This window comes from Artemia sp. Qi Xiang Cuo, chromosome 1, assembly GCF_049724085.1.
Source record: "Artemia sp. Qi Xiang Cuo chromosome 1, ASM4972408v1, whole genome shotgun sequence".
Lineage (NCBI taxonomy): Eukaryota > Metazoa > Arthropoda > Branchiopoda > Anostraca > Artemiidae > Artemia > Artemia sp. Qi Xiang Cuo.
The window spans coordinates 91710790-91771737 of NC_142794.1; the positions used below are offsets into that span (position 1 = coordinate 91710790).

Genomic DNA, 60948 nt, shown 5'->3' on the forward strand with positions numbered 1-60948 from the left:
AGCCAAACTTAGTTAGAGGTAACGAATATTAAGTGTTTTTGCAGTGCCGTTCACCTTCAAATAAATTCTTGTCGTCGTGATCGTAGTGTAGGTTATTTTCAGATGTCAACCAAACATGGTAAGAAGAAAATTTAGTATCCTGCTTGAATTTTGGTAGTTCTTTTCCGATCCCACCAATGATGGGAGAGGGTATCCATAAATTCTTGTCGTCGTGACAAATCAAACAGTTCGTGGTAACGAACTGTATATAGTAAGAGCGACCCGGCTCAATTGTGACCGAAACTCTAAAAAACAGAATTTTTATACCAAAAGATACATCAAAAGAAATGGATTTTTATGATGATTTTAAATATATAAGTTTCGTCAAGTTTAGTTTTACCCATAAGAAATTATGAGCCAGAGAATATTTGTCTTATTTTCAAAAAAAAGGGATAACACATCTTAAAAGTCATATATTCTCAATGAAAATCACACCATCAGATTAAGCGTATCAGAGAACCTTACTGTAGAGCTTTCAAACTCCTATTAGCAAAAATATGGATTTTTTTTATTTTTTGTCAGAAAAAAGATCACGGATGCGTGTTTATTTGTTATTTGTTTTTTTTTCCAGGGGTGATTGTATCGACCCAGTTGCCCTAGAATGTCGCGAGAGGGCTCATTCGAAAGGAAATTTAAAGTTCTAGTATCCTTTTCAAGTGACCAAACAAATTGGAGGGCAACTAGTATCACTTTTTACTGCATTTTCGTGTACAAGCTATGCTTACTATTCTACCATCGGAAACTCTTGACAATCCTACAGTAGCCACAGTAAAAAGTGCAACTCCATTTCTCGAGGGTATACCGAATAATGAACAAGTACCACTTCATTATTATATTTTGGTTTTTCTTTTTTCTGCAGCTAGCTTGGCACTGGAACAGCGTAGAAAGTTGTTTAATGGCTCTTTTTAAAGGAAATTGCTACATTTAGTGTATTGTGTGATTAAAAACAAAATAAATTTTAAAATAGAATCATATTTTACCAAAAACTCCATTTTTCTATTGTTACATAAAGAAACGATGAAGTTCATCATAAGTGGTATCAGTCAAGAGAATTTCATGTAGTAGGCTAGTTATTTATAATATTTTTGTCTATTTATAATATCAAACAGTTCGTGGGAACCAACTGTATAGTAAGAACGACCCGGCTCAATAGTAACTGAAACTCTAAAAAACGGAATTTTGACACCAATAGACACATCAAAGAATCGGATTTCTGTGGCATTTTTAAATATATGTTTCATCAAATTTGGGCTTACCCATCAAAAATTAAGAACCTGAGATAATTTGACTTATTTTCGAAAAAAGGGGAAAACACCACCTAAAAGTCATATAATCTAATTAAAACTAGGAAAATACCTGAAAATTTTAAAATTAGTTTTATGGTTTGTTTGGCTCCAACTACCCGAAGCATGATTTAAATAAGAACAATTTATTGCAATGGTATCACAAGAACGAAAGAAGAAACTTAGGGAAAAGAAATAGCAGAAGGGGCTTCCAGATATTAATCAAACGTTGTGGAAAGTAAATGCAAATGTACTAGTCTAGTATTTTGATGATAAAGACCTCACCTATTCTTAACAGGGGAGGAGCCTACTAATTTAGACTTTTAGGACATCAATCGGAAGTGGTAATAAAATATCAACAAAATTGTTTTGGAAGTAAGGGTAAATATCAAATTTTCGAATATTAAGAGTACTTTTCTATCTTATTCAGATATTTATTCTGGAGAAGATGTGAACGTTTGTAATCGCAATGTGTACCAGTATTATTTTTTGGGGTTACATACGAAGTTGAGACCCATACTTAGTAAATAGTATTAAAAATTATATGTATGAAACATATTCTTACATGTCCTTCAGAAACGTTATATAATAACAATTAGCCACATAATAACTTCATATTTCTACAAATTCAAAGACATACCTGCCATTGAACAGATGGTAGGTGGGTAGACCATCTTCAAGGTTCAGTCTTACAACTCCTCTCGCTAGCACTATTTTGGCATTGCTCGATTAGTTCACCAAATTCCTTTTAATATAGGTCTAAAACCGACCAATTAATTATCGCCAGGTAGCCGTTGTACCATTACTAAACATAGTGTTATCTCAATAGTGAAAAAGGACGAAAGCAAAGAATATGAAAGCAAAAATTGTGTAGCAGTGTTTCATTTTTGGTGAAGAAATGAACGTCTCCCCGTTGTTTTTTTAGCCGAGGTAAAGAAATATGAATGATTACTGTCTCTTAGACGGATCTGAGTTATACCAGGTGTAGGATAAATAGATATATACTAATATAAGAAAAAATAATATGCACCAATGAAAAAAGCTCGTCCATCATAAATGAAGAAAGAATTTTATCCTTAAAAAGGATTAAAAAATATCAGGTATGCAATAAGTCAAACTTGAAGAGAAGAAATTACAGTGCTCGCAAAATGAAACCCAAAATGAATATAAATTTAATAATCTTGCTCGGGTACTATGAAGTGCCACGGTAACCGACGGTCAGCTTCATTGAAAAAAGTGTGGGGTAGGAGTGATTCCCTGGTTTCCTTTCTTTGCCATCGATTGAACACTGTAGTTGTCAACACCTCTAAACTTAAAAGGGTTTGATATTAAAGTGGACTTTAGAATGTTCTTTCTTGAGAAAGAAATGCTGAAACATTACTTAAAGATGGTCTCAAAGTACTTTATTTTGCCTTAAGCCAACTCTAGTATATCTTTTCTGGCACGCAATTACAACAGCTATCCAGACTCGTAGCCAGGATTTTTTTTCAAGGGGGTTACAAGAAAACTTTAAAAAACACACCAATTTTTTTTTTTATATACTTTTGTGTTACATTTTTACGATTCAGAAAAATATTTCGGGGGGGGGGGTCCAAACTCCCTAACCAACCCTCTGGATAAGGCCTTGGGCTATCATTGTTTCCCAATGTGTTTGACGATAGTAACAGTTTCGCTATTATCAGTATAGGCAAAGTTTCCTTGCCTGTATTTGCCTGGCTATCAGACTCGAGGTAAGTTTGGACATTTCAATGGCGAAACAGGGGAAGTTTGGAGGTTTCATTCACTTCTGAATTGCCTTTTCCCTGTCCACTTGGCTGAAGTTTTACTCCATAAGTTTCATGTTTAGCAGAACATTTTCGTAAAATGGTCGAAGATTGGGCAGATGCTTCGAGAAATCATGTTTCTTATGTCCCGATAGCCATAGTTATTTGCAAGACAAGCTTCAAGCCTATTGGTAAAAATGAATCTGCCTACAATTTCTTAGAATGGTTTGGGTGGGGGAGAGGAGGTATTTCGTCTTTAAATAAAATATTTCGATTCGGGAGGAAAGACCTGAGATTTGTATGAGAGGGGACCCATACTTTCTTTGGTCCCTAAATTATAAAAATTTAGGAATTGGCCGAAAAAAGGGTTGACAAATGGGCGGTGAATTATTTACAGACCGTTTTGGGTTCCTAAAAAGCTGGCGTTTAGAAGAAAAGCTTTATTGGGGGAAAGGAGGCCACTTTTTCCTTAATTAGTCCTTCCTTAGAACTTAGATCTGCCTATACCTCCTGAGGCACCCAGGACGTTAAGGAGGAGCCACGACTCTTCCCTCATTTTTGCTGCTGCTGTGATATCCTCCCATTCTGGTAGAACGGAGGTGTGCAGGTTTCATAGATCTCTTTGGTATGTCCGGCGCAATGTGTTTCTGGGTCCCCAGCTGCAAGTTCCTGGTGGTTGCCAGTGTAAAGTGGTTTTGGAAGTCTATGGTCATCCATACGTGGTACGTGGCCCAAATATCTCCCCCTTCTGACTCTGATTATGTCCATTACTAGGAGGTTGTTGCGTCATTTCACGGATGGACTGGTTTGTTACCTTTTGTGACCAGTGGATGTTCAGTATTCTCTGATGACACGAGTTTTCAAAAGCCAGGACTCTTCTCTCTTGTTCTTCATTCAGGTGCCATGTTTCTGCTGCGTTGAGTAGTATTGGCATAACATTGCTCTTGAAAAGGCTCAGCTTCAGGCACGAAGAATATCTCTGAGACCTCCATACTTGATGTAGTTTGTGGAAGGCACCATTTGCCTGTCCTATTCTGGTGAGTACTTCTTTCACTATCGAGCCGGTATTCTCAATGGTAATTCTTAGGTTGTAAGTTAATACCCTGGGGGCATATAAGGTTTTTATAGAAAGCTTTGTCGTAGAAACTTCAAAAAGGGTTCATTGATTGGGAATTCAAAGGGCTAGTGCCCTTTTTAATAATCGGAAGGAATTCGAGGGTAACTAACCCCCCTCTCACGCCCACATTTCCCCAAACACATCCAATCAAAATTTTGAGATAGCACTTTTGTTCAACGTAGTTGAAAGTTCTGAAAATTAGGTCTTTGAGGATGACAACCCCCCCCCCCCCAGCGCTCAGGACAAGAGTTGTACGTTATGCCATGGGGACATATAAGGCTTTTATTGAAAGCGTTGTCGTAGAAACTTCAAAAGGGCTCATTCGATTTGAAATTGAAAGGGCTAGTGCCTTTTTTAATAGTTGAAAGTGATTGGAGAGCAACTAACGCCCTTTCACGCCCACCGTTTCCCCAAACACATCCAATCAAAATTTTAAGATAGCCATTTTGTTTAGCGGAGTGGAAAGTTCTGGAAATTAGGTTTTTGAGGATGGCAACTCCCTCAAAGCCCTCAAGGTAAGGGTTATAATTTATGCCCTGGGGACATATAGGGTGTTTATAGAAAGCGTTGTCGTAGAAAATCAAAAGGGACTCATTCGTTTGAAAATTGAAAGGGCTAGTACCCTTCTTAATAGTAGAAAGTGATTGGAAGGCTTGACATTTTTATAGTTAAGATCAATGTGGGTACAATGTATTTTTTTTCTTTTTTGTTTAGACCAGGGCAATTCGTATCGAACGAGTTGTCGTAGGAACTTCGAAAAGGGCTCATTCGATTGAAAATAGAAAGGGCTAATGCCCTTTTTAATAGTCGAAAGTGATTGGAGGGCAACTAATCCCCCTCCCACACCCACCCTCCCATTTGCCCATTGTATTTAAAAACTCAATGTTGCTTTGAGGTTAAATCAAAATGCACTGTGTTAATGCTAATTCCCAATAAGGCATCTCTGCAGTATCCTAAAAATGAATGAGGGTATTATGTTAAAACTTTCGGTGCTACTTCTGCTATTAAAATTTAGCCAAATCAAAATAGCGTAAGTGTATCCAAGCTATCAAAGAAAGTAAACAGATTTTTTTGGAATGGTATCAAGTTTTCTATTTCAGGTTAACTAGAGGAGGTATGAAACTAAATTAAACACTACTATTTGTGTCCAGATTTTTGAAAGGGTGTATGTTGTTAAAAGATTGCAGAAAATTTTTTCTCCAGCATACAAATTGCAGTCCAAACTATAAAATCTTAAAAAAACAAAAAGATTTAAAATATTATTTTCTTTTAAACCGAAAAGACTATGTCAATATAAAACGAACAGAAAGTAATTTAAAAAACCTTTTTCCACAAAATAAGTTTTTCAAAGAAAAGTAAAGAGCTCCATTAAACCAAAAATGAGCAACAATAAAATCAAATAATCTACCAAGCGTGAAACTACCACAAATCAGCATCGATAAATTTAACGGAACCCAAAACGAACATAAATTACAATAACTATAGCCTAAACTATAGCCTAATGTTGATAGAATGTATTACCCTGATCGAAATGAAGGGCACAATTAAATTAATATTAAATTAAATAAAATCATTTAAGTTCTCATGAAGTTAAATATACAAAACTATAACAAAATTGTAATGCGCACTCAGAAGGGCCCACCGGTGTGTGCACACGTCCCGTGAGTTACAAACATTAGGCCCGTTTTTTAGCACTAAGATCTTACATCTAAGATCTTGCATCTTTCTGCAAAGATTATCTTTTTTCAACCCATCTTTGTTCTCTGATCTTACAGCTCACTGATGTTAGCAAAAAGTGTGAAGACCGCCACTGTTCTGCCATTAGAACAATTATGAGAGAACTTTGATGATATACTCATCATTGTTCTCAGGCCGCTGATCAGAGCAGAATGAGGAAAGACGTTTGCAAAAAAACAACAAAAGATGTAAGATCTTAGCACTTTGATTAGTGAAAAAACGGCCCTATCCTCTCAGTAATAGGTCTTAGTTAGCAGTCTAACCCTTTATTTACTTACCTATGTATGTTAATTATATATTAAAAGGAAGTCAATGTGGTTTAAGAAACTATTAACCTTTATAGGAGAACTCCAATCCCAACACAGTCGACAAAAAAAAATAAAGGCAAGAGAACTCCCTCCATGACAAATTTTTTCATCTTAGCTTCATAGCCCCTCCCCACTAGAGGTAATTTATGGATACAACCACTTCTTTTTACTGGCTTAATGCGGCACAAAGGTGATAAGTAAAATAAACGAGGCCTGATGACGATGACTCCACTAAATACAGAGCAAGACCATACATATTTACACTGAATTTACGACCAGTTTACATCACAGTATTCTAAAATGAAATAACCAGTCACCTTGTACGGGCGTAGTGGAAAAAGTTAAGACTTTTTATCCAAGAGTTCTCTGATTCTATCCCGTGCGGTGCAAGGAGTTGCATTCATTTAGAATAGAATAGAATAGAATATGATTTATTGGCTAAAATAGCACAAAAGCTAGCATAAGCACGTCAGAATTACCATAAGAAAACAAATGTTATGTGATAAACATAAAACAAAAAATTGAATCAATAATAAAACAGATGTCAGGGGAAAAGTTATATCAATTATTAAAATAGGAAACAAAATAGGGGACAAAAGAGTTTTTGTATCTCATGGTCAACATTTGGGGATACAGGTCCAGTTGGGTATTTGGAGCTCTAAGAGCATTGCGCCTTGTATTAGGAAGGGTTGGGGGATTTTCTTTAAAGGGAGGGAGAAAACGTCGATGATAGTCAGTCAACCAAAGTTCATGGTAAAGATGTGACGTCGTGATTCCAATGTAATAAGTTCAAGTCTAGCCAAACCTTCAATGTATGTAGTATAGGCCGTCCCCAGAATAATTTTTATTGCTCTTTTTTGAATAAGTTCAATTTTAGAACATTGGTCTTTGGTCAACCCAGGGTGCCAGACAGGACAAGCATATTCCAGACAGGGTCTTATATAAGAACAATAAATTATTTTAAGGCTTTGGATTGATATGGAGAAACGTTTGAGAAGAGAGAAAGATTTAAGGAAAAAACAACCTGACTTAAATAAGTGGGATATGTGGGAATTCTATTTAAGGTCGTTGTCCAACTGCACATCAATCAGTTAAACAGTATTTAAATTTGGTATGCAAAGGTAATTATTGATAGGGGGTATATTTTTTTAAAAGGAGAATAGCATGAAACTGCTTTTGGGTATGCTTAAGTTGAGTTCAACATTGTCAAGATCATTTTAAATTGTTAATTAGTGAATCGAGTTTAAGATTCAAAGTATTAGATGTTTGAAAAAGGTTCAGTAATGTCAAATCATCCGCAAATTTAAAAATGTTGTCAAAACTTGGTAAAACATTATTAAAAACTATTAAAAAAGCTATGGAACCTAACTTAGTCCCTTGAGGTGCTCCACAGGAAATCGAGGAAAAACCTGATGAATCCCCGGTAGGGAGGACTACACATTGCTCACGGCCAGACAAAAAGCTAGCTAACATACGTAAAACAAAATCTCTTGCACCTAAAGCCCTTGCATTATCTATAACTGTCAGATGATCCAAATTATCGAAGGCTTTGCTAATATCAGCAAAAACAGCCTCAACGTAGGAACTATTCAACTCAAGATGTTGAAATTAGTATCAAGTATATAAACTAAGCAATGCGTGGTGCTATCATTCAGCCTAAAGCCAAACTGATTTGGGTTGATTTTATCACGAATATCGTCAAAAAGGAAATGGTAAATAAAACTTTCAAAGATTTTAGAGAAAATGGGGGTTTTTGATATTGGTCTTAAGTCAGAGGGAACTTTTGGGGTCTTAGTTTTTGGTATAGGAGATATAATAGCTCGTTTAAAACACACTGGAAAAATACCATCTACAAAACATTGGTTAAAATAGCAGTTAGATGTACACTTAAATACTGGGCACATTCCAAAATCAATTTGGTAGGGATACCACCTGGATATATTGACTTATTTGTGTCAAGAGTCTTGAGTTTAACTTGAGTCTAATGAATTTCAATCACAGGAATGTCACTCACTGCACTGCTGGCCGGCATAAGTTGGAGCGGCGGGTAAATTTTACAAATTGAAGCAAAATGGTCTTCTATGACATCCTCAACCACTGAGTCACGATTAATGCCCAGTAATAAGAACTTTGAAGAGACCTTTCCCATGAGATATTGGACACTTTTGTGGAACTTCTTAGGGTCAAAATACAATAACCTATTGAGCACGCGAGCACCATGCTCCTTCCTTGCTTTACGGATTTCGCTAACAACGATGTTTCTAAGCTTTCGAGATTCTTGGAAAAATCCTTCCTTAAAGAGTTTATCTCGTTCATTTATTAGGTACATTAGGTACCTAATTTCGGTATCATTTAATTTTTTTTTCTAAAAAATTAAGGGCAGAATACGTATTTTATGCTTTCCCTATTCACAGAAAAGATCTAGTCCATATCATCTTTATTTCGCAGTAAGTCGGTAATGGAGTTCTCTGATTCGCTGAATCAGTGCATAATGAAATTCATATCACTGGAACTAATATAGAGAGTCGATTCTTTTGATTCATTAAATATAAAAAAAACAAGTCTCTTAATATAAAGTAAGGAGCAACACCTAAACCCAAAACAAACAGAAACCATTCTGCATATGAAGGGGCTGCCCTCCTTCCCGAACACCCCACTCCCCATACAAAATTATTTGTTTAGGACATTTAAAAAAAGATTCTTATTTTAATTTAACGGCCCTTGTGTTTAAAAGTCGTTCTGAAAAAAAATATAGGACAAACAGTCAAACTGTAGCGTAAAGCGCAAGGTATTGAGGAGGGGGTATAAAAAAGTCACGCAGGATCAAACACTCCTCTGTTTTCCAATAATAAATCCCCTTTGGAAAATATTTTTTTTAATTAAATACACTTCGATTTTGTTTGAACCAGTTGTAGTATTGGTTAATATAAAGAGTACTTTTAGAGTGTTTTTCAGTTTTTCTATTTAAGAAGTAGGATTTTGGGTTGTAACTTAAATTTTGGGCTAAATTTGGATATTCAAAGTTTTCGAACAACACTAGTTTTTTTACAATAAATTTTTAACAATAATTTTGCTATGGAATTCCAGGTGAATGGGCAATTTGATTCTTGTTCATATCAATTGCAAATCTGCGTAAATTTTCGTCTGCTTTTGGGGCTTCAGCCATATTGACCCCTATCCTGCAGATTGCACTTTACTAAAAAAAAAAAAAAAAAATATGACCGTGGATTGTCAGTTTAATTGCCGTATACTGATACTTATTCCTTAAAGTTTAGTTGACATATACTGATATTTTTTCCTTAAAGTTTTGATAATTTTTTATTTATGAAAGTAAGATAACTGAAAAAATTTAAAATGTATTTGGTTTTCAGCAAAGTGCAAATTATGTTCGAGTCTTGAGAAGTCATGAGGGTTATCATCCCTACTCGTGTTAATTTTTGCTTTTTTTGAGTTTGACTCGGCTATTTATTGTAATTTCTGCTCGTTTTGAGTTTCATTTATTTATTGATAGTTATCTTTGGCAGTTTTAATCCTGGAAGATCATTTAACTTTGTTTCTCTTAATTCTTGGTTAAATGGAGCACATTACTTTTCTTCGATAAACTTGTTTTGTGGAAAAAGTTTTTTAAATTCATTTATATTCGTTTTTTATTGACATAGTCTTTTTCATGGGAAAAATAATATTTTCAGTTTTTTTGATGAGAATCCATAGTATGGGTTGCTCTTTGTATGTTGGAGAAACTTTTTTAATAATTTTGAACCCTTGCACAAAGAGTATTTTTTAATTTAATTTTATAGATCCTGAATTTGACCTGAAAAATAAAACTTAATATCATTCCCAAGTGATTCTACCTATGCTCTTTGACAACCTGGATACACTTACACTTTTTTATTTATTAAAATTGTAATAGCAGAAGTAGTAATAGTAGCACCCCGGACAGTTTAGACTCAATACCCCCAGTCATTCTTGATGTGCTTCTGAGGCGCCGTATTTGCAACCGAAAAAGCATAGCCATTTGAAATATTTGCTAGCAACATTTAATTTAAAGCGTAATGGGCCAATTGCATAATAGTGGGGGGTTGAGATGCTTAATATCTCTAAAGACATAGTTGCTGGACCGTTCTACTATGCTGAGCAGAACGGCTGTCCCAAAATTTTGACTGGATGCCTTTGGAAAATGAATGGGTTTGAGAGAAGGGCCGTTGGCCCTCCAGTCTCTTTTTACTCTTAAAAAAGGGCACCAGAACCTTTAGTTTTGAATCGAATTAGCTCCTTCAATGTTTCAATGATATTGATAGCTATTATAGAGTGGTGCTGCCTATGATATTGCTTATATACTCCTTTGAAAACTATGTTTAGTAACAGGATTCACTGTGACAGTATTGTCGCACCACCGTAAGGCAAAACCTGCACAACATAGAACCAGACAAAGAGAAGGATTGACATGCAGTAAGTATAGTAACGCACAACTCCTTATGTAGTCTCAAAGGGGTTAAATCTACGACTATGTATGTACACAGGTGAAGGAAAGGGCTTCAGACCCAAGCTCTTACCCTAACTGCCGAGGTATATTTCCACATAATTTGTCTGTTTTTACTTTTACATCTAATTTTTGCTCCTCCTCCTAAATAGAGCCCTGGGTACATCTCAATCTTAGACCGCGTTATGTTCTTCCAGCTATTATTTGATTACAGACTGAATTATTAAAAGACAAATTAGTTCCCCAGTGTACTGAAAATACAGTTGAACTTAACTAATTGTTATTTCTGGCTGCGATGTCAATCCTATTTAAGTTTACAGATCCTTAAAACTGATTGTCTATCTTAGAAATTTCCATTTCCTGTATTTTTACCCTTTTGAGGTAAAAACATGTTTTATGGCTCAAGCTGGCAGAAAATGCTTTTTTTCCTTTGGCTCGATCTCTTTCATTAATGGAAAAAAAAAATCATCATCTTCTGAATGTTTATCAAAATTCTTAGTAAGCACTACAGTATTCAGATTTAATCAGCTGAAAAAAAAATTAAAAAACGATGTCAGTGCCGCATTCGCATCATACTTTAATGACTTAAAGATGGAGGGTTCAGAGCCTCTGTTTTGGCTTTCAAATGATGAACAGTCAATTGGTTCTATCAACATTAGCATATCCTGGCATTTTGAACATCTTTGAGGAAACGAAATTTTTCTGGCCCAACAATGGCAGAAAACGTTACGATGAAGCGGTTTGTCAAGGTTCAAACTCTTAGTCTTTAGTGTTTAGAAAATGCAGATCTATTTGCAATCTTGATGTTTCAATTCTCTCCTATTTGATTCTCTGCTAACGACTGAAAGTCGTTCCTTACTTTCAGTTAAAAAAACTTGTTTTTTTTATTAAATTTTTGAACATTTTTGAATTAATGTAGGTTTTGGTATTGGCTCACCGTACACGAATAATTAAAACAAAATCTGCATATTAATTTTACTTTTATTTTGTTTAATGGCTTTCTCAAAACTTGTTTAGTTTTATTTACGAACGTTTTTCTTAGTAATAAATATAGGTAACTTACGAATTAACTTACGTAACAAACATCTATACTCTATTTTTAATACATATATTAGGGGGTTCACCCTCTAGTCAATGCCTTGCTCTTTAAGCTGAAGTTTGAATTTTGTTTAAATTCTTTAAAAATGACCCTTAATCACAAAGGCCTGTAATTATAATAAATAGCTCTTATGAAAGTACTAAAAAATCTTTGGCTTAAAGAGCGAGGTATTGACTAGGGGGTGAACCCAATCATATACCTAGTATTTTCTGTTTGTTTTAAGTTTTGATCTTGCTCCTTACTTTCAGTTGAAAAAGTTTTGTTTTTTTTATATTTAATTTATGATTTTTTTTTAAACAATGCTGGGGAATCCGGCGTCCCCTTCATAGCAATGACCCTTCCCCAATGAAAACTTCCTTCATGTAAAGATCCTCCCATATAACTACCGAACCACCCCCCCCCCCACTACCAGAAAAAATCCCCCCTGAAAACGTCTGTATACTTCCCAATAACCAATGCTATATGTTAACATTGGGTAAAGTTCATAACTTTCAGCCCTCCCCCCGAGGGCTTCGGAGAATTAAGTCATCCTAAAAGACATAGTAATCACATTTTCGACCATACCGAACAAAATGGCTATCTCAAAATTTTGATCGGGTGACTTTGGGAAAAAAATGAGCGTGGGAGGGGGCTAGTTGCCTTCCATTTTTTTTGGTCACTTAAAAAGGGCACTAGAACTTTTAATTTCCGTTCCAATGAGCACTCCTAAGATATTCTAGGACCCTGGGTCGATACGGTCACCCCTGGGAAAAAAAAACAACAAAAAACAAATAAACCCGCATCCGTGATCTTTCTTCTGGCAAAAAAAAAAAAAATGCAAAATTCCACATTTTTGTAGATAGGAGCTTGAATGCTCAACAGTAGGGTTCTCGGATACGCTGAATATGATGGTATGATTTTCATTAAGGTTCTATAATTTTTAGGGGGTCTTTCACCAAGCCCGTATCCAGGGGGGGGGTGACCCGGTTTGAACCCCCCCCCCCGAAATTTTTGACCAAGTCGAAAATTAGTCTAAAAAATACCTGTAAAGACAAAATCACTGTATGTTAGACAAAGTCCACGGGAAAAAATCGGATAAACCCCCCCCCAAACAAAATCCTGGATCCACTCTTGTCTTTTACCCTTTTTTCGAAAATCAGCCAAATTTTCTCAGGCATGTAACTTTTGATGGGTAGGACTAAACTTGAGTAAACTTATATATTTGAAATCAGCATTAAAATCTAATTCTTTTGATGTATATCTTGGTATCAAAATCCCATTTTCTAGAGTTTCGGTTACAATTGAGCCGGGTCGTCGCTCCTCACTTCCAGTTCGTTACCACGAACTGTTTGAACATGTCAGTTCTTCCAATCACTTTTGACTATTAAAAAGGGCACTTTTGAGTTTCTGCGACAACGCTTTCTATATACACCTTATATGCCCCCAGGGTATAAATTACAACCCTTACCCTAAGGGCTGTTCGGGTGGTTGTCATCCTCTAAGACATAAATTCCAGAACTTTCAACTACCTTAAACAAAATGGCTATCTCAAAATTTTGATTGGATGTGTTTGGGGAAATTATGGGCGTGAGAGGGGCGTTAGTCGCTCTCAAATCACTTTAAACTATTTAAAAAGGCACTAAAATCCACTAGCCCTATCAATTTCCAATCAAACGAGCCCTTTTGAAGTTTCTAGGACAGCGCTTTCAATAAAAACCTTATATACCCCCACAGCATAACTTACAATCCTTGCCCTGAGGGTTGGGGGGGGGGGGGGTGTCATCCGCAAAGACCAAGTTTCCAGAACTTTCAACCATTTTGAACAAAATGGCTATCTGAAAATTTTTATTGGATGTGTTTGGGGGAATGGTGTGCGTCAGAGGGGGGTTAGTTACCCTCCAATCACTTTCAACTATTAAAAAAAGCACTAGCCCTCTCAATATCCAATTGAATGAGTCCATTTTGAAGTTTTTATGACAAGTCTATATATAAAAACCTTATATGCCCAAAGGCATAACTTACAACCTTTGCCCTGGGGACTCTGGGGTGTTTTCATCCTTAAATACAAAATTTACAGAGCATTCAACTACGTTGAACAAAATGGTTATCTCTAAACTTTGATTGAATGTTTTTGGGGAAATGGTAGGCGTGAGAGAGGGGTTAATTACTCTCTACTAACTTTCAAATATTAAAAAGGGCAATTTCAATATCCGATCAAATGAGCCCTTTTTGAAATTTCTACAACAACTTTCTATATAAGCCTTATATGCCCCCAGGGCATAACTTATAAGGCTTGCACTGAGGGCTCTGAAGGGGTTATCATCCTTAAAGACCTAATTGCCAGAACTTTCAACTACGTTAAACAAAATGGCTATCTGAAAATTTTGATTGGATGTGTTTGGGGGAATGGTGGGCGTCAGAGAAGGGTTAGTTACCCTCCAATCACTTTCGACTATTAAAAAGGGCACTAGCCCTCTCAATTTCCAACTGAATGAGTCCCTTTTGAAGTTTTTATGACAAGTCTATCTATAAAAACCTTATATGCTCCCAGGGAACAACTTACAACCTTTGCCCTGGGGGCTCTGGGGGGTTTGTCATCCTTAAATACAAAATTTCCAGAGCTTTCAACTACGTTCAACAAAATGGCTATGTCTAAACTTTGATTGAATATTTTTGGGGAAATGGTAGACCTGAGAGGGGGGTTAATTACTCTCCGCTAACTTTCAACTATTAAAAAGGGCAATTTCAATTTCCGATCAAATGAACCCTTTTTGAAGTTTCTACAACAATTTTCGATATAAACCTTATATGCCCCCCAGGGCATAACTTATAACCCTTTCACTGAGGGCTCTGAAGGGGTTATCATCCTCAAAGACCTAATTTCCAGAACTTTCAACTACGTTAAAAAAAGGCTTTGTCAAAATTTTGATTGGATGTGTTTGGGGAAATGGTGTGCGCGGAAGGAGCGCTGGTCACTCTCCAATCACTTTCAACTATTGAAAAAGGCACTAAAAAGGCACTAGCCCTTTCAACTTCCAATCAAATGAGCCCTTTTGAAGTTTCTACGACAACGCTTTCAGTAAAAACCTTATATGCCCCCAGGGCATAACTTACAACCCTGGCCCTGAGGACTGGGGGGAGGGGTTGTCTTCCTCAAAGACCTAATTTCCAGAACTTTCTACTACGTTGAACAAAATGGCTATCTGAAAATTTTGAGTGGATGTATGTGGGGGCATGGTGGGTGCCAAAGGGGGGTTAGTTACCCTCCAATCACTTTCGATTATTAAATAGGGCACTAACCCTCTCAATTTCCAATTGAATGAGTCCCTTTTGAAGTTTTTACGACAAGTCTATCTATAAAAACCTTATATACCCTAGGGCATAACTTACAACCATTGCCCTGGGGGCTCTGGGGGGTCTGTCATCCTTAAATATAAAATTTTCAGAGCTTTCAACTGCGTTGAACAAAATGGCTATCTCTAAACTTCGATTGAATGCTTTTGGGGAAATGGTAGGCGTGAGAGGGGGGTTAATTACTCTCCACTAACTTTCAACTATTAAAAAGGGCAATTTCAATTTTCGATCAAATGAGCCCTTTTTGAAAATTCTACAACAGCTTTCTATATAAAGCTTATATGCCCCCAGGGCATAACTTATAACCCTTTCACTGAGGGCTCTGAAGGGGTTATTACCCTCAAAGACCTAATTTCCAGAACTTTCTACTACGTTGAACAAAATGGCTATCTGAAAACTTTGATTGGATGTGTTTGGGGGAATGGCGAGCGTCAGAGGGGGGTTAGTCACCCTCCAATCACTTTCGACTATTAAAAAAGGCACTAGCCCTCTCAATTTCCAATTGAATGAGTCCATTTTGAAGTTTTTACGACAACCCCATCTATAAAAACCTTATATGCCCCCAGAACATAACTTAAAATTTTTATCCTGGGGGGCTCTGGGGGGTTTTTCATCCTTGAATACAAAATTTCTAGAGCTTTCAACTACGTTGAACAAAATAGTTATCTCAAAATTTTGATTGGATGTGTTTGGGAAAATGGTGGGCGTGAGAGGGGGTTAGTTGCCTTCCAATCACTTTTGACTATTAAAAAGGGCACTTGCCATTCAAATTTCCAATTGAATGAGCCCTTTTTGAAGTTTCTACGACAACGCGTTATATAAAAACCTTATATGCCCCCAGGGAATAAGTTGCAATCCTTGCCCTGAGGGATGTGGGGGGGGGGTCATCCTCAAAGACCTAATTTCCAGAACTTAAAACTACGTTGAACAAAATGGATATCTCAAAATGTTGATTGGATGTGTTTGGGGAGAAGGTGGGTGTGAGAGGGGGGTTAGCTACCCTCCAATCACTTTCGACTACTAAAAAGGGCACTAGCCCTTTGAATTTCCAATCGAAGGAGCCTTTTTTGAAGTTTCAACGACAACGCTTCCTATAAAAACCTTATATGCCCCCAGGGCATACCTTATAACCCTTGTCCTGAGGGCTGGTGGGGAGTGTCCTCCTCTAAAACATCATTTATATTCTTAAATCAACTACGCTGAACAAAATGGCTATCTTAAAATTTTGATTGGATGTTTTTCGGGACATGGTGGGCGTGGAAGGGGTGTTAGTTGCCTTCCAATCACTTTCGACTATTAAAAAGGGCACAAGTCAGTTCAATTTCCAATTGAATGAGCCCTTTTCGAAAATTCTGCCACAGTTTCTTCGATACGAAGTTTCCTGGTATAAAGGAAAGAAAGTAATAAATAATACATTGTGCCAACACCGTTCTTATGTGCCCCCAGGCCATGACTTAAAACCCTTGCCCTGAGTGTTGTGGGGGAGTGTCCTCCTCAAAAACACATTTTCTCTCTTGAAATCAACAACACTGAAAAAAATGGCTATCTCAAAATTTTGATTGGATGTGTTTGGGGAAATTGTGGGCGTGGAAGGGGTGTTTGTTGCCATCCAATTACTTTCGACAATTAAAAAGGGCACAAGCCACTCCAATTTCCAATCGAATGAGCCCTTTATGAAGTTTCTTTGACAGCTCCTTCGATATGAAGTGCCCTGGTATGAAAACCAAAAAAAAAAAATTATACATTGTGCCAACATGATTGGGTTGGTTCTTTTTTTTTTTTATGGTTTTAGTTTTTAGAGTTCTATGGAGGATGAAATATAGCACAGGTAATTCGTAAAGCTAGTTTGTGTATACATTTTTTGGGTAATCTGTAAAGTAATAATTCTTTTTAAGTTTCACTTTCGCTCTTTACTTCCATAAGACGAAACTTTTTTTTTAACTAATTCTTGATATTGGCGTGTGTAAAGTCCCGTGTTCCCGGGTCCCGGGTCCCGTGTGTAAAGTCCCGGGAAATTTTTATGCTGGCATAACCCTTTAACAGCTGGAGAAACGCTATGTAAATGCAAGCTTTTTATACATAAATATCCAACGTCAAAAATAGAGTTGACGACTTCGATTCTGCGCTAGCCTTCCATGCTTTTTAACACCCAGGTCACTTAATTCTTTTTGATGACCCAATCATACTTTCCATGGTAAATGGTTCACTATAATCTTTTAGGGAAGTAGCTGAAATTAAGTATATATAAATCTAAGATTCGTCTGTTTAATTGGGGTAATTTGGGTCCCACACCGTCAGCCCAACTGGGACGCTCTTTAGGAAAAACTTGTTGAAAAACTTGTTTATCTTGGTCCATCAATTGGCCCCTCCATCAATTGGCCCCTCCAGCAGCAAACTCGTTTGATGCTGATTTCTCACCTTGGTGTGGTGCGTCTTATGCTTCAGTTGACCGAAATAAAAAACGTTTCAACAGAATAATCCCCACTACGAGAAAAAGTCTCCCCTTAAAACGTCTGTATACTTCCTAATAACCAATACTATATGTAAACATTGGGCAAAGTTCATAACTTGCAGTCCTTCCCCCGGGGACTGGGGATTAAGTCACCCTCAAAGACATAGTTATTATGTTTTTCGACCATGTTGAACAAAATGGCTATCTCAAAATTTTGATCGGTTGACTTTGGGAAAAGAATGAGCGTGTGAGGGGGCCTAGTTGCCCTCCATGTTTTTGGTGACTTAAAAAGAACACTAGAACTTTTAATTTCCATTAGAGTGAGCCCTCCCACAATATTCTAGGACGACTGGGTCGATACATTCACCCTTGGGAAAAAAAATTTAATAAACACGCATCCGTGATCTTTCTTCTGGCAAAAGAATACAAAATTCCACATTTTTGCAGATAGGAGCTTGAAACCTCTACAGTAAGGGTTTCTTATACGCTGAATCTGATGGTGTGATTTTTCATTAAGGTTCTATAACTTTTAGGGGGTCTTTCCCCTTTTTTTGAAAATCAGGCAAATTTTCTCAGGCGCGTAACTTTTGTTGGATAGGACTAAACTTGATGAAACTTACACATTTGAAACCAACATAGAAATTTGATTATTTTGATGTATCTATTGGCGTCAAAATTCCGCTTTTTAGAGTTTCCATTACTATTGAGCCGGGTTGCTCCTTACTTACAGTTGGTTACCACGAACTATTTGATTTCATGGTTTCAGCGGTAGCAGCAACCTAGTAAAGAGTGAACAATAGCCCATAAACAATAAGAAACGCGTTTATAAGAAAACTATCTATTGAAAAATAATTGTCATCTGACATTGATTCAGGAATGGTAACTTTTATTTCCGTTCGTTTTAGAAATAAAAGTTTATTGTGATAACAAATTTATGGTAATTTCGAACAAAAGCCTGAAATCCCTCGAAAATGGCGTCAGATCAAAATGAGAAGTATACCTTTCAAATCAGCATAGTTAAAAACCTTGTTCAGGAAATTACAGTCCCCAACCTTGAACAACAAGGAAAATCCCTTTTTTGCATGGGTAACACTGATCTGTCTCTCGTTTTTTTTTTTTTCTAGGGCTAGAGGTTTACCAGAAAATAATAGAGAGATGCTTAATAACTCATTCAAAAGCTATTTTTAACACCTAAGTGCTTTTCATAAATTCCACCATGTGCAAGTGCCATATGGCACAAAAATGGCACATTCTATGCCATTTCTCAAGGTTGGGGGCTAGCGGGCTACAGAAGACAGATGTTTAATAGCTCACATAAAAGCTATTTCTCATATCTACATTTTCTTTATAAATTTTACCAGCTCCAAGTGCTAAATGGCACTAAAAATGACACTACTGATGCCATGTCTCAAGTGGAAAAGCTAGGGGCTAGTGGGCCGCCACGACTTCTTAGAGAGACGTTTAATTGCTGATTTAAAAACTATTGCTCATACCTTCGTGTTTTTAATCATTTTTGCCATCCGTAAGTGCCAAATAGCACAAAAAAGGCACCTTTTGTGAGACTTATTAAGTGGAAATGCTTCGAAGTGTAAAACGGTACCATTGTAACAATTATGGTCCAAGACCCTTATCTGGAGATTTCCAAGAACCCCTCCCGCATCCTCTGCAAGTGCCACATGGCACGAAAATTGGTTGTTTTTGTGCTATTTCTCAAGGGTTGGGGTTATCGGGCTACCAGAACATCGTAGAGCTATATTTAATAGTTAATATCACTCATGTCTACATTCTTCCTATAAATTCCACCATCCCAAATGGCACTTTTGGTGGCATGTCTGAAGTACAAAATCTGGAGCCCGTGGGCTATGAGAACTTTTTAGAGAGGCGTTTAAGGGCTCATTTTAAAGCTATTACTCATATCTGTGTGCTTTTATCAATTCTACCATCTGTAAGTGCGATATAGCACTAAAAACAGCACTGTTGGTGCCACTTCTTAAGTGGAAAAACTTGGAAGCATAAAACGGTACCATCGTAGTAATTATGTTTCAAAACTCTTCGCTGGAGGTTTACAAGAAGCCCTCCCGTTTACCCTCCCCTCCCATCCGCACTAATAAGTTTCATAAGCCGGCTTCTCACCAGGAAGCTACTGTAGCATTAGCAGGCTACCACACCCATCATAGAGAGATAACTTATAACTTTTATTTAACAAACAAATTACATGAATAAATTATTTTCTAAACTGGCCGACGGGGAGCAGGGCTCGATGTGTCGGCCAAAAACAAAAAAAACAAAAATTCCGGAATAACAAATAAAGCATATCAATAATAAAAAATAAAAAAAAGAAGACACACATGGTAGGAGATAACAGAGGAGGCCACCCCAGCGCGAGAACACCACAACAAAGATGTTTCATTGCTCATTCAAAAGCTATTGCTCATATCTACTAGGTTTTTACAAAGTCTACCATTTATTAGATTTTAATGTTAGCTAGTTCCTTGGTAGAATTTGCAATGAAATTTTTGTCTTTAACACGGTCAGCTGACATGAGGCTTGCAAAAGGATTTTTGAGAGATGGAATGCTCTTAAGAGAAAGAAATTCACCGAATGACAAATAGTTGGATTATTAAATTCTCGATGACTATTCATTGACATACCACCCTCTCCTTCCTCCTCTTCGCAAAAGTTCAAATTTATAAAACATAGTTGCAGCGGTAGATGCAAGCTAGTAAGGAGCGAACCACCGCCCATAGTAACCGAAAGTTAAAAAACGTGTTTTGAAAAAAAATACCTTGTGAAAAAAATTGCCATGTAACACTGATTCAGGAATGGTAACTATTATTTCGGTTTGTCTTAAAAATAAAAGTTTATTGCGAAAAGAAATTTATGGTGATTTCACAAAAAAAAACTGAAACCCCCCGAAAATGGCGTCAATTCAAAATAAAAATTTTGCCGTTGAAATCGACATGGTTGGAAACTTTAGAATGGGAAATTACATTCACCCTCCTTGAACAACAAGGAAAATCACTTTTTTGCATTGGTAGCACTGATCTGTCTCCCGTTTTTTTTTGTTTTTTTTTTCTAGCAGGGACAGGGGGTGATAAGAACATCATACAGAGGTGTCTAATAGCTCATTAGAGTGGAGATTCGATTTGCTAGGGCCCTTTTTAAGTGACCAAAAAGGAGGACAACTAACTCCCCCCTCCATAAAGTCTGCCCCCAAAGTCATCCAATCCCAATTTTGAGATAGCCATTTTGTTCAATCTAGTTCAAAGGTCAAATATCATTGGTTTTGATGATCATATGACCCTCCTTAGTTCCTGGGAAAAGGGCTACGCAATTTATCGGTGTAAAATGTATTTATATCACATGTATTGGTATGAGCGTATTGTTATTGGGCGTATTGGTATCGCAGGTATCTAGACAGATTTTTAATTGGTCATATAAAATATATTCCCAGCAGGATTTGAAATACAACCAGAATCTTTTAAAAAACTAGTTTTTTCTTCTGAAAGTAATGATCAACATTAAAGCTTAAAACCAACCGAAATTCTTCCGTATTCCGTGCCTCTCCTCCCCTCCCTAAGGCTTCCCTGAAAGTTTGCTTTTGTGCCCCAAACAATACCTAAATATTGCAGATGCACCAGTTTTATAACTTGGAACGGCATAGCCTCTTTTTATTTACCTCAAACTCTGCATAGATTATAATGGCTTAATAGTTATTAACTATGTTACATAGACCTATAGGAGCTTACAGTCAACTCAAAAACAAAAATTTCCACCCAATTCTCCCTCCCCACCAGCGCAAAAATTTGAAGTCTGCATGCCCCATATTCTCCTTCCTTTCTCAAACTGTACCTTAAGTTTTAATTTCTAAGCTCAAGCCGTTTTGATATGTTTCAGATATGCAGTTTCGATGACCTGGATGCGCACACTGTCTCCCCTAGGTCAAATTTCGAGGTCCATTTATTCCAACCCTAAGACTCCTATAAAGTATCAACTTGTTACCCAAAACAATTTCCGAGATATTGCAGATAGTTTCAAAAGTATTGTGCACATAATTTCTTTTGGTTTAATCAAGTACGCGTTTGGTATTCCGATTGAATCCTTTAGGAAACTTTGGGGATTTTGTTTAGCGAACAACTCTTATGAGCTCGTGGCTGATCGGAAAACCCACACCAAACATTGCCGCTGTTTTTTGTTGTTGTTGTTTTTTTTTCTACTATAGCCTGTCTTTGAACAATCGATAATTTAAACAGTATTATCCAGAGGCTCTAGCTGTCATACCAACCCTAGAGGCATACTTATTAGGCTTTTTGTCATTTTTGAACAAAACAAATACATAAAAATGTTTATCCAATTTCTGGGTGGTCAAGGAGGGGAGAGGCTGATTGGCAGAAAAAGCCACAGGAGGAAGGCTTGTTTCCTCAAATCCTTTTCAGCCAATAAGAAAGGTCCCTGAAACATCCGACCTCGAATCAAACCAGCTTATCCAAAACTCCCAAGTTTATCCAAAACTCCTTCAATACAAAGTGGCTGGGGAATGTTCTTTACACACTTTGTCTGGCCCTGTTTTACAAGGAACCATTGTTTTCGTTTTTCCTTCTGCAATGAAGTTTCCTTATCCCAAACATTTAAATATACAAGTTTCTAGTAAATCTAGAAAAAATTGCTTCGGGCCCTAATTTTAGGCTCATCACGGGGTCGGACATCAACTATTTTTTCCGCATTAGGTATCTTTTGGTCAACAGGCCTGCGGTTGTAGGTTTCATGCTAATCAGGAACACGAAGATGTTTTTCCTATTTCCTGTGCCCCGGGGTTTTACTCAGGACTTACGACTGTAAGTTTTTAATGATGCAGTCATTTTCTATGTCCAGTTCTTGGTTCCCTGCCCATCGCTAATCGCAAACATTTAATCCTTCTGATCCAGAGATTGATCCTTTAAATTTTCGAGCCAATCCAAGAACAAACATCGAACAAGCCTCCCCCCACCTTTTCCAGTATGGAAAAGGGCCATAAATTATGCAAATTGGCAATCATTTAAACATTGCTTTATGCTGGAAAAGGAGGGGGGAGGCTTGTTCGATGTTGGTTCTTGTATTGGCTCGAAACTTTCAAGGAAGTGGAAAGACCCCCTAAAAGCCATAGAACCTTAATGAAAATCACACCATCAGATTCAGCGTATCAGAGAACCCTACTGTAAAGGTTTCAAGCTCCTATCTGCAAAAATGTGGAATTTTGTATTTTTTGCCAGAAGAAAGATCACGGGTGCGTGTTTATTAAATTGTTTTTTTTTTCCCAAGGGTGATTGTATCGACCCAGTCGTCCTAGAATATCGTGGGAGGGCTCACTCTAACGGAAATTAAAAGTTCTAGTGTTTTTTTTTTCAAGTCACCAAAAAAATGGAGGGCAGCTAGGCCCCCTCACACGCTCGTTCTTTTCCCAAAGTCAACCGATCAAAAAGTTGAACCAGGCATTTTTTTCAATATTTTCGAAAATACAAGATCTATGTCTATTAAGATGAGATAATCCCACACAGTTCCGTGGTAGGACTGCAAGTTATGAACTTTGCCCAATGTTTACATATAGTATTGGTTATTAGGAAGTATACAGACGTTTTAAGGGGAGACTTTTTCTCGTAGTGGGGGGCGGGTGGATCGGAGGTTACGTGGGAGGATCTATCCATAGAGAAAGTTTCCATAGGGAAAGGGACATTTCTATGAAGGGGGCGCCGGATTTCCCAGCATTATTTAAAAAACGATTAGATATTAAATAAAACAAAAACAGGTTTTTCAACTGAAAGTAAGGAGCAACATAAAAACTTAAAACGAACAGAAATTATTATGTATGTGGTTGGGTTCACCCCCTAGTCAGTATCTCACTGTTACGCCAAAGTTTTTTTTAGTACTTTCATAAGACCTATTTTTTCTAATTAACGGTCTTTGTGATTGAGGGGTCATTTTTAAAGAATTGGAGCAAAATTCGAACCTTAGCTTAAAGAGCGAGGTATTGACTAGGGGGCGAACCTCCCGATATACGTATTAAAAATATATGAATATAGAAGTTCGTTACGTAAGTTAATTAGTAAGTTACGTATATTTATTACTAATAAAAACCTTCGTAAATAAAATTAAACAACTTTCAAGAAAGCCATTTAACCAAAAAAAAGGGAAATTAATATGCAAATTTTGTTCTAATTATTCATGTACAGTGAGCCAAAATCAAAACCTGCATTGATTCAAAAACGTTCAGAAACTAAATAAAGAAAACAAGTTTTTTTTTTAACTGAAAGTAAGGAGCAATATTAAAACTTAAAACGAACAGAAATCATTCCGTATATGAAAGTTGCTGTCCCCTCCACGACGCCTTGCTCTTTACGCTAAAGTTTGACTCTTTCTCACAACTCTATTTTTTTAAACGAAAAAACATTTTAGCGTAAAGAGCGAGGCGTTGAGGAGGGGACAGCCCTTTCATATACGGAATAATTTCTGTTCGGTTTAAGTTTTAATGTCGCTCCTTACTTTCAGTTAAAAAAACTTGTTTTTTCATTTAATCGCAAGCTCATAATGAACTGAAGGCTGCAGTGGCTACTAGATGAGATCAGGTAAAGGCAGTACCCTGGATTTTTTTTTCGGAGGGGTTTTTCTCAAAGATTTTTTTACGGGGAGGGGGGGGAGGGTCTACACAAAAAAAACTCGAAAAAGCATAAAAAATTATTTCGGGGGGAGTACTGGGTACGGCCTTGGATTAGGCCACAGGGAGATGGTGTTTTATGCCATTTGGTGCCACAAAACATTAATTTTTGCCCAAAGAGATTCAAAATACCAGGGGATGTAAGCCAATCAATTTGCCATGGTCTAAAGTCCTCAAGTGGAGGCTTCTAGTTGAACCTCATGAACCTAAAGTGGAGGTTCATGAGAAATTGCCTTTTTCTCTTGGATAGCATGCATCTAATTGTTTATTTTTTTCGGCCAGAGCATGTAGGCTATAGAAAGATCATAGAGTTATGGTTAATGGCTCACTTAAAAGCTACTACCTTCCTGCACGTACCAATTATGTTTTAATCATGGATTTTAATTTGTTTTTATTTGTTATTTTTCGTCTTTCTCTTTTTTCTCTTCTACCCCGTTTGCTATTGTGTTTACAACGAATCGTAAATAAATTCAATTCAACTGTAAAATTATATTTATATTTTTATCACAAAGTTCAATGTGACACCAGAATAGACCTTTTTTCACTATTTCTAGTGTGGGAGGGCTGGGAAGCATAATAAGGGTAGCTTACCGGATATTGGAAAAAAACACATGTCAGTTTATTTAGCTAGTTTTGTAGATATGCTGTAAATAATCTGCAAAGTGTTAGTTATCCTTCATTTTAGATTAGAACTTCGCTCTTTACGTCTGCAAGAAAACTTCTAATTTTCCAATTTAATAAGTAAAAAAGTTTATCACACTTTTAATTCTTCTTTAGGCAAATGTGAAGAATCAATGTCAATTTGTTTGTTGTTCATAAGGATCATGGGATATTCTGAAGCCATGTCGATTTATTTTTTGTTTACTTTACTATACTAACTGCCAAGCAGCTAGAGTACGTTGTGGGATTTGAACCCCCCCCCCCCTCTTGTACTTTTTTTAAGTAACTTGTATTTTCATGAAAAAAATTGCCCCTCACCCCTTATATTCAAAAAATTTCAATTTTCCTCTAATTTCTAATAAATAAAGGCCCCAGAAATCTCATATAAGCGACTAGAGTCGATGCTATCTGTGGAAATTGATACTTAATAAAAAAAAAACTTTTTTTCCTAATTCTCAGTATCCTTTTACTTTTTTCCTAAATATTTGATGAACTTTCAAATATTAAATGGGGTTTCCTGTCGGTGGTGTCAATTCATAAAAATTTTGGGAGGGGGAGGGAAAGAAAGTATTTTTTAAAATCCAGAGGAATGGCTTTGTCTTTATTTCTCTTATTTCAATGAAAATAAAAAGAATGCCACTTTTCAATGGAAGTACCACTAAAAATGGGATTTTTCAAAATCTATAGCAGGACAAGAAATCTATTGGGGGTGCGAACCCCTACCATTTAAAAAACTGGTGCCCCTGTTCAATGTGGGTTTCAATTGTGTTAACTTACGACTATGTAAGCTGTAACAATCCATAGGGAGTTTTCGAGCCCAAATCATAGGCAGCGCAATCGCGCTGCCTAAGTAAAGAACGATGTTGGCACAATGTATTATTTTTTTCCAAACCAGGGCACTTCGTATCGAAGGAGTTATCGTAGAAACTTCGAAAAGGGCTCTTTCCATTGGAAATTGGAGTGGCTAGTGCCCTTTTTAATAGTCAAAAGTGATTGGAGGGCAACTAGTACCCCCCCGCCCATCGTTCCCCCCCACACAGCCAATCAAAATTTTGAAATAGCCATTTTCTTCAGCTTAGTTGATTTCCACACAGAAAATATTTTTTTGAGGAGGACACTTCCCCACAACCCTCAGGGCAAGGGTTTTAGGTTATGCCCCGGGGGCATATAAGAACGATGTTGGCCCAATGTATTATCTATTTTTTCTCCTTTAGAGCAGGGCACTTCGTATCGATGAATTTGTCGTAGAAACTCCGAAAAGGGCTCATTCAATTGAAAACGGGAGTGGCTTGTGCCCTTTTTAATAGACGAAAGTGATTGGAAGGCAACTAACACCCCTTCCACGCCCACCATTTCCCAAAACACATCCAATCAAAATTGCGAGATAGCCATTTTGTTCAGCGTAGTTAATTTACAGAAATAAATTATGTTTTTTGAGGAGGACACTCCCCCACAGCCCTTAGGGCAAGGGTGGTAGGTTTTGCCCTGTGGGCATATAAGCTTTTTATAGTAAGCGTTGTCATTGAAACTTCAAAAAAGGATCATTCGATTGTAAATTCAAAGGGCTAGTGCCCTTTTTAATAGTCGGAAGGGACTGGAGGGTAACTAACCCCCCTCTCACGCCCACCTTTTTCCCAATCACATCCAATCAAAATTTTGAGATATCCATGTTATTCTACGTAGTTTTAAGATCTAGAAATTATAAACATATAATAAATTATAAATATAAACATATATATATATATATATATATATATATATATATATATATATATATATATATATATATATATATATATATATATATATATATATATATATATATATATATATATATATATATATATATATATATATATATATATATATATATATATATAGGCGTGGGGGGGGGGGGGCTAGTTGCCATCCAAGCACTTTCGACTATTAAAAAGAGCACTAGCCCTTTGAATTTTCAATCAAATGAGCCCCTTTTGAAGTTTCTATGACAACGCCTTCTATAAAAACTTTTTATACCCCAGGACATAACTTAAGACCCTTGCCCTGAGGGTTGTTGGCGAGTGGTCAAAAACATATTTTCTATCTAGAAATCAACTACGCTGAAAATGGCTATCTCAAAATTTTTATTGGGTGTGTTTGGGGGAATGATGGGCGTAGGGGAGGGGTAGTTCCCCTCCAATCACTTTCGACTATTACGAAGGGAACTATCCCTTTGAATTTCCAATCGAATGAGCCTGTTTTGAAGTTTCTACGACAACATCTTCTATAAAAACCTTAGATGCTCCCAGGCATAAATTAAAACCTTCGCCCTGAGGGTTGTGGGGGAGTTTCCTCCTTAAAAACATATTTTCTAACTGAAAATCAACTAAGCTGAACAAAATGGCTATCTCAAAATTTTGATTGGATGTGTTTGGAGAAATGGTGGACGTGGGAGGGGGAGGGGCTATTTGCCCTCCAATCACTTTCGACTATTAAAAAGGGCACTAGCCCTTTGAATTTCCAATCGAATGAGTCTGTTTTGAAGTTTCTACGACAACGCCTTCTACAAAAACCTTGTACGCCCCCAGGGCATAACTTAAAACCCATGCCCTGAGGGTTGTGGGGGAGCGTCCTCCTCAAAAACACATTTTCTATCTGAAAATCAACTACGCGGAATAAAATGGTTATCTCGCAATTTTGATTGGATGTGTTTGGGTTAATGGGTTAAAAATGGGTGTGGGGGGGGGGGTCTTGTTGCCCTCCAATCACTTTCGACTATCAATCCCTTTGAATTTCCAAGCGAATGAGTCTGTTTTGAAGTTTTTACGACAACGCCTTCTATTAAATACCTTAAATGGCCCCAGGGCATAATTTGAAATCCTTGCCCCGTGGGTTGTGGGGGAGTGTCCTTCTCAAAAAGATATTTTTAATCTTTAAATCAGGTACGCTAACAAAATGCCAATCTCAAAATTTTGATTGGATGTGTTTGGGGGAAGAATGGGCGGGGGGGCTAGTTGTCCTTCAATCACTTTCGACTATGAAAAAGGGCACTAGCCCTTTGAATCGCCAATCGAATGAGCCTCTTTTGAAGTTTCTACGACAACACTTTCTATAAAAACCTAATATGTCCCCAGGGCATAACTTAAAACCCTTGCCCCGAGGGTTGGGGGGGGAGTGTCCTTCTCAAAAATATATTTTCTATCTGTAAATAAGCTAGGCTGACAAAATGCCTATCTCACAATTTTGAGTGGATGTATCTGGGGGAATGATGGGCGTGGTGGGGCTAGTTGCCTTCCAATCACTTTCAATTATTAAAAAGGCCACTCGCCCTTTGAATTTACAATCGAATGAGCCTGTCTTGAAGTTTCTATGACAACGCCTTCTATAAAAGCCTTATATTCCCCCAGGGCATAACTTAAAACCCTTGCTCTGAGGGTTGTGGGGGAGTGTCCTCCTCAAAAACCTATTTTCTATCTGAAAATCAAATACCCTGAACAAAATGGCTAGCTCACAATTTTGATTGGATGTGTTTGGGGGAAAGATAAGCGTGGGGGGTTAGTGGTCCTCCAATCACTTTCGACTATTAAAAAGGGCACTAGCCCTATGAATTTCCGATCGAATGTGCCTGTTTTGAAGTTTCTACGACAACGCCTTCTATAAAAACCTGATATGCTCCCAGGGCATAACTTTAAACAGTTGTTCTGAGGGCTGTGGGGGAGTGTCCTCCCCAAAAACACATTTTCTTTCATGAAATCAAGTATGTTGAACTAAATTACTATCTCCCAATATTAAGTGGACAGGCTCGGAGGACGGATGGGCGTGGGGGGGGGCTATTTACACTCCAATCACCTTCCACTATCAAAAAGAGCCCTATCCCGGAGAACCATGAATCACATAAGCGCCTTTTAAACTTTCTGCGACCACGCCTTCTGTAAAAACCTTATATACCCAAGGACATAACTTAAAACCCTACCCTGAGGGTTGTTGGCGAGTGGTTAAAAACATATTTTCTATCTGGAAATCAGCTACGCTGAAAATGGCTATCTCAAAATTTTTATTGGATGTGTTTGGGGGAATGATGGGCGTAGGGTAGGGGTAGTTCCCCTCCAATCACTTTCGACTATTACGAAGGGAACTATCCCTTTGAACTTCCAATCGAATGAGCCTGTTTTGAAGTTTCTAAGACAGCATCTTCTATAAAAACCTTATATGCTCCCAGGGCATAACTTAAAACCTTTGCCCTGAGGGTTGTGGGGGAGTTTCCTCCTTAAAAGTATATTTTCTAACTGAAAATCAACTATGCTGAACAAAATGGCTATCTCAAAATTTTGATTGGCTGTGTTTGGGGGAAATGGTGGGCGTGGGGGGGGGAGGGGGGTTAGTTGCCCTCCAATCACTTTCGACTATTAAAAAGGGCACTAGCCCTTTGAATTTCTAATCGAATGAGTCTGTTTTGAAGTTTCTACGACAACGCCTTCTACAAAAACCTTATACGCCCCCAGGGCATAACTTAAAACCCATGCCCTGAGGGTTGTGGGGGAGTGTCCTCCTCAAAAACCTATTTTCTATCGGAAAATCAAATACCCTGAACAAAATGGCTATCTCACAATTTCAATTGGATGTGTTTGGGGGAATGATGGGCGTGGGGGGAGGGGGGGGGCTAGTTGGCCTCCAATAACTTTCAACTATTAAAAAGAGCACTGGCCCTTTGAATTTCCAATCAAATGAGCCCCTTTTGAAGTTTCTATGACAACATCTTCAATAAAAACTTTATATACCCCAGGACATAACTTAAAACCCTTGCCCTGAGGGTTGTTGGCGAGTGCTCAAAAACATATTTTCTGTCTGGAAATCAACTACGCTGAAAATGGCTATCTCAAAATTTTTATTGGATGTGTTTAGGGGAATGATGGGCGTAGGGGAGGGGTAGTTCCCCTCCAATCACTTTCGACTATTACGAAGGGAACTATCCCTTTGAATTTCCAATCGAATGAGCCTGTTTTGAAATTTCTACGACAACATCTTCTATAAGAACCTTATATGCTCCCAGGGCATAACTTAAAACCTTTGCCCTGAGGGTTGGGGGGAGTTTCCTCCTTAAAAACATATTTTCTAACTGAAAATCAACTACGCTGAACAAAATGGCTATCTCAAAATTTTGATTGGCTGTGTTTGGGGGAAATGGTGGGCATGGGAGGGGGGGGGGTATTTGCCCTCCAATCACTTTCGACTATTAAAAAGGGCACTAGCCCTTTGAATTTCCAATCGAATGAGTCTGTTTTGAAGTTTCTTCGACAACGCCTTCTACAAAAACCTTATACGCCCCCAGGGCATAACTTAAAACCCATGCCCTGAGGGTTGTGGGGGAGTGTCCTCCTCAAAAACCTATTTTCTATCGGAAAATCAAATACCTTGAACAAAATGGCTATCTCACAATTCTGATTGGATGTGTTTGGGGGGAAAGATTGGCGTGGGGGCTAGTTGTCCTCCAATCACTTTCGACTATTAAAAAGGGCACTAGCCCTTTGAATTTCCAATCGAATGAGCCTGTTTTGAAGTTTATTTGCCCTCAGCGAATAACTTAAAACCCTTGCCCCGAGGGTTGTGGGGGAGCGTCCTCCTCAAAAAGGTATTTTCTGTCTGGAAATCAAGTACGCTGAACAAAATGGCTATCTCAAAATTTTGATTGGATGTGTTTGGGAAAATGATGGGCGTGGGGAGGGGCTAGTTGCCCTCCAATCACTTTTGACTATTAAAAATGGCACTAGCCACTCAAATTTCCAATCGAATGAACCCTTTTCGAAGTTTTTACGACAACTCCTTCGATACGAAGTGCCCGGGTATGGAGAGAAAAAAAAACAAAAAAAACACATTGTGCCCACATCGTTCTTTACTTAGGCAGCGCTAGCGCGCTGCCTATGATATAAGCAATGTCTTTTTAAGACATGAAAAAAGCTGAAAAAATGTTTAAGTTCAATTCAGAAACACAAAAATATTTACGGTGCCAGAGCAATAATTTCAATATTTTAATTCAAACTAGAAAAATTCTGAAAAGTTTTAAACTAATTTATTTATTTGTTAGATAAAATCCACTCGCTGCGTGATTTAAGCTTACAGGTTTGAACGCAACCAGTTATAACGCAAGCACAATGTCAGTAGGAAGGCCCAAAAACGAAAATTTACAATTATTACAGATGATGACTCGAAATTTTGACAAGGCATTACAACAATTCAAAAACCTTAAAATAGAAATCCAAAACTTTCAGGCTTAGTGCACATTGTTGTTAGAAATAGGGGAAGCTTCAATAGTAAAATGTTTTTGAAAAGACTGTAGTATGAAAAGACATTTAATTGCATAAAGAGCAAAAAATTTGTAATTACAAAACTATATATATATATATATATATATATATATATATATATATATATATATATATATATATATATATATATATATATATATATATATAATTCTCACTGTCACTTGTTTTCTAATCGAGGATGTTGTCCCAGTGAAGCAGCAGGTTGATTTACATCATCCCTCACTTCCTGCATTTTCTTGTAACCTTTGGCGTTGTTGTTTGTGTCTCGCAATATTTTCCGAGAGACCCATTGAGTTGCGAAAGATGTCACAATTTAAAGGTAAATGCAAGGCGTTCTCCAACAGTTTCATTGGGGTCTATAAAGTAGGCTTGGCCATATGAAGGTGGTTCAAATTCACCTTCTGAGGTATATGATGGATGTGCCGCTAAACGAATTTTGTGATAAATCTATACAGCTACTATGAAGCTGAAAACATTACGAGTATTGATGGTTCGATTATCGCTTACGTTGAATGAAGCTAAAGCAAAGCATGAGTTCAAGTTTTGAATTTGTTTGTGGAACTCTTTAGAGAGCAAGTGGCGTCCCAGAATGCGCTCAGGATTGCACGAAGCATCCATGTAACTGAATGTCCCAAGAACTTCTTGCTGTCCGTAAGCTCTTCGTGTAGACTCGAGACGATGTGTTAGTCACTCTTCCTACACTAGTTCTGGGATTATTGCTTTTCTTGAGTCCATATTAATTTTAATGATTTAAAGAAAATGAAAGGTGTAAATTGGAATGTTACGACATTAATAAACAAATATCGTATTGACATTTTTACTGACAAATTTAGATGCTTTGAACAGGACTTATTAGGACTTTCAGAAACTCATATTCCAGGGGTGTGAAATATGAAATCATGTGAAATAAAATCTATTTATTCAGGCAAAGAGGATGGGGTGCATAAGCAGTGAGTAGAGATCATGATGAACAAAGAAGCCTTTTATTAGGGTATTTTAATTCCCGGGTTGGTAGAAATAATGACAGGTGGTATTCTAGCCGATGTAAGTTTGGTATAGCAAAAATAAACAGTATTGGCTACAGACTGCTGAAATTTTGTAGGTATAACAGACCAGTTGTAATTAATAGAGTATTTGGCCTAAAATGGCATATAACTATACATGGTATTCACATGATATTAAGACAGCTGACCTTATTGATTATGTCATTGTAAACCGAAGACTGGCAGGATCGATATACTAGGGTATACAAGCGTGGTGTCTTTGATGCTAAAAGTAAACATAACCATCTAGTAGTCTTTACGCTTAATTTAAAGCTGAAATTTAGTAAGGATAAGTATCTACCGGGAAATTATGATGTTGGTAGACTCCAGATTGAGAATTTGAGAGAAACTTTCCAGGAACAGTTGAATACTAAATGAGAGAGTTTAAAATTTGACAACGTAAAAGATAGATCGAATAATTTTAGACAAATAGCTTGCGAAGTCGCTGACGATGTCTTAGGAAGAATAATGGAAACGCAGCTAGGAATATTTGTGAAAATATTTTATGTTTAATATAGAGTAGGCGGGAACTGCAAAAGAATTATTTGAGTGACGGATCATATGAATATTAAAGGAAAGTAAAGGAACTGGTGAAAACATTACAATGTGAATGAAGGAGGTGAGAAGTGGAGGCCATAGACAAAATTGCCGAATGTATGGAAGATTCAGCCAGACGGCATAATATTATAATACTGTGCTGGCATGTTAATAAATTGAGAGCGAATATCCAAAGAAAGAGTTGCCAAAGAATTGAGAGGCTAAAGAAAGAGTTGAAGAGAGATAGGCAGAACATTTTAAGAGTATGCAAAACCGTTCTTCGCAAGTTACAGGTAAAGATAAAGAAAAGAATGAAAAAGTTTGTGACACTTTGGATGTGAAGGAAGATTTATTTTGTGAGGAAGAATTCGTGACAGTACTAAGAGGATTAAAAATTAGCGAGGTCCCATGTGCTGATAGTTTGATAATTTTTTTTCTTAAATATGGTGGTTATTAGAGATAAGTTACAGAGGATTGTGAATATGATTTTTGAAAAGGGAAAGTACTTAGTGATATTAAAAAAAACCTAATTAAACGCCTCCATAAGAAAGGTGACAAAAGTGAGTGTGGTAACTATAGAGGCATTAGCCTGGTTTCTACAGGAAGCAAAGTACTCGGTATGATGATATTTCTTTAGACTTAGGGATGCTGTAAATAAACCTTAAGAAAAGAACAGTGTGGTTTTAGGAAAATTTAGATTATACTTCTGATTTAAGCATCCAAGATAAAAGTTTCAGAAAAATAAATGAACTTTTAGAGGTTTTGAAAGTTCGGGGTTCTAGAATAGGTTTTAAAATTAATGCTAAGAAGACTAAGTCGTTAAGGCTAGGAATAAGTGAAGATGAAAAGGTGACGTTGGGTGACAAGAAGATTGATCAAGCAAACAGCATTACTTACTTGGGTTGTATTATTATAAAGACGGCGGGTGCAGTGAAGATATTAAAAGCAGAATAGTCAAGGCCCAGGGTGTATTTTTCACAGTTGAAGAAAGTCTGGAAAAATACGACGACAAATCTACGAACCAAGATTAGAATAATTGAAGCTACAGTGGTGACATAGGTTAAGTATGGTTCTGCAGCGTGGGAGCTCCAAAAAACGGAGGAGGATTTGCAAGACGTTTGCCAGAGAAATTGTGATTGAAATGCTTGGGTGCTTGACTGCCTGGCGACTGACTATATGCTGGGATGCTGGGTGCTCGACTGACTGGCGACTGACTATATGCTGGGACGCTGGGTGCTCGACTGACTATATCAAACAGTAAGCTGTAGGGGAAGTGGTTAAATCCCACTTTCTAGGGCTATAATGAGAGAAAGGATGAGTTCGCTAGGGCACGTTTCGCGAATGAAGGATGACAGATTGTTCTTGTCGGCCAACTGTCTAGGGCCATCAAAAAGCAGGTACTCTCCGAATGGGGTGGGGATATCGTAAGGAAATATTTAAGGGAAATTGGAAGTTCTTAGGAGGGTATAAAAAGGGAGACTTTGAATAGACGAGCGTGTGTAGATGTTTTGGGCTCAGGCGGCTTAGTGCTGCCGTGAGTTGTTAGTAGTAGCAGTAGTATTTTGGGATTTATTTATTCCTTGATGGTAACTTTTGGTCGTTTTAACCTTAAATAATTGTAGGACTTTATTTGCTTCAGTTTTAATGCGAATTTACTTTTCTTTGAAAAACTTTTTCTTCAGCAAGGTTTTCTCAAAAAAATAAAATTTAAAAATAATGCTCTTTTTTTACCTTTATCTCAACCGATTGTTCATCTTTTCTTCATCTTCACCTTCATCCGCTCGATTCCTTCTTTATCATTTTCCTGTTCATAACTAACACAACAGTAATTGACTTTTTATTTTGCACTGTTGTCTAGTGAGATATCAGGAATGCCAAAATAAGAACATGCTGGATTTATTCTATTTTTTGGTTATTACAGTAAATCAGCTAAAATCGAGAATTGATCGATCTCTGAACACTAACATTAAGAAATGACAAGACATGTGGAAGATGAATTTGGCTACACCTTATCCAATTAAAAAATAGTGTTAACCTTCAATAGCCATTTTTGGAAACTATTTTGCCTATTATTTAGCCTTTTAAGGAAACTTCTTACTCGTTTAGGAAACTTCTTATTTAAATTTCTTAACGTTTATGCTTCCCTGTGAAACATGTGACTTTGTGGCATACCTGTAACTTGTACCAAAACCAAGCTACGTTGAATTTACTCGTTTAAGATCCGTGGTGAGTTGTCAATAGTTTTAAGCATTTTAGATAGATCTATGGTGAATTGGTTATTTTTAGGTATATTAGTGAATTCACCAAGCTAGAATTACGATAGCGCTTAGACTTGTTCTTTGAGAATGATTACAAATTGCTTAAAAGACCGGAATCTCATTCCTATTTTCGGATGTTTTCAACTCATTTTTAAGCTACAAGAGTTACAAAAAAATTTGCAAAATAGAGTTCTGTAGATAGAAAAAGCTGAATCTCTACCATCGAGGGATTGTAAAAACATAAGACGATTAAATATTAAAACTATAAGGACTGCTGAACAATAGCCCGTCAAGACCATGTAAGAATTAAGCCTTTTTTCCCAACTTAGACGAGGGGAGCTAATTGCAAACCCATTGGCAATTCTGCGTTGTTAGACAAACTATTGATCATAATAAAGCGGTCTTAATGTGACTGACTTAGTCCTCGTTCCTGGCCTGTCTTGTGCCCGGGCAAAATATTGATTGGAATCTTGCACAGGCAACGTAACCTTATAGAGCAAAAGTTCGGCGCTTCTATTCTGAAAACTTGGCGCAGTACAATCGTGTTCTTTTGAGAATATTCCAAATTGTCTTCTAGGCTAGTCGGAATACAATTTCGGTTACTATGGGTATGGATTATGAATGGTTGATTTGGTGAGATCTAATCAAAGGAAAATGACAAGGGGCATTTTTTTTCAGAGAGCACAAGAAGCGGATATCTCGTTAGAAAAAGGGATGTGAGAAAATTACAAGCCTACATCTTTAACTTGCACTATTTTTTTTTAAATAAAAATACTTTAATAATTGGATTATTAGTTTCAGAACTGTCCATTGAAGGACCTAGATTTATTACATGACTGATTTTTTTTTTCTTTTAAAGAATGAGATAAAACCTGCAGATTGATAGAAAACTTTAATATTTTCAACGATTTTGAATGAATTTCCAATTAGAAAAAAACACTAAAATAAATTAATATTGTTAATAGCTGAAGCTGGATGTTGGTCAAATCGTTAATTCAAAATTGAAAAAGACCAATGTATAAGCTATAAAGGATTTGCTTTAGCTACTAAGAAATGTTTAGAAATTTCGTAATTTGGCTTTTAAGTGTGACATTATAATATATGACTTTGGTAAATACAAAGGAATTCATACTCCAGTCTTAGAGACGTGATTCGATGTAATTTTAAGTGTATTTCATCTGTGTTCTCCAATCTCATCAAAATCCTTTTTTTTAGGAGTTGCAGATATATTTTACTTATTTTTTTGTAAGTTGCGCTACGTCAATCTTGCTAAAAAGTTTGAGCCGATCAATTTCAGCTTGAAATTTGAGTAACACGTCCATTACTGAATCTCTGAATCCAATCTTGTTCACTGGCTTTAGATTCCCTAATTTGGATTATTCTAGTTCCCGTTGAAAAGCTGAAGTGGTATTTCTTTTCGAAATTTCAGTTCTGCTGGGTGCCGTCAGTAGAGCTAGTAGTTTTTATTCTTTGTAAACCATGCCAGTTTCCTTTTCTATCAGTTCCCAATGTTCGTTCATGCAGTTTATTAAAATTAACAATTAAATCACAATTAAACTAAACTGGACAATCAAATTTGGAACAAAAAATGTCAGTCGAAGTCTTAAAAATGAAAAAAAAACTTCAATTGCATCGGGCACTTTTTGATATAGGTTATTATTTTTTGATATTAGAGACCACTCTTTACTATAGATTACCGCTCTTCCATATAGATTACTAGGTGTGCTAATTAAATTACAATTAAACTAAACAGAAAAATTAAATTTGGTACAAAAAATGCCAGTCGAAGTCTTAAAAACGGAAAAAAAAGTTAATTACATGGGACATTTTTTGCTATAGATTATTGTTCTTTGATATTAGAGGACATTCTTTACTAGATTACCGCTCTTTCATAAAGATTACTAAATGTGCTAATTAAATTACAATTGAACTAAAAAAAAAAAATCAAATTTGATACAAAAAATGCCAGTCAAAGTCTTAAAAATGAAAAAAGTCAATTGCATAGGACACTTTTTGCTATAGATTATTGTTCTTTGATTAGAGGATATTCTTTACTATAGATTACCGCTCTTTCATACAGATTACTAAACGTGCTAATTAAATTACAATTGAAATAAACAGAAAAATCAAATTTGATACAAAAAAATGCCAGTCGAAGTTAAAAAAAAAAAAAAGTTAATTGCATTTGACATTTTTTGCTATAGATTATTGTTCTTTGATTAGAGGATATTCTTTACTATAGATTACCGCTCTTTCATACAGATTACTAAACGTGCTAATTAAATTACAATTGAACTAAACAGAAAAATCAAATTTGATACAAAAAAATGCCAGTCGAAGTAAAAAAAAAAAAAGTTAATTGCATTTGACATTTTTTGCTATAGATTATTGTTCTTTGATACTAGAGGACATTCTTTACCTATAGATTACCGCTCTTTCATATAGATTACTAAATGAGATAATTAAATTACATTTTAACTAAACAGAAAAATAAAATTTGAAACAAAAAAAAAACGCCAGTCGAAGTCTTAAAAATGAAAAAAAAAGTTGTTGCATAGGACATTTTTTGCTATAGATTATTGTTCTTTGATACTAGAGGACATTCTTTACTATAGATTACCGCTCTTTCATATATATTACTAAATGAGATAATTAAATTACAATTGAACTAAACAGAAAAATCAAATTTGATACAAAAAAAAAACGCCAGTCGAAGTCTTAAAAATGAAAAAAAAATTTCTTGCATAGGACACTTTTTGCTATAGATTATTGTTCTTTGATACTAGAGGACATTATTTACTATATATTACTGCTCTTTCATATAGATTACTAAATGATATAATTAAATTACAATTTAACTAAACAGAAAAATAAAATTTGATACAAAAAAAAAAAAATGCCGGTCGAAGTCTTAAAAATGAAAAAGTTATTGCATAGGACACTTTTTGCTATAGATTATTGTTCTTTGATATTAGAGGACATTCTTTACTACAGATTACCGCTCTACTAAATGTGCTAACAAAATGCTAATTAAATTACAATTGAACTAAACAGAAAAATCAAATTTGGTTCAAAAAATGCCAGTCGAAGTCTTAAAAATGAAAAAAAAAAGTTAATTGCATAGGACATTTTTTTCTATAGATTACTGTTCTTTGATATTAGAGGGCATTCTTTACTATAGATTACCGCACTTTCATATAGATTACTAAATATGCTAATTAAATTACAATTAAACTAAATAAAAAAATAAAATTTGGTACGAAAATTGCCAGTCGAAGTCATAAAAATGAAAAAAACAAGTTAATTGCATAGAACACTCTTTACTATAGATTACCGTTCTTTCATATAGATTACTAAATGTGCCAATTAAATTACAATTAAACTAAACAGAAAAATTAAATTTGGTGCAAAATAATGCCTGTCAAAGTGTTAAACAGGAAAAACAAGTTAATTGCATAGGACATTTTTTGCTTTAGATTACTGCTCATTGATATTAGAGGAAATTCTTTGCTATAGATTACTACTACTACTACTACTAACAACTCACCGCAGCACCAAGCCGCCTGAGGCCAACACAGCTACCCACGATCCTCCTCCATCCCAATATATTCAAAGCCTCCCTTTTTACACTTATCCACAAAGTATTCATTTCCTTTAAATCTTTCTTTATGACGTCCTCCCACCCCAGACGAAGACAACCTGCTTTCCGTTTAGCCCTAGAGAGTTGGCCGAAAAGAACAATCTTTGGCAATCCCTCATCCTTCATCCGCCACAATGTGCCCTAACCACATCAACCTTTCTTTCATTATAGCCCTAGAGAGCGGTATTGAACCACATTTTTCGTATAGCCTATTGTTTGAAATACGGTCAGTCAGCCGGGTACCCAGAACAATCATTAAGCAATTTCTCTGGAAACATCTAACGAATTTTCATCCGCTTTTCGGAGTGTCCATGCTTCAGAGCCATATTTGACCACTGTCATCATTGTAGCTTCTAATATTCTAATCTTGGTCTGCAGACTTATCTTCCTATTCTTCCAGACTTTTTTTAACTGTGAAAAAACACCCTGAGCCTTGGCTATTCTATTTTTAACATCTTCACTGCTCCCACCATCTTTACTAATAATACTACCAAGGTAAGTGAAGCAGCCCACCTGATCAATCTTTTCATTATCCAACGTCACCTTTTCATCTTCACTCATTCCTAGCCTTAGTGACTTAGTCTTCCTAACATTAATTTTCAAACCTATTCTAGCACCCTGAACTCGCAAAACCTCTAAAAATTCATTCATTTTGCTCACACTCTCATCTAAGATACTTAGACCATCAGCATAATCTAAATCCAGGAGACTTTTCCCTCCCCATTTGATTCTATGGGCTCCCATTGCCTTTCCTGTGCTTCTTAAGACAAAGTCCATCAAAATAATCAATATAACGAGGGATAGAACATAGCCCGGCTTAACTCCTAATTTAATACAAAACCAGCTGCTAGCCTTATTTCCTACCTTAACCGCAGCAGTGTTATTCTCGTACACAGCACTCATCACTTTAATGTATTTGTCTCGTATACCATAGAAGGATAAAACCTTTACTAAAGCCCTTCTATCAACAGAATCTAACGTTTGCTCATAATCTATAAAACTGAGGACCAAAGGTGTTTGAAAACTCAGGCACTTCTCAATTATTAGCCTATGAGTGAAAATTTGGTCAACACATCCTCTACCTTTTCTAAAACCACACTGCTCTTCCCTTAACACTTTGTCTACGGCATCTCTCAGTCTAAAAAGTATCATATTACTAAGTAATTTACTACCTAGACAGACCAAACTAATTCCTCGATAATAACCACACTCACTTTTATCACATTCCTAATAAAGTGGATGAATCAAGGTTTTCCTAAAATCGTTAGGTACCTCCCCTTTTTCAAAAATCATATTCATAATCTTCAGTAACGTGTTTCTAACCTCAGAACCACCATATTCAAGAAACTCATTTACCACCCTATCAGCACTTGGCGCCTTATTATTCTGTAATCCTTTTAGTACTGTTGATAATTCCTCCCCACGAAACAAATCGTCCTTCACATCCAAGGTATCACAAACTTTTTCATTTTCCTCTATATTTTTTCCTGCAACTCTATATCGGTTAAGCAAGTTCTCAAAATGTTCAGCCCGTCTCTCTTTAGTTTTTTCCTTATCGCTAATTGCGACCCCATTCCTATCTTTAACTGGGCCAAGTCCAGATTTACTGTTCCCTCTCAAGTTGTTAACGAGTCAATACAATATTTTACTTATATACCGTCTAGCTACATCTTCCAGATCCACACTCATATCGCCCAAAGCTTCCATATCACACTTTATGACTTTGTATTTTGATATCTTTTCTGCTTTTTTTGCATTCCTTCTGTTTTCATGCGATCTATCACTCAGATAATTCTTGTACAAGTCCTTTCTCCTTTCTATTAAACATAAAGCTTTTCACTAATATTCTTAGCTCAGTTCTAGCTTTCTTCCCTAATACACCTTCAGCAACTTCACAAATTATTTTTCTAAAATTATTCCAACCATCTTCCACATTATCAAATTTTAAACTCTAAAGTTTAGTATTCAACTGTTCCTGGAAAGTTTCTCTAAAATTCTCATCCTGGAGTCTACCAACATCATAACTTCCCGAGAGGTAGTTACCCCTCCGATATTTCAGCTTTAAATTAACCCTTGACACTACTAGATTGTGATCTTTACTTTTAACAACAATAACAGCACTCCTATATACCTTAGTATCTTGTATTGATCCTGCCAGTCTTCGGTTTACTATAACATAATCAATAAGGTTTCCTGTCTTACCATCACGTGAATACCATCTTAACTTATGAGCCATTTTATGATTAAACACCGTATTGGTTATAACTAGATTGATATACCTACAAAATTGCAAAAGTCTGTATCCATTACTGTTTTCTTTTCATACACTAAATTTACCTTGGCTAGGACACCATCTATCCCTATTTCTACCGACCTGGACGTTAAAAGCTCCCAGTAATAACATCATATTTCTACCTGGGACCCTGTCTATTTGCTCCTGTAACTGTGAGTAGAATTTATATGAGTCACCAGTGTCTCTGTCAATCAGCTCCCTAGGGGCATATGCTACTATGACTGATGCCCTGAAATATTTAGTCATAAAAGAAGGAATTATAGTTATATTAAAAATACTTTTCAAGCCTCAACAAGACATACCAGCTTCCTTATTCATCATGAGCCCTACTCCCTGTCTATGTATCCCATCCTTCCTGCCTGAGTAAACAAATTCTATATCATCTAATTTCACGCTTCCTGCCCATGGGATATGAATCTTTAAAACTCCTAGTAAATCAAGCTCAGGCTACCTGAAATTCTCTATTAGATTTTGAATACCACAGTCCCTTTTTAACGTCATTACATTCGACATTCCAAGTTTCATTTTGTTTTGATGGCGGAAATGTTTGTCGCGTCAGTGAAAACAATGATCCCGGATACCAGTGCAGGACGAGGAGCACTTAAGCCGGCTTAGAATCTGACAGCAAGAAGTCCCTGGGACCTCCACTATGAATGGAGGCCTTGTGCAATCCTGGGCCCATCTTGGTCACAACATGGTTTTCAACACTTGGCGATGCTCTTCTATCAACAAGAGTCGAAATCCTGCAGACAATCCCGAGCCTATTACCTCTGACTCATTATATATTCATGCCTACAAATATTATGCTACTACAGGGAGGCAACCCATAACAGATAAATTAGCTAGGAAGAGGTTTTTCAGCCCAAAGACGCCCATCAAAACATACCAAGCCCAGAAGAATTGTCCATTAGTCAGAAGCCCGTGCGAATGCTGTGTCGTTTACTAGGCTATAATTTCCTCGAGGGGCGCCACTCCTCAAGTGTAAAAAAGACATATAATGGAGTCAAACTTTCACTTGACTTCTAAATACAAGATAGAAGCGACAAATTTGATCTGTCAAAGTCTCACTGACCAATTTGTCTAACTACTGCGAGCCTTGCCGTAAAAACAAACAGACCAAAACATACCCCACCAGCCCTAGTAAAAATGAAAGGCACATAGGGTCTCTCTCTCTCTCTCTCTCTCTCCATGGGCCTTCACTGGCATGCTAGTCCACTTTCCTTTTTAGATGTTTCAAAGTTCACACACATCAACTGTGTAGAGCTATCACAGATGGACGCTTGATTATGGCCGTGAATGGTAATTAAGTTTTTCAAGTGAGATTCTACAAAGTGCTATACCAATACACAACAATAGATTCATTTTGACATAGATCTCACCTAGACCATGTCCACCGTTTCCATCAATCATTGCTCTATCATATAGATCACTAAATTTGACAAATTATGTTATTACTAAATTTTACAATTAAATTACAATTAAACTAAACAGGACAATTAAATCTGGTGCAAAAATGCCTGGTGAAGCGTTAAAAATGAAAAAACAAACAAAAAACACTTAATTGCATAGGATACATTTTGCTATAGATTACTGCTCTTTGATATTAGGACACTGTTTGTTATAGATTACTGCTCTTTCATGTAGATTGCTAAACGTGACAATTAAATTACAATTAAGCTAAACTGGACAATTAAATTTGGTGCAAAATAATGCCTGTCTAAGTGTTAAAAATGAAAAAAAAAGTTAAATGCATAAGACGCTTTTTTCTAGATTACTGCTTATTGATATTAGAGGAAACTTTGCTATAGATTACGGCTGTTCATATAGATTGCTAAATGTGACAATTAAATTACTACTACTACTTATACTAAAATCTCATCACAGCACCAAGCGGTCTGAGGCCAACACAGCTACGCACGCTTCTCCTCCATCCTAACTTATTCAAAGCCTCCCTTTTCATGTCCTCCCAGAAAGTTCCCATTTCCTTGACATCTTTCTTTATGACGTCCTCCCGCCCCAGAGGACGGCCTGCTTTCCGTTTAGCCCTAGACGGTTGGCCAAAAAGAACAATCTTCGGCAATACGTCATCCTTCATCCGCACAACGTACCCTAGCCATCTCAATCTTTCTTTCATTATAGCCCTAGAAAGCGGGACTGAACCACGTTTTGCGAACAATCTACTTTTTAAATACGGTCAGTCAGCCGGGTACCTATAACAATCCGTAGGCAATTTCAATGGAAAACATCTAAAAATATTCATCCGCTTTTCGGGGCGCCCATGCTTCTGAGCCATATTTGACCACTGTCATCGATGTAGCTTTTAATATTCTAATCTTGGTTTGCAGACTTATCTTCCTACTCTTATGATGTTCCAGTGCCCTCCTGGCAGGGCAAAAAGGACACACCAGTGCTATTCAGGCAAAAAAGTAATTTTCTCTGTTGTTCAAAGTAGGGGCCTGTAAGTCCCATGAACAGGGTTTTTGGAAATAGCGATAATAAAAATATACTTTTTATTTTCATCCGACACCATACTTGAGGTGTTTCTGGCAATATATTCTAAATTCCCATGAAAAATTTTCACTTTGACTGTGAAGACTAATCCAAGATAATTAAATACAAAAAAAACGAGTTATTCAACTGAATTCAAGGAGCAATATTAAAACTTAAAACGAACGGAAATTATTGCGTATATGAAAGGGGTCGCCCCCTCGTCAATATCTCTTTCTTTACGATAAACTTCAAATCTCGAGGGTGTGACCCACCTCATAGTGATTTCTGTTCGTTTTAAGTTTTAATGTTACTCCTTACTTTCAGTTGAAAAAACGTGTTTTTTTTAATTCAATTCCTGATTGTTTTTTACATAATACTGGGAAATCCGGCCTCTCTACGGAAAAGTCCCTTCCCCCAACGGAAAAATCGACCCCTGAAAACGTCTGTATACTTCCCACTAACCAATACTATATGTAAGCAATTGGCAAAATTCATAACTTGCAGCCCTTCCCCCGTGGACTGTGGTTAAGTCATCCTCAGACATAGTTATTAGGTTTTTCGACTATGCTGAGCAAAATGGCTATCTCAAAATTTTGATCGGGTGACTTCGGGTAAAAAATGAGCGTGGTAGGGAGGCTAGCTGCCCTCCAATATTTTTGGTCACTTAAAGTGGGCACTATAACTTTTGATTTCCAATTACATGAGCCCTCCCAATCTTCTACGATCACTAGTTAGATATGATCACCCCTGAAAAAAAAACAAACGTATCCATGACCTTCCTTCCACATTTTTGTACATAGGAGCTTGAAGCCTCAACAGTAGGGTTCTCTGGTATGCTAAATCTGATGGTGATTTTCATCACATCACTTGATGTGTTGGGATTTTTGCCCCCCTTTTCAAAAATTGGGCGAATTTTCCCACGCTCGCAACTTTTGATGGGTACCATTAAATTTTACATATTTTGAATAAGCATTGAAATTCGATTCTTTTGATGTATCTATTGATATCAAGACCGTTTCTTAGAGTTTTGGTTACTATTAGGCCGCATCGCTCCTTACTCACACTTCGTTACTACAAACTGTTAGAAAGCCAAGATTGATGACACGTCTCTTCATGGGCGTAGGGAGGGGCAGCTGCCCCCCCCCTAGACATTAAAATTGACATTTGATTTGGCTGAAAAAGCAGCTGTTTGGGAAAAAGCTGTTTATAAAACTCCAACACCTTATCGACGGCGCCCCCCCCCCTAGACAATATGCTGCCTAATGCTGCCTACGCCCATGCGTCTCTTGCTTTTATTTTAACATCAAACTCGTAGTGGTTAAACAGAAAATAAAAAAGGCTAGAAATTGATTTGAATAGTCTATATCAATACTAAGTACCAGGGGGTTAAGCTGTGTTTAGTGAAGCGAATTTTAGACATAAAAACACTGTCTGTAAAAAGACGCCACTCACTTTTATTAGTATTGCTTCATATTCATATCTTATTCCTGTCTTCATGTGCTCTAGAAGGTACGGATTTTTTTAGAAATTATTTGGGAGATAGGGAGGAGGTACTAGCAGAGTGGTTAGCACGCTAGATTTGAAATCCTGTGTCCGTGAGGGTAAGGGTTCAATTCCTGGATTATTTGGTAGTCCACAACCTTTTGTCCCCAACCCCTCATTGCCCTCCTGGCCAAGGGCAGAGGACCAGGAGATTCGTACCTGTGCTATGTGGACCACTGGTCAGCATATGAAAATGTGGGGCGGAGGGAACCCAGATATTTGTTTTCAATTATTTATATTGCATATTGTTTGATATGTCTTTGGTCGAACTACAACAATTAAAGCTATAACAAGTCAAAAGTATTTACTCAAGTCTGATCAAGTCGAATATCTAATCAAGCCAGTGAACAATCAAATTAGTTTAAGCAAAGTTTTAATTACACCTAGGAGATCAACGAAATCAGATAATAAAATATATGCACAATTTCTTTTATCACAAACTTGAGTTACAGCCAGAAAACCTTAAGCACTTGAGTCAAAGATCACTGCTTCCACCGGATACACTTATGAAATAGACCATAGAATATTCACACTGTAAAACTTACCAACAGAGATGGTAATTACAGTGTGTTTATAACAGCTCAAGATATTATTGTGTGTGGGGCACCATTTGACATCTTGGAACACATACGACACATTTCTAAGGACAGACTGTTACCATCCACGTGTACACATATACCGCCAGTGGGTTTAATATCACTTCTGCTTCCTGAACCGTTTCTACGAGAGTTTTTGAAGCTATTTGAAAACCTAGCAGGAAGACACAACTTCATTTGTTCTAATAATGGACCGAGTGATGTTTCATTACTAATAACGGATTTAAGATATACAATCTCGTCGTCTTGACAATTTATAGTTGATGTCAACTTCTTTCTCTCGCGCTAAAAAGTAAATATAAAAATATATACAAGTATGCACTAGAAAGTCTTACACAACCATTATAAACAATCATGTTAATGAAAACAAATTTCCTAGCATTTAATTTGATTTTTTTTTCTGTTTTCATTTTACACTTTACATTTGCCAGATTCCCGACAAGAAGAGAAAGCTCAAATGTCATCTGTAATATTAAACTTACATAGATAGCGCACTTTACTTTTGAAACTATCGAAACGCCTAAATTAAGGTAAGTAATATACTACAACTTGTAATACAGACAACCAGAAGCCAAGCTTAGGATAGGAAATTAGCGTTTTTAAAGTCCATCAACCCGCCGATTCCAAACTATGATATTTTTAAGACTTAAACTTTGTTTCGTTCTTGTCGTAGTCAATGCAGTTTCTGGTTAAAAAGGAAAACCGACAAAAAAAATACAGAGCAAGTTAAAAATTTAATTAAAAATGGAATTGTGTCTACCAAATGATAGCAATATTTTCATCTTAAATTGAAACTGCAAAAAAAAAAAAAAAAAAAAAAAAACAACACCAAAAAGTTGTACAAGGAACAGATAATTTAAGAACAAAGTAGGTCAGACTGAAACATGTAATAAAACATTACAATTCGTTATTAGGCTAAATAAAGCGAAATAAAATTAAGTTTCATTAAAATTATTAAATAAAAATTAATTATTAAAAAAAAAAAAAAAAAGACGAACACGTGATATTTTGTTTTGGAAAGGAGTCATGCCCATTTCTAAAAAAATTTAAAATTTCAATGAAACCTTGAGAATAAGGGCCTCTGAGTATGAGCAAACAAAAGCAGAGGCAAACAGTATATAAAGCAAAAGAAAAGAAATACTTGCGTCCCCTCTAAACGGTTGAAATAATCATTTGCAGACGCAAGAACCCCAACCCCTGCGTTTTGACAAATTCTTCATCTGCATGTACTTTTTAGTATAATTTTGAGCTCCTGCTCTACAAATACAATATTCACCCCCCCCCCCCCACAAAAAAAGAATGAATTCTTTTACTGCGCATGTTAAAATAATCGGTGAGGGAAGATTCTGAGGAAATACACCCTCACTCCCCCAAGAACCAGGATCCAAACATGTCAAATTTAGCAATTTTACGGAGCAAGTCTTTCAGGATTGGAACAGCCCATCCACGAAGACCCAAGTTTAAAATACAGCTCAATGTACGAGTGTTTATTTATTAGTGTTTATTAATACTGTACAAATATTTATTTGTCTTATGCATAATCTTAAATAATTCGGTCAGATGTCCAACGTTTTTTCCTGACTTGGGATTCTAGGATTCCCCTTCTCATCCTGAACCTCGAAAAAAAGCCCCCCAAATCCGACTGTGTTGTCAGGGCGAATTTTTGAAACCTTAGAATTCTACCGGAATAAGGTGTTGAAACTAACTGGAAATTAATGGAAACATTAGGTGTCCTAGTGCTGTTGTTTAGTAATTTATGCCTAATCTAACCTATGCGGGATATGAGAGTTCATAAAATTATTATCATCAGAAGGGGAACAGGGACAACGAAACTACTGCATGCAATAGTTATTGCCCTTACTATGCATTTTGGAGATAAGAATCCAATCTTTACTGATCCCTGGGGAGGAGATCTAACTGTTTCCCAAAGGGAACGAGATCTAACGGTTTTCTGAATGCCCATGCTCATTTTAGTAAAAATAAGTGTTTCTATGACGTCGCCTAAACTTAGCCAGGAGTAAAGTTAGATGTGCTACCTTTGTCATTTAGAAGTAAGTGACAATCGGTCCTAATCTATTGTCGACACCTTTCAGAAGGAGACTTTCAATCTCATGTAAATTCAGTAGAGGGATAGAGACCATCTTAACTACAACCTTTTTGGGGTCAGAGCGTGTTCCAGTCTATTTGAGGTAAGTAAAGGGCCCCACCAAATCATTCTTATTAATAAGCCATAGAGCCATTAATACCAGTAGAGAATCTCAGATCCCAACCAGACGTGGTGGGAGGTATGAGCATGATAATTGATTGGCGTCTGGACACATTTTAACCTCCGAAAAGAGGAGCAAATTCTTGTCACTTGAATGTTATATTTTAATAAAATTCAATGGAGTTTGAGCGGAATTCTACACTGAATTTTTGCGGTCCGTATTTGACTACCTCTGTATGGGAAGTATGCTTATATTAATGCGAATCAGACATCTCCCAGAAGATCTTGTTCAATATGGACCAATCTTAATAGAGATAGAATGAAGGGGATGGGGTTAATGGAGTCCATCAAGATGTTCATGGTGTTTTTTAATTTTAACCAAACTTAGTCATTAGTAAAATCTATTGTCCCAGATGTCTTATCAGGGCTCGGGATCTATTCAATCCATGATGGAAGGAAGAAAATCCCTGTTTTTGTCATGAGCAGTTACTGAAAGGGAACATCATACCACAACCAAAGTCTGCGACTGGTCCAACTTTGGTCTAAGAGAGGTATCTTACTCAGCTGGGCTATTCAACGGTTTAATCTAAGCTAATATAAAACCTTCGTAAATAAAACTTACTTTAAGTTCGTAGTTCTCCTTTTCTAATTCAGCGACTCTCTGCAGAAGCTCTTCCATCCGTTGCTTCTTCCTATCTCTGTTCTTTTTTGCAATGATAGCATTTTTTCTAGATTTTTCTACATTAGGGTCGGTAGACGGCTCCTCTTCGTATCGTCTTTTCTTCTGAGGTCGATTGCAGTCAAACTGGTCTTCCCATCTGCTCCGACTATTTGTACAATCGCCAACATCTGATGATCCTTCATCAAGGTCACTATATGGGGATGCATGCTTACCCCATCGAACCTCGTACTAAAAATATAAGCAATTAAGTTTGGCCTCAATTACAGATCCAAGAATTCAGCAATCTGGAGAAAAATTGTGGTTAAACACTATTTAAGCTCTCACGAAGGGTGACATTGTCACAGCCATTTACTATTCAGTGAGAGATTTAGTTTTAAAATAATTGTATCATGAAACTGTGAAACTTTGACCGAGAATCAACAGATAAGATCTATTTTCTCTGACATCAAATATTCGGTTACCTTCCCTCCAGTGTCAAGAGGCAACGCTTTGAACTCACTTATCATGGTAAAGAGCCGTGTCCATTTGATGTCATTTTTATTTTCCCCAGCTACTTCGTATGGAAGGGGTGGTCGTAGAAAGTTGGGGAGGCCACTCGATTGAATGCTCTACATCGTCTGTATCCATATTATCCAAATATTGTATCTGCATTATATCAGGTATTACTTAGGGGACCAGGTTGAACTTTCCATGGGATTTTTGGGTGCAAACTTATCTTCAATTTTGACCCAAGCGAAGGGGCACAGACGAGTCCAAAGGCACCGTTTATGATCAAGATTTATCAAAATGACATATCTGCGGAATGGCAAGGGAGGTCGATTTTAAATTTATGTGTCAAGTGTAGGACACTTCTAAAGTGATTTACGGGCCAAAAACTTGTCTCCCATCCAGCAATTTTTTGCAGAATTAGCTCTAGTGGAAGTTATATTTTGACTAAAACTAAAAACTACGAATCAAAATTCAAAAGTAATAATCAATTTCGGCTATATATTTACACATTAGGGGGGGGGGGGTAAAGCATAGCACATATTAAATACGTAACCTAACTTAGGTACCTTTTCTCCCCTAAAACCCAAAAATCTAAAGTTTAAATATAGTTCCTGGAGTGAGAAACCCTTTGTTTTCTCGAGTGGCTGTCTCGCGTGTTGCCTAGCTAATAAAACAGTATCATATTTTATTATTTCTGGTTTTACATTATTTCGTTGAAAAATACAAAACTGCTTTGCCTTGCTACTAATTGTTTCATTAATCCGACATGAAGCAAATTTGCATCATTTGCTTCCGTTTGAACAATCCTTTCAAATAAGCTGATTCAAAAATTATCTAGAAATAAACAAAAATTAAAGTTTCAGTTAAAAGTCCTATTTAGGCATCAATGGACAACAGGAATCAACTTTCTATGTTTAAACAAAATAGAATCTAAAGGTAAACTTTTGAAAAAACTGCCCATTTTAAATTGTAGAATTGAACAGTCTAATACAAATATTACAAAAAAAAATATTTTTGTTTTCAATAAAGTTCATTCATTATCTTTTTTTTGGTATAATTATTTATTGGAATTCCCGTTCGATTGGGAATCTCACTGCAGAATCTGTTATCTGAACGTTCGTAGTTATTTTGAATTTTAATTTCTGTTCATTATAGGATCTTCTATTCGTCCACAGTAATTTCTCGTATCTCATTTATTATCAATTGTGAGCATTTTTAGGCGCGAGGAGCAGAGTGAGATCTCAATGTGGAGTCAAAGGATGACTATAGAAAGAAACTTCGTCAATTGATTCAAAGGGTTATAAGAAGCAAAAGCTGAGGTTAAGATACTCCAGTAGCATGATAACATGGCTCAATAGTATTTTTTGAACACAGTTCATATAATTATCCAGTAAGCTTATCGCAGATCATTTCTGGTCTTCGTTCTCGGTGCGAACAAAAAGCTCCTCCCACTTATTTCTGCATTAGCGGGTTAGTATGATAAATGGTTACAACGTGCATTGTTCGTAATTGCGAAAGCAGAAAAAAACTTGGTGAGCCAGCCAAGTGGTTTGCAAGTGTCCCATCTCACAGGTATGAATTAATTTATATACAAATTATGACTTAATCTATTATTTACATACAGTGGACTCAAATGATTGACCTATGTAGGATTTTGTAAAAAAGGAGGCTGGGGATTGATGAAATTTGTGAAAATAAGGGCTTTTTTTTCTTCTAATAACTGGTGGAATAGGTGTGATGGTTTCAGGGGTGAATCAAGGATTTTTTAGGGGAGGGGGGCACAAAATAGTTTGATCCGACAAACTTACGTTAGGAGCAAGTTTATTTAATGCAAACGTGCGTTATTTACGTGCATTAGACTACTTTCCGGGGGCAACCCTCGCCCCCCCCCCTCTGGATCCACACCTAGCGAGTTTATAATTTTTTTTTCACGTCGGTTTCTTAATTTTGTCAGCTTGTACTTCCTGTGATATTTTAAAAATATAGTTACCTGTTTTGGCGGAGAGCCTAGATAAGACTAGTTTTGTTTTCAATCAATGTTTTCATAGGAAATGGGCAGACCTTTCCTGAACTTTAAACAATTAACACCTCTGTTTAAAATCTTTGCACTTTCTGAATTTAGATAGCGATAAGGGTTCCTGATTGATTACCGCCATACCAATTATTCTCCTTTCCTTTTTTATTCTTTAATAATAATTTCTGGTCGTTTTGAGTTTGAATTATTGTAGGCTTCTATTTCTACTGATCTTAAGATTAATATGGCCTTTACTTTTCTTTAAAAAAAACTTTCTTTTTCGTAAAGTTTTCGTAGTGTATATATATATATTATTATATAATAAATCCATCAACACAGACCCAGATTAATATATATATATATATATATATAGATTAATATATATATATATATATATATATATATATATATATATATATATATATATATATACTGGTCGTTTTGAGTTTGAATTATTGTAGGCTTCTATTTCTACTAATCTTAAGTTTAATATGGCCTTTACTTTTCTTTTAAAAAAACTTTCTTTTTCGTAAAGTTTTCGTAGTGTATATATATATATATATATATATATATATATATATATATATATATATATATATATATATATATATATATATATATATATTATATATATATATATATATATATATATATATATATATATATATATATATATATATATATATATATATATATATATATATATATATATATATATATATATATAAACTTTCTCAAAAGAAACTGTCTCAAAATGCCTTTGAAACCAACTTGAGACTTCGAAACCTATTTTTAATTCCTAAAAACATCTAATAATAACATTACACTACTACCTACCGATTTTCATGTATGTATTGGAATAAATTAATTTAAAATTAGTTTCTTCAAAATTAGTGTTCCAACGTTGAAGCCAAGTTTCGCGTCCAAGAGAAATCTGACTTGTCTACCCGTGAAAAGATCTGATACCGCCTATGTTAATATCTGCAAAAACGTTCTCTGGAGCAGGGTTGCCAAAACTTTTAGGGACAAAAGTGTCCAAATCAGCCAAAAAAGGACACTTTTAGTGTCCCTCTAGATAATTAGCCAAAATACAGGGTTGCCACTATGAATTTTCAAAACCTGTGAACAAAGTGCCGAAAAACCTGTGAAATTCGTCCTTCTTAGTTCTGCTACCTAGCAGTCTGTTACCTGCATGAGATCTGCAGGTATATCCAGCTTTGACATTAACACTACCTATAAATTAAGTTTAGTGCTAGTTCAATTTGAAGAGATGGCAGAAAAAAATTCGTCATGAGAATGTCAACAGAGTGAAATGTTATATCGATTATCGATACCGCTACCTATCTTAGTCGAAAAGTAAAGAACCAACCATCTAGATTTATTTTCACTTCGGCATTTTCATAAGTTATGCGAAAAAGATACAAGTCTTTGATCTTCGGTAGCTATTAAGAAACTTTGTGTGCGAAAAGGTACGAACGGCTGTAGCAACGAAATTTCTATTTTGACCTACATGGTTTTAAAGTTAAACTAAGACGTCTATCACCTTAACCACTCAGCCAAATGGTTGTTCAAGTGGTTAAAATCGTTTAACAACTCCTCTATCTTGCCGTTTTCTGAGCATTTAGAAGCAGGGTTGCAATCATCAGTAGGGTTTTACTAGATCTAGTAAAAAAAAAAAAAATCTAGTAAATTTAAAATATCTAGTAAATTTCCCGAAATCTATTAAAAAGTCATGATTTGTAGGAAACACCAACTTTTTTTATTTTCCATGAATTCAGTAAAACAATTAGGGTCCATTCATTACAAAACCTGATTTCGATTATGTTAGATATTATGGCTACTATTGCTCTCATTTTTCGATTTCGCGTCAACCCTAGCGCTTAAAAATCTCTACTTTTCTCTAGGCTTCTTCTTGACACTTGCTTTGAAAGGCAAACTATTTAAAATCAGGACAGGTATGCCGGCTTAATTTGTTTTCAGAAAAATTTCCCCGACTCTCATAACAGCTGTTACGTTTGTTAGTTAGCTTTGTCCCTTTAAAGACGCTGTTGGAAACGAACTTTTTCCATACTTGCCCAAGTTCTTTCTGACTCTCTGCAGCTTGCCCCATTCAATTGTTGGAGCACAGAGACAGTTCTTGATTTTATCTGTTATCAAAACTAAAAACCTGAATAAGTTAAATGTCTCGAGTGTCTCGTCTCTGATGAAAACGAAACAACTTGTACTCAGGTCGTCAAGTGGAGTACATGAATTGGTGATCCCCTGCGGTTTGACTCGGGCTATCAAGAAATGAAAGACAAGTAGATCCCTTCAGTCAGAATTCAACACTAACGGATACTTTAAATTCGGATGAGGCCGAGTACGATTAAAGCCTTTTAAGGGCGACTTTTTTTTAATTGTGACTATATATTTTCCTTCTTACTTTTCAATTTGTATGATTTGTCTGATATGAAGACTATTGACACAGTGATATTTTTCTAAACTAATTATTGTATGTTATATAAGTTTTCTTTTTATTGGCCACCCTAGTCCAATTTGAGGCGTACTTTTTAATTTAAATAATTCTACAACTAAACCGGGAGCCTATTACGTCATTTCCGTTTTGAAGTGACATAGATTGTATTGGTTTTTGATTCCCTTGAATACGAACGAGAGAGAATCCAGAAAAAATCAGTTAAAAAAAAATCCTAAATTAATTGCTTTAAAATTTGCCAGAATTCTTTGTAAGCAGCTTATCCCTTATTTAAAGACCAGCCCAATTAGTGTTTTAAAACTGGCAAATTTCCTCTTAAAAATCCAAAATTGAAGGGTTTTGATTTCAAACCTAAAAACAGAAACTGGAGGACAAATTTCAAAAGCCGTCACTTTCAAACACACCTCAGATACTAAGCACTCCATCGTCTGAATTGCTTTGTGAATATGAGTTGTAGCTGTTTTTCTTCGTTGATTGTTTTTCAATTTTTCAATATACCTGAATTTTATGACCAGAAGACCACTGATAAATTAAAGCCGGGCTTCATCAGCTGGATTTCCAGAATCCAAGATTCCAGACTATTTTTTGACGTCTTGGATACACCACATCTGGAATATAACGCATATCCAGTAGTAAATCCAAATAATAATAATAAAAAAGGATTTTTGAACTTATAGGTTTCCGGAATTTTCAATCATACTATGACAACGAAAGAAAAAAGGAAAAGAGAAAAAGAACAAGAAAAAAGGAAAAAAGATTGTGTAAATCCTATTGATTATCCTCCTATAGTAAAAATCGATGCTTCATGGTGCGTGTGCGGCGGTAGTCGCACGCGCCAAAAAAATTTTGAACATTTAGTAAAAACAGATACGATTTAGTAAATTTTTCCTCTGAGATTTAGTAAATTCTCCCAGGCCAGGGTGGCAACCCTGTTTAGAAGTAGCCCTGAGCAAAAATGAAGTTTTCGAGAACTAAAAAGTGAGAAGAAAAGTGAGAAGCCGATTGAAATACATTCGCTTGAGTTATACTTGATAGAAACTGGCGACCAGCGTTTGACAAAAATTTACAGCTGAAAGCATAGAATATAAAACAGAAACATTCGCAAGCTGCTCTAAATAAAATTGAGCCGCTACACAGCTTTTTTGCAAAACTCCTTTCTTTCTATGACAGCAGTGTAATAATAGCCATATGCACACGGCTACACGCCACAGGGATTTACGCGAAACACGCCAGCAGGGAATGGCCATTCACTTCTTCTTTCCAGCCTTCTCAGTGGCCTTGGTGACTGCCACCAGCAGTAGGTGGGTTCTTGAAGTTGACCGACTTGATGACAAACGTCAACCGTAAGATAGAAGAAAAAGATGGATTCGATAGTTCTAGCATAACTAGAATTTAGGTCCTATTCCTATTCGGTTGATAAATAGTGTTCGCGCAGGGCACAAAAACATCTAAGAAAAATCTCCAAGACATTACTATAGCGTAAAATTAAACTACATATTGGAAACAGCTGTATTTATAAAAAAAATGAAAAAATAAAGACATTTGGCTTTGATTTGGATAAAACTAAAGAAAGTGTCTATTTTCTCAAAAAAATGCATTTGTTTAACGATTAGTGTCTTGGTGTCCCTCAGAGTGAAAAAGTGTCCAAAAGGCACTAAAAGTGTCCATTTGGCATCCCAGCTCCGGAGCACTCGCATCCCGGTCCGGGTTTTTATAATGGGTGAGATCAGGGTTGCCACCGCCAGTAGGATTTTACTAGATCTAGTAAAAAAAAAAAATCTAGTAAATTTAGAGGATCTAGTAAATTTCCCAAAATCTAGTAAAAATTCATGGTTTACGTAAACAAAACTTTTTTTTTACTTTCCATGAATTCAGGGAAAAAAATTATCGTAAACATATAACAATTTACAATTTTTGCTTGTCTGTATTACAATTTACAATTTTGCTTGTCTGTCTCAGAGACAGACAAGCAGTCACCTATTTTCATAAACAAACACTTCCCTTCCTGCGTCTAAAGGTCGACAAAATCAGCTTTCTGTGTATCAAATCTTACCAACTAAAAATGAAGCTATAAGGACACTTGGATTTGTGATGATTATGAATCTATTGGAATCAAAACAAAAGCCAACCACCTAAGGTGATTAGGTGAATCTCCTCAGTTTGAAAATTTTTATTCAGTAAAAAGGTGCCTGCTGAGAGAAATTAAAAGTAAGTAGAAATGTAACATTATATATATATATATATATATATATATATATATATATATATATATATATATATATATATATATCCAAAAAAAGGATTTTTGAACTTGTAGGTTTCCGGAATTTTCAATCATACTATGAAAACGAAATGAAAAGGAAAAGAGAAAAAAAAGAAGAAAAGATTGTGAAAATCGTATTGATTATCCTCCTATAGTAAAAATCGATGCTTGATGGTGCGCGTGCGGCGTAGCCGCATGCGCAAAAATTTTTTTTTAGCATTTAGTAAAAACAGATGCGATCTAGTAAATTTTTCCTCTCCAGCTCAGGGTGGCAACCCTGGGTGAGATAGGGAATGATCATACTGGATAATTATATGAACTGTGTTTTTGAATAAGAGACCGTCTCTTTATAGCTCTTTACAGTTTTATAGTCCCTTAAAAATACCTCTCATTTTGTGTTCAAGCACTCAAAGGATTCGAAGATAAAGTCAAAGTTTAGCATAAAAAAAAGGAACAGTCCCTATCATATACGAAATAATTTTATTTGTTTTAATTTTTAATGTTGTAAATTTGCGAAAACTTTTTTTTTGTTTAATCTCCTTCATAAAAAAAAAACAAGTAACAACAAAAAATAGAATCGTCTTCTTTAATATGTATAATTGTTGATAAATTGATCGGATGAATTTTGTGCGATTTATATATAAAACTTATACCTGCTGTTGCCACACGTAAAAATGTTGATGTAATTTACAGTTGTGTTTATTATTTTTATCGTGCCTTTTCTTTTTCTATTAAAATTATTGCTGTTGTTGGGAAAATTATTACAGTAAATAGTTTTCCCAAATTTCTTCCTTAAAATTCAGAAACTATGGGCTATTCTACATCATTGTCGGTACCGCTGCAACCAAGATCAGCCTTGAATTAAAAAAAAATGACCAATTCTATCAATGACAAAGCTGAAAATAGGTTTGCTTTAATACAGAAGCTCACAAATTAAATTATGACATTTTAGACACTAACCCCATTCAAAATAAAATACCCAATATTTTGGAATTTAATTTTAGAAAAATAAGTCTTTCTTCAATCGAATCTTACCACAAAAGTCTAAAAATGGGTATGTCCATAACAGATACAATCCAGATACGGTCCTCATTACTTATAGAAAAAAAAAATATGCAATGGTCAGTAGAATTAGAATCTGAGTGAATCCTAATTTGAAAAAAAAATCCATGTTACTTACTAGAATATTCCCTTGGCCATCAATACTACTTGTAGCACCAGGAAATTCGTCTGTGCTTTCAGTGAAGGTTCTCTCTCTGTTAGAAGCTCTAGAATGTTCATTTTTTCCTTTTCTTGGTACGGATTTTCTTGCGATTACTTTAACGTCCTCTGGTTTGATTCCCTTGTCAACTGTATCGATAGTTACCCTTACTTCTTCTACATTTTCACAATTTTGGAAATTCGTTGCCTCGTTACAAGTTTCGTCGAATTCCACTATTGGAAGGCTTTCAGTCCCAGGGTTATCATCATAATTATATTCGATCAAGCTTGGAAGGATGGGAACCGACTCCAATTCTGGAAAAGGATTCTGAGCAGGGGAACAGGGTTTATCAGAATCAATGCCAGAGTCCCAGACCTCGTCTTTATCTTGTTTGATCAAAGCAGCAATAGCTTGAATGGAAGTATCAGTCACTTCAAACAATATTTCAGTAGTCCTCTCCTGTTGCTGTTCTTCCACTTCTTCTTCATAGTCAATACCTAAAACAAACCATGGAACTGCTAAATAAAATACACACTTTTGACTTAACCACTTAGGTACGTTAACTTACATAGTTCATTTAAATTAATTTAGAACTAGTTGGAAAGTTAATCGAATCAATTTAATTGTCCATATAAAAGTACGGGGAAAACACCACGCAAAACTATTTCCTATCTTAAAAAATGTCCTATCTTAAAAATCCTATCTAAAAATGTTTCCTATCTTTAAAAAAAAGGCCAAGGGATAGGCAATCTTTGGTGATGAATTTCATGCCTCTATGAAATTCTCCACAAAATTTCTTAATGTCTTCAAAATAAGATTTGCATTCTTACACTTTTAAAAAAATGTCAAACTAAAAAGGAGCACAAACAAGCCTATTTTGAATCAAAGCACCCTTGCAAAAGGGGGTGACTCTTGAATGTCTTGGCACCCTTTATTTCACTTGGATTTTTTTATTAACACCCCTATCCAAATACAAAAACTACGCATTTGCCTAAAATGCGAGAATAAACAAAGGCAAAAATGAATAGAAAATGGTTATTTATTAAATCAAACAAAACAAAATAAATCACCCTTTCCTAAAGCAATACAATATGAAAGTCCAATGTCATTTGTGCACTCTACTGAAAGCGACATGTATTTTGAACTGGGTTTTCTATTTGTCTAAATACAAACATCAACGATAAAAAAGATAAGCAAAGATCTAATCAAGGGCAAAGAATAAAAAAAAAAAATGGAATAATGACAATCAGTGACTATTTAATTTTACTTAAAAATTAAAAAAAAAAAAGCCGCTCAGACCCTCTAAAAGATCGCTTTCGTTTGCACTATTGATATCAAAACAAACAAAAAATCTTACTTCAATTTATTGATACCTATTTTATCACGCATTTTTTTATTCGCCATCATTCAGAAGCGTGAAAGAAGAGTTTTTGGCCCATTTCCAGGTGCCATATTCACAGTAACCGTGCCCATCACTCGCCATCAGCCTAAGAAGTTCTTCTAAAAATTACGCTTATCTTTAATCAAGGACTTATTGACAGAATCTTTTTCCTGAGCTCCAGTTTCGAGCGCACCAATATTTCTTACCAATCATTTTTGTGCATTGTCCCATGGTCTAGATTTTTACATATGTAAGTTTCAAGCCGATCAAAAATTAAAAAAAAAGCTTGGGATCCCTTTGGCCCAAGAATTTAAAATAAGTTTCAAGTCAATAAAATTTTCTGTCTTTTTTTGGGGGGAGGGGGCTTCAGCCTAATCCTTTTTTTTCATTGTAACCCCTGGAGCCACAAACCTTGCCCCTCCCTCCTTGGGGCTTTTTTTCGGATGAATAAACTTTTTCGACTTTTTCTTGTATATTTCAATTCTTTTTGCCGAAAGATTTAAAGATACATTTAAAGCAGATCAGAAAAAAGTAGTTATTGACCCTCTTTCAGGCCCTACTTCTTAAGTTCCCACGCCACAATCAACGTTTTATTTGTAAATAAAAGTCCCTTGGGGCCAGGGGCTTATGGATTTGAGCTTCAAACAGATAAGAGACAAAAACTCTTTTTAAATGTTTTGGTGCCTTCTAAGGTACTGTGTTGGCTACAATTATTCTGCATATTATGAGTCAAGAATTGTTTTTTAACTTCACGCTGTCCAAATACTTTACCCCCACCCCCTAATGTGCAAATATATAGCCCAAATTATATAAGTCAAATGTGTTCTGTCAAACTATAAGTCTTGTGGCCATGAAATATGAAACCGGTTTTTACAGATCCACAAATCAAAATCCTTGAATATGTTCTTAATAATTAACAAGTACCCCCCCCCCTAACATACGGACACCGTCAGAGGGGGAGGGACTCGGCAATCACGCATACTAGGAAAAATAGGCCACATAGAACACTTAGGGACATAGGTCACAGTGTAATTTGTTCCCTTCGGCCTCAGGTCCTGCTTAGTTGTTTTAGACGCAAAACTCTACTGTTGCCTGTAGTAAAGAGCCATAAGACTTCAATGTATTTTTTTTCAAGAGATACTATGAGGAAGAGGGAGCCTTAGAAACCTCAAAGGAGGCTCACTAAATTGCACATTGCAAATTCTAGCGCGCTCTTGAAGACAAAAGTTATTGAACGGTAACTATTCCATTCTGCAACCTTTTTGGCTACCCAGCCCCCATACAACTAAGAGTCACCCAATCACAATTTTGAGGTAGCCATTTTGCTCAAAACAGTCAAGAGGTCTATTTGCTTAATTTTGATTGGTCGGTTCATTGATATCGGCCATCTATTTTAAGCTAATTAAATAAAAAAAACAAGTTTTTTTTTTAATTGAAGGTAAATAAGAAAGTAATAAGAAAGTAAAGTTCGAATTTTGTCCCAATTCTTTAAGAGTGACTCCAGAATCACAAAGGCTATTATATTAGAATAAATAGCTCTTTTAAATGTACTATAAAAAACTTTAGCGTAAAGAGCGAGGTATTAACGAGAGGGTGATTCGCTATCAACTATAACAGTATTTTTAATCCTTGTAAAGATGATTAAAATAAATTATTATTATTATTATTATTTATTAAAATAAATTATTATTATTATTAGAAGCCCCTCATTCTAAAAGTTACTTGCATTCTATTAAAAAATGCAGATTGAAAGTTGTTTGACCAAATGTATTTCTCCACATATAAGACGAACGGATGTAAAACAAACAAATTGACTAGAATAGGCCGTATCCAGGAGCGGTTACGAACCCCCCCCCTGCAATATTTGTCCGACTCGTGGAAACGTAACAAAATAAACGAATTTTCGATTCGTTTTTTAAAGCTCTTTCTGTACCCCCACCCAAAAAAACTGCCCCTCCGCAGAACAAAAATTATGGATACGGCCCTGGTCAGGGACGTACTGATGCTGAAAAATTTTCGGGCCTTCAAGTTCGAAATGCTTGCTTATCCCATAAAAACAGTATCATTTAATAACTTACAAAGTTTTTTAAGGTATATTTTTTATAGGTCAAATGAGAAAATTTCATCAAAATAGATTGGCTAGCCTATTGCACGAGAGTACAAAAAAAAAAAAAAAAACAGATTGAAGTTTAATTCAATATACTCAAAAATGTTTTCACACTAAGTAGACTTCATACCTTTTACCGACTCCTTTTCAATTCCAAGATCTTTCCATACGGCTTTTTCAAGAGCCTGTAGATCATTAGCAGTTGCCATTTTAGTGACATTAACCCTTCTTTCTTACTTTCACTAGCACACCGGCCTCGTATGACTGAATGCATCTCTTGAATCGAGACAAAATGGGAGGGTATTTGGTAACCCCCATCGGGGTTATCGGAAATATGCTTGCCTCACGCATTCCGGGAACGAAGCATTTGTTTACAAAAGCAAGCGTAAATGGAGTCCCGCCAAACATACAGGCGATATTAGATTCTTTTTTACTATTAAATTAAAAAACACAAGTTTTTTTTAACTGAAAG

At 36.1% G+C, this 60948-nt stretch overlaps 1 protein-coding gene across 1 annotated transcript; it reads right to left on the bottom strand.

Annotated features, from left to right (window-relative positions):
* Positions 1-45420: 45420 nt before the first annotated feature.
* Positions 45421-60730, bottom strand: LOC148956916 (uncharacterized). Its single transcript, XM_089096856.1, has 4 exons — positions 60607-60730; positions 56968-57485; positions 48489-48776; positions 45421-45945 (listed from the first exon to the last, which is right to left on the bottom strand). Exons 1-4 carry the CDS (start codon positions 60683-60685, stop codon positions 45646-45648), a joined length of 1185 nt encoding a protein of 394 aa, XP_088952982.1. The 5' UTR covers positions 60686-60730; the 3' UTR covers positions 45421-45645.
* Positions 60731-60948: the final 218 nt, after the last annotated feature.

Bases quoted from the DNA above. Each gene is read 5' to 3' on its own strand.
- LOC148956916 (XM_089096856.1), bottom strand. From the start codon at position 60,685: ATGGCAACTGCTAATGATCTACAGGCTCTTGAAAAAGCCGTATGGAAA. The intron at 48,777-56,967 runs GTAAGTAACATG...TTATATTTTTAG, and splicing joins ATGGCCAAGGGAATATTCTA to TACGAGGTTCGATGGGGTAA. The intron at 45,946-48,488 runs GTAAGTTTTATT...TTTACTTTTTAG, and splicing joins AGGAGAACTACGAACTTAAA to CGCGAGAGAAAGAAGTTGAC.